The sequence below is a fragment of the Podarcis tiliguerta genome (genome assembly GCF_965153285.1).
Source record: "Podarcis tiliguerta genome assembly, chromosome: 10".
Taxonomy (NCBI): domain Eukaryota; kingdom Metazoa; phylum Chordata; class Lepidosauria; order Squamata; family Lacertidae; genus Podarcis; species Podarcis tiliguerta.
In genome coordinates this window covers 53893804-53947366 of record NC_139543.1, presented here as the reverse complement: position 1 = coordinate 53947366, position 53563 = coordinate 53893804, and the positions used below count along the sequence as shown (strand labels likewise).

At 43.4% G+C, this 53563-nt stretch overlaps 1 long non-coding RNA gene across 1 annotated transcript; it reads left to right on the top strand.

The window, feature by feature from the left end:
- Positions 1 to 27444: 27444 nt before the first annotated feature.
- LOC310658991 lies at positions 27445 to 31629 on the top strand. The gene is made up of 4 exons (XR_014502573.1): positions 27445 to 27597; positions 29084 to 29206; positions 29492 to 29613; positions 31022 to 31629. It is a non-coding gene; the product is annotated as an uncharacterized lncRNA (long non-coding RNA).
- Positions 31630 to 53563: the final 21934 nt, after the last annotated feature.

Below are 53563 nucleotides of genomic sequence, written 5' to 3'. Positions count from 1 at the left end.
AGCTGAAGCTCCAATACTTTGGCCACCTCATGAGAAGAGAAGACTCCCTGGAAAAGACCCTGATGTTAGGAAAGATGGAGGGCACAAGGAGAAGGGGATGACAGAGGACAAGATGGTTTGATAGTGTTCTCGAAGCTACCAGCATGGATTTGACCAAACTGCAGGAGGCAGTGGAAGACAGAAGTGCCTGGCGTGCTCTGGTCCATGGGGTCACGAAGAGTCGGACACGACTAAACAACAACAATGTTTCCTTTCAATGGTGCTTTGTAAGCAGAGGTGACTTGTGCAAGGAGGAGGCACAACCAATTTTGCCATGGGCCTAAGCAACTTCAAGCATCTTGATAGGCCTGATTTGGGCTGCGGAGGACATTAGGATTGCATTTAGCCCCTAGAGCCCTCTGGCCTTATATAGCTTCCTGTTGTCCTAACCCATCACATAAATCAGGACAAAACCTCCTGATGACAGATCCTGTTATCCACGCAAGAGCTATGCTTTCTTTCTAAATGCCTTACATCCAAGAATTCTAACCGCAGAGGGCCTTCTTGGTGGCTGCACCCCTGTTATGAAACACCCTTCCAACAGGGATCCTTTTAGCATCTACTCCTTTAGCAGTAGGTAAACACTCCTGTTCAACCAAGCTTTCTGATTATTCTGTTCTGCATTACTTAGAGGGCATATATTTTAGCGTAGTTTGCTTATGCTGGAACAGCTTTTTCTGTTGCTTTTACTGCTCTTTTTGAGACATTGTTCCTAATCTGGAGATGGTCATTTTTGTTTTTGTTTGAAAATGGTTTTTCTTTGCATGAGGTGCCTTGAATACTACTGTGTATCAGAAAGACAGCACAAACATATTGTCCGGTGGATAGGAAATATTTGTTTTATTTAGCAAAATGTTATACTGCATAATTAAAAAGAATCTGCTCAGTGATTTGCATAAAATTTTTTAGAACTTTCATAAGAATTTACCAATAAAATCAACAGTTCTAAAAACAATGAAATAGAATAAAATTACTGGTCTGGGTATAGGGTTGTCTAACAAAACTTTTTAGCAGGCATCAAACACCATGCAGCTAAGGTGCCTGACTAATGTATTAATATTGCTATGTTTGCAGTGCAGTTGATAAGCGCCAGGGCGATCTCAACTTGGATGCTGCTTCTGCTGCTGAATAGCTCTGACTCAAATCCAGTGTGCACTTTCATACCATTACTGACTTTGACTGTGCTGACAGCGGCAAAATCTTTTGCCAGTGAGCAAACAGGGCTTGTCCACTTGCAGAATTGAGACAGGAAGTAGCAGATGTTTTTCTTCTGAGTAGGATCTGTCAAAAACTGTACAAGATATCTGAATCTGTTTCACTTCTGATTTTTGTAAGCTGCTCTGGAATTTTTTTGAGCTAAAAAGCAAGGTAAAAAAATCTTCCAAATAAAGAAGGGAGCAATCATGACTCCCACCCACCCAGCCCAGTGGGGCTTTATGGAGTACATGGGTGACTTCCACATCTGCAGCTTGGCCAGAGATGGTAGCCAGGGCAGAAGGTGGGTAGGAAGTTTCATTGGGCCCAGTGCCATTATGGAATGGAAGTGAGCTCAGTTTTGGATCCAACCCCTAAAAATCATGTAAATTCACAGCTAAATAACTTGGATGGATTGTTATTTGCATCTTTCATTGGGCTGTACTTACATGCTTTCATTTTTTTAAAAAAAAATCCCATAGAAGGATTGTCTTTAAAATATTCCCATATAGCAACCTTCCCCAACCTGATGCCTGCCAGATGTTGTTGGACTGCATCCCTCATCAGCCCTAGTCACTATGACCCATGGTCAGGGATGATGAAACTTGTAGTCCAAATTGTTGGGAAGGCTGTTAGTGGCAGGTCTTTGGAGCAGGGAAATGCAGCAGGGTTGACATTTTGAAGTAATACACATTTGCATTTAGAGAGCTCTCCCCCCATTATATTTAGAGGGTTGGATGCGGGTGGCACTGTGGGTTAAACCACAGAGCCTAGGACTTGCCAATCAGAAGATCAGCGGTTCGAATCCCCGCGATAGGGTGAGCTCCCGTTGCTCAGTCCCTGCTCCAGCCAACCTAGCAGTTCAAAAGCACGTCAAAGTGCAAGTAGATAAATAGGTACCGCTCCAGTGGGAAGGTAAACGGCGTTTCTGTGCACTGCTTTGGTTCGCCAGAAGCGGCTTAGTCATGCTGGCCACATGACCCAGAAGCTGTATGCCGGCTCCCTCGGCCAATAAAGCGAGATGAGCGCCGTAACCCCAGAGTCGGCCACGACTGAACCTATTGGTCAGGGGTCCCTTTAGCTTTACCTTATGCAATATTAGTCAAGAGTGGACATATTGAAGCTAATGCACATGGCTAACGTAGATCCATTCACTTCGATGGGTCTACCTCTGAGTAGTAGGTAGCTGGATACAAGCCGGAGTCTACAGTTGTCTAACTACACGTCTGTGTCATCCCTACATCTTGTAATACGTCCTGTAAGGTTATACATTTTGTGAAGAATTTTCTTTTCTCTGTCCAGAAACTACTGCTGATTACTTTCACTGACTTCTATTGTGTGTGTGTGTGTGTGAGAGAGAGAGAGAGAGGGGGGGGAGCAGTTTCTCTCTCCACACAGTTCATAAATTTATAAACCCTCTTTCTTGCCCCTCCTTCGTCATCTTTGTTTTGTTTCATTAATCCATTTGTCACACTTAACTGTCATGACTAATAGCCCTTGATAGACCTATCCACCATGACGTTTTCTAATCCTTTTTTGTACTAGTGAAGACAGATGCAATATTTAAGGAGCGGTCACAGCGGATTCTTCACCCTTGCATGAGACCCTCTGCAAAATTTGCATAAGAAGCATATGTGCCAGTACAACGGTTCAGCCACTGGGTTTAACCCGCACCCTTTGCTTCAGTCAGGCACGTGAAGATTTATTCATTTATACTTTCATCCTTCATCTTAGTAAAGAACAAACCCACAAACGTTTTTAAAAGATGCTCTTGGGGATTGTAGATGATGTAATGGAATAGCCAACCAGTGCCCTTCATAGCCAGCTCTTCTTTGGTTAAGAATGAATCACGCTGCCAATTTGTGGAACACATTTTCTAGAGCTCTTGCTGGGAGAAAAAGAAGATATTACCTTTGGATTGAATACTGTAATCATGGACTAAATTTTGAAGTACAAGAACTCATCATTGTAGCCCCTGAAGTCCTTAACCACACCCCCAAGGAAAGTCCAAAAATTCAGGCAGATGTGCTGATCCATTAAAACACACATAAACAGAGTAGCAGTATACAGCATTATACCCAGTTTAATTAGATTCATTGTCTGTACTTTTGTTCATCAAGTATTGGGGAGTAAACTCCATTGAACTCAGTGCTTCTTCTGACTGTACAAGTTTGAGATGTACAACAGGTGGAAGGTTAACAAAAGCCCTTCAGCCTGCTGAATTGCAACCTTTAGTTTTCTGTTAGAAATGCAGATAGGCTTGCAAAAAAACAACTAGTCTTGCAAAAACAACAACAACATTTAAACTGCTAGTTTGAAGTAGGAACACTGAAAGAAAAGGGGAGAAGAATCTAGCCCATGCTTGATTGCTTTTCCTCTCGTTCTCTGACTTTCTTGATGCTGAAAGTGTAAATCTCACCATATCTTCCTCAAGTGCTTGTGTGTTTTTGTGCGTGTTTCCCTCTCTCAAATATGACTTGGCTGGAATGTAGTGTTGTACAAAGGTACAAAAGTTGCTCTGCCACTTTTGCTTCTGGCCCTGTCCCCTACTGGTGCGTGGCCCCTGGAAGGAAAAAATGTGGCCCTCAGGCTGAAATAGTTTCCCCACTCCTAGTGTAGGCAATATTGGCCCAAACACACAAATAGCTTGACCTGGCATAAGGCAGCTTCCTGTGTTCCTTTGCTGCTGCCGTGAGGAAAGCCCAGCTCCTATACTCTCCACATGTGCAGAGTGGCTGTCTACATTTCTGCATTGATAACATATTTCATTTCAGCATTGGACTCTTGTTAGATTGCCATGTTTTGTTTAATCTAGCACAGTTTTTTTTTTTTAAATTTCAGGGTGATGTTTTCACCCGGACCTCCATATTCTCTCATATATATATTCAGAAACTGCTTCTGTTCACATGTGCCACAAGTCTTACATAACCCAGACAGGCGGTGGGAGCAAGCGCGTTGCTGTGACATTTATTACACTGAGCACGAGGCTTCTATTCTGGTCCCCCTCAATACCAGGTGCCACTCTAGGTGGCAGGTGGTAGGTTTTAATCAGCGGCTTTGCATTGCTTCATATGTTAGCCTTGTTATTTTTATCTCTTTTTGGGGTATGTTTTTGCTCTATTCCTTATTTGAGCAGCTTCTAAATTACTTGATAATTAATGCGGCAACTCGTTGCTTCCCCTGAATGCAGAGCCCGAGCCGGTGCAATCCTTTCAGTGACAGCTATTTATACATATATGTGCGGCATGGGCTGTGTTTTCCTCCCCCATCTTTCAAAGCAGGGTACATCTCACTCCACCCCCAGTGTGTGCATCTTGGTTTCCCTAATATGCTTTGTGCAGCTTCCTGCATTGTGTCTGATGAGAAGCTCGACTCTGATCCAGATGGGGGGAGTGTTGCATTGCTCTGCTCTTGCTCCTTTCCCTGCGAAAGCCTTGCCATGCTGCAGCCAGATATCGCAGCCTTAATTACACCTGCTGTGCCTCCCAAATAATGTGAATTCATGTGGGGCGGCAATGTGAAGAGGTGCCTTACTGTGATTGCTAATGACTTCGGCTGCTGGTCAGTTGCATAGCTGCCCTCCTTTCACTTATGAGATTTGCTGCTGCAGCAGTTTAGCTCGCCAGTCTCCCCGGGACTGCAATTTATCCTGATGAGGAGCTTGCCTTTTCTGTATGGAAACAACAGTTAAGGCTCATCTTCACTGAAATCATAAGGGTAGGTCTCTGTATAATCTTATAGACCCTGCAGATTCTTGAAAAGGATTGAAGAGCTCAATGGACTAACTACACAGTAAATATTTTTCAAATAATAATAAAAAGCATTGCCACTGGAGTCAGATGACCATTGTCTTTGCAGTGATTTTCCAGAATGTAAAGGTTGTGCAGAAACAAGCACACAGGCAAGTTCCACACTTGTGACATCAGTCCGGCATTCTGAAATCCAAACTAGTACAGTGTATTATCTGACAAGACCATATGGTGCTGGCCCAAGAGCAATTGGTTTCAGCCAGCATGTCTGTGAATGAGGGCTGATGGGACATGGAGTTCAGCAATATCTTATACCCTGTCTTATTCTGAATCCTTAGTCAATAGAACCCACCACTGTTAGATCCCAAGGCTACATAGAGATGGATGTTGGGAGTTCTTTACATCTTCCATGCAAAGTTCCTGGTTGAGAGCATCCAACTAATGATCCTGAATGACTTCTTCACAATATATCGTTTCTGTAGAACAAAGTGCCTGGGTGTCCAGAGTGAATTAAAGGAAAAATACACATGTTCATTGTGTGTGATTTTAGCAGACTGCATGGTGAAGCAGTTATTGAATAGTTGTGCTGGGGAGGTAAGTCACTTTTCAACGGAATGAAATAAGCAATTCCCAACCCCCCGCTACTAGCTTAATTGCGGAAAGGTAGTCAGAGAATCTGGGCTGCTTGCAGGAGCCTGGAGGGAATGTGAAGAGGAACCACCACAACATTGTCCTAGAAGTGACAAGCAGCAGCAGCAATAACAACTCCAGGGACTCCTGAGATAACTTGAAAATACAAAGTGCACAAGCTTGTGTTTGTAAACCTGTGATTCGTTCCTTCATTAGGAAGCAAGGGTTGTCTGTGGCTCCTTGTCGGGTGTTGGTTTGTCAGCAAAGCTGGCTTTGCTAGTGCATGATTTGATGGGTAAAAAGGAATTTAAAAGAGGTAGACTGGCAAGAAAAGTAAGCACAGCTACAGCATCTGCCATGTCAAACAAAACAGCTATAGCCTTGAGTTGGCCACCATATGCTGGCCCCATTTGCACATCACTTTAGACCATCATTAACTATGGTTTAAAGAGCACATATGCTGATGCATGAGACTCATACTGTGGACACTTGTCCCTTTCCTGTTCCTGCCACACACTGCCAGGAGCTAAGCAATGGTTTGGCTTAGTGCAGGTTAGAGTTCAACTAACATCTTAAGTCAGATTTGCAAGCTACAGTGGTACCTTGGTTCTCGAACTTAATCCATTTGGGAGTCCCGAAACTATGAAAACCAAGGTGTGGCTTCCGATTGGCTGCAGGAACTTCCTGCACTCCAGGGGAATCCGCACTGAACGTTCGGCTTTTGTAAAACTTCCGCAAACCAAAACACTTATTTCTGGGTTTGTGGTGTTCGGGAGCTGATTTGTTTGGCAACTAAGCCGTTCGAGAACCAAGGTACGACTGTACTGCAGAAAGGTAGAATTCACATTTCTCCCTCTGCCCCACCCAGAAGAGCCTGCTGGATGAGGCCAGTGGTCCATCTAGTCCACCATCCTGTTCTCACAGTGGCCAACCAGATGTCAGTAGGAAACCCACAAGCTAGACCCAAGCACAAGAGCACTCCCCACTCCATGGGTTTCAGAGCATAGCCATCATGGCTAGCAGCCATTGAGAACCTTATCCTCCGTGTGCCTCCCGGAAGGCACGGAAAGGAACCTAATATGTATTTCTCATCCCTACATGGTTGGGGCAAGGACAAAGTTTTGCCTTGCTGCAGTGCTTGAAAGAATACAGGGCCTCTTTTTGCATCCTGTCAGCTTATAAAGCCAAAAGGGAGTCCCTGATCAGGTCATTTATCTTTCTTAACTTTTTTTCTAAGCCTTGAAAATTGTCAAATAGGGGAATGTCTCTTTTGATCAGGGTGCACGATACCTTCTTACTGTTAATCATTGCTATCTCCTTCCTCCTCCTGCCAAGCAATTGGTATCCAATGCTACTTTCCCATGCCTGTAATGATTTATTCATGCCATGTTTTAATTTCTCAGCAGAGCCAGGGATATTGATTGCTCAGCATGGCGACAAGGGGGAGGAATCCATATTCATTCTGGGGGGGGGGGTATTTAAAGAATTTGTTGCTGCAAGAAAATAGCTACTTCATGCATTGCTTCAGTGTTTACATCCTTTGAAGTGAATGTCACCATTCTGATAAGTTTCTTTTATTGCTGTTTTTTAATGGCTTTCAGCTGTCCCTTGATAACCCCTCACACTTCTAGGACTTTATGCTGTGCTTACATTGAAAAATAATTCTGATGTCCCAGGTGGATACATTTCTTAGCTGGTCCAGGGCTAGGTACATCTACAATCCATTCTAGATCATATTTTTGATAGCGTGAGGCAGTGTGTAAGGAGCTACTGGCTCTGCAAGCAACCCCACCATGTGGTGGACAGTTGCATTGCAGGTGGCAACTTCTGAATAAAGTACTGTACAGTTATGTCCTGGACAAGAAAGAGTATAAAAGGCTTCCCGTTCCAGCTGAGCTCTGCTTGAGGTCTACCTGAGTTCCAGGAAATTTCCTGAAAGCTTAGTTAATGTTGTTGTTTTCTGGTCCTGATTCGTTCCTCACTCCTGTCTCACAGTTTATGTCAGAGGTCAGCAAACTTTCAGCAGGGAGCCAGTCCACTGTCCTTCAGACCTTGGGGGGGGCAGACTATATATATATTTTTTGGGGGTGATGAACGAATTCCTATGCCCCATAAATAACCCAGAGATGCATTTTAAATAAAAGGACACATTCTACACGCTGATTCCTGGACCGTCTGCAGGCCGGATTTAGAAGGCGATTGGGCCGGATCCGGCCCCCGGGCCTTAGTTTGCCTACCCATGGTTTATATTCTCTCTCTATCTTGTTCTTTGTTCCTGGTTGGACCTACAAGTTTTGGTACCTGTTCCAGCTCAGATCGCTGTTCATGGCTCAGTCCTGACATACAAGATGAACATAGGACAGGGGTCTAGATTCAGGTAGGTATCCGCGTTGGTCTGACACAGTCGAAATAAAAAAATAATATAAAAACATTGTCCAGTAGCACCTTAGAGACCAACAAAGTTTGTTCTGGGTATAAGCTTTCATGTGCACGCACACTTCTTCAGATACACTGAAACAGAAGTCACCAGACCCTTATATATAGTGGGAGGGTGGGGTGGGTTTTTCCTCAGAAGGCTAGTAGGATATGGGTGATTGACTCAATGGGTATGGTAAACCTGTTGACGACTGTTAATAACTGCAATTAGTCCTACAGGAAAAAGCAAGGGATAGTATGCAGATGGCCAAAAATACCTTTAGCATAGGACAGGGGTGACTCACCTGCACCCTGTGGTCAATATCCAGCCCCTTGGAGGTGTTTTGTAGCACATATTTTAAAGTCATTTTAACTGTTCTCATAGGGTCCCCAGTGCAATGATACTTTGATTCCAAAAGGTTTTTGGGTGTCGCTGAATGTGTCTAGGTTTTTTAAAAAACTCTCTCCCTCTCTCTCTCTCTCTCTCTCTCTCTCTATGGAATATAATATGACCACTCGCAGGGAAGCCATGCTGAGATTCTGTAATGCCAAAAAGTTTTTGTACTTAAAAAACCCCACAGTAATAAAAAATACATATTTTACTTGACCATTCCCATGGATACACCTGTCATTGACAAGGTCAGGCAGGAATGTGCTGCCAACAAGCCCACCTCTGTGGACATGCCTATCACCTGCTGTGCAAGGTTCACCTGAAAGAGTTTCAGGAGAATGGTTAGCTTGAAAGGGAGCTGTTAACCCAGAAGAATGGCAGCGGAGACTGAGACTTTCATAGCTAGTTCCTCACTTATCAGGTTTTCTGCTGGGTTATTTTGAGGGACAAAACCAGGGCTTTGCAAGGGGAAAGGCCCACTGCATTATCCCTACAAGTCCCCATCTTCTAGTGCTGCAGCAGAGATGTTTGAAGACTGGTGCTGTTGAAAATGTAGATCAGCCCTGAAGGCTACAGAAGTCATCCAGACGTCCTCTTGTGTTAACCTCCCATTGAATATTCTGTGTTCATATACATACCTTACTGCATATCCTTTAACCAATATGTCTCACTTCATGTCTTCTGTCTTCTGCCTTTCTCGAACACGCTGGCGCTCATCCCAGTTAATTTTTAAAGAGTTGCTCTCAGAATATTGGAGGCAGATGCTGCTCCGAGTCGAGAATGATTTGCTCTTGATTTTAATAAGTTCTTAAGAGCACACCAATTGTCAGATGCCCAGTTTCTGAGCATGTACTTAGCGCTGTGCTTGCCACGAGGTACCTTTCCCACTGGAAACTGCAGCGCTGTGTCAAACTCAATACCGTTTCTCAGCAGAGACAAAGGTAAATGTCAAATTTCACTTGTCGCCATGGTTTGACACCTGCCTCAGTCTCTGCAAGGAATGTGCCAATCATCTTTACCCCTTTCCGGTTTGTTTCATCGGAAGGTGTTAACTCTGGTCAACCATTTGTCTGCGTTCATGAGCTGATTCTGTGAAAGGGGTGTGTGTGTGTTGTGTCAAATGAAGAGGTGACCTCTTCTCTGGCCTTGTTTAGCTAACAGCTAAAGATGTTTTCTTTCAAAGGGTACAGATGACTAGGAGATGCTTGCTCAATAAGCATTGCTGGCTGGTGGCCGATAGATAGTTTTACGTCTTACCTCCTGGGCTGGGGGAAATGTGAAGGAGAGAGAAGTTTTTGCAGCTGACTGAGGGCATCTAAGGGAACACTTTCCTCTGGGGAAAACCTAATGTTCCTCTTAAGATGAGCAGTGCCTACATATTGGCCTGCTTTCCCATTCTCTCTCTCTCCCTCTCTCTCTCTCTCTCTGCATGCGCGCGCACACACACACTCACATGCAAGGAGATGGGGGAGAAATACGGTTTTGTTTGCATTTTAATGGAAAACTACCCAATCCACACTGCTCAAACCAATATGTGAAAGAAACACAGCTATCCTTGCAATTTGTACTCCCCCCATATTTAGTAGTGCAGTTCCACAACCCAAGCAGTGTGTATAAGGATGCATATATTAGGGACATGAGTGCACAAAAATGCATATGTTGATGCAAATGGCAAATATGCTTTGAAACGAGGGGAAACTGCTTGCAGAAATAAGTAACTCAATCAAGCCTGCGTACAACGATGCCTTTTGAAGAAATTCACAGTACAATACTGTACTGATGAACTTCAAACAACAACACCCGAAACCCCTACAACTTTCTGCAGAAGTGTGGAGAAACTGAAACTGACATATTTGTCCTTCCTTAGCGATACAGCTGTGGTTCTCTAGCCTCACAAAGGAAACTGAAGAGAGGCTGTTCCTGAATTTTCCTACTGCTCAGGAAAGTGGGCAGCTCCTAACTAGAGAAAAAGTAGGACACTCACCCTGCCGCTCATTAAAGTGGGAGAGGGAATAAAAGTGAAGAGGATGGTTCTTTGACTGATAGAAAACTGAAATTTCACACACATCTCATAAAACATACCTGGATTACTTATTTATTTATTTAAATAAAGCTTTGAAAGATTGATATTTATATCTCTCTTGCTTAATATGCAAAACCCTTTCACATATAATGTATCCTCATGTCTAAGGTAGAGCAGAGCGGTACCACTGCTCCCACCCCTTGAGGGGTATTTAAGCACTCCCATGTGAGTGGGATCCCTGCATGATCAAGGTGTCATCATATGTATCCTCCAGACTTCCATGGTGAACCTGAAGGTGCCAAGGTGCTGTACCAGTATCAGCAAACAAGGCCCTAAATGGCCTGGGACTGAAGTTCCGCGAAGTGATTGGCCAGTGGGAACCCAAGGGGAGGAGTTAGAGTTGGAGTTGTTGGGAAGTCAGTTGGAAGTTGGAGAAGGAAGAGGGAGGATAAGTCTGTGGGTTGGTCGAGTTTTGATGTGAGAGAGTGAATGTAACTGTTAGGAGGAGGCAGATAGACAGTTGGGATAATCAGAAGTATTAGGAAGGTATAGGCCAGTATAGAAACTAAGGATAAGAAACTGACAAGAAAAATTAGCTGAAACCATAAACTTGTTCATGCTTATAAAATAAACCGATTATTTGTTTTAATATTAACAACTGTCTGGACTCAGTGTGTACCCGAGAGAAACGGGTTGGTGGCAGCGGGGAAGTGATCATAGTGGGATCAATATACAGGGATCAATAGACTGTCTGGGGACCCTGTGTGATCGCCACAAGCACCTTCCCCAATATCAACTATCTCAGGCCTTCCCCAATATCAACTATCTCAGACCAGCAGGGGAGGCTCTGTTGGTGGCACTGTCACTAGGGGTTGCCCAGTTGGCAGAAACCTGTGACGGGGCTTTCTCAGTATTGGTCCCCCATCTGTGAAATGCCCAACCTCCTGAAGTGTCTCAGTCTCCCTCACTATTGTCGTTTAGGGAAAATTTGAAAACATTCCTTTTTACCCAGGCATTTGCTGGTGGAAAGATCTGTCCCCGGTGACCCTGAAATTATTAGTTTTAGGATTGTTTTTAGGATTTTTACTGTTTCTACTGTTTTTTGAAGGTCATTTCTTACTGTTTTTAGAAGTTTGAGTGTAGTGTTGACACCACTGATTTTAGATCTGGAGAAGGAGCGTCTTTATCCAAAAATAAAAACCCTTCACCCTAGGGTGCCAGGTGGAGAACACACTGAATTATTTGAGATCCCTCTGCAAAAATAAGATGAAGAAGCTTTTCGGTTTTACTGTCTCTCTTTCTCTTAGATGAGCAAAAGAAAAAAGACCTGTTAAAACTTTTTCAAACTTTTTGTTTCTAGCATTCAGTTTGAGTTATAGACTTTTTCTACTTTGCTTGCATGCTCACATTGCTCTAAACCGCTCTTAGAGTCACTGTCTGCAGATTTCTTGGGTTTTTTAATGTATGAATTTTTATGGTGTGAACCACTTTGAGTTTATTTTTCAAAGAAAAACAGAATATACCTTTCTAACTATGGCCCCGCTGTTTTCTGAGGTTTGCTTAATGGTAACATGGAAGAGAGCCTTTTGAGTGTCCCAGCTCTGGAACATCATCCCCTCTGAAGTTTGAGTGGTGTTGATGCTGTTGAGCTTTCAGCATCAGCTAAAGACCTGGCTTTTTGCCCAGGTCTTTGCTGGAGTTTAATGTCGGATTAAGTGCTGCCACCTCTCTACTACTGGCATTGTTGTTTTATGTGGGCATATTTATCTTTGAACTTGTAACCCACTCTGAAATTGCTTGCAATAAAAAGCAGAACACTGGCAAGCCTTAGTCAGGCCACACCTGGAATACAGTGTCCAGTTCTGGGTACCACTGTTTAAGAAGGATGTTGACAAGCTGGAACATGTGCCGTGGAGGGCAACCAAGATGATCAATGGCCTGGAAACCAAGCCTTATGAGGGCGTTGGGTATGTTTAGCCTGGAGCAGACCGAGAGGCAGTATGGTAGCCATCTTCAAATATCTTACGGGCTGTCATAAGCAACTTGCTTTCTTCTGCTCCAGAAGGTATTGCAAGGGGTCGAGCCAGATGGTGTAGTGGTTAAGAGCGGTGGACTCATAATCTGGTGAACTGGGTTTGATTCCCCGCTCCTCCACATGCAGCTGCTGGGTGACCTTGGGCTAGTCACACTCCTCTGAAGTCTCTCAGCCCCACTCACCTCACAGAGTGTTTGTTGTGGGGGAGGAAAGGAAAGAAGAATGTTAGCCGCTTTGAGACTCCTTCGGGTTGTGATAAAGCGGGATATCAAATCCAAACTCTTCTTGGAGTTCTGTTATGATTTCCCCCCCTTAATGCTTGTCATGCTATTATAGCTGCTAAGTCAACTTCAAGTTTTGTTGTTAAGATTTAAAACATCTAAACAACTTGGGACTATGAAAGCTAGCTGACCACCTCAGACAAAGCTGATCTTTAAGATCTTCAGAGGAGACCCTTCATGGTTGTTCCATGGCCAGCAAATCTTTACCTAATTGAAAATACAGAAGTAGGACTTCTCAGTGATTTCACCCACCCTCTGGATCTCCCTCCCTTGTGTAGTTGACCTTTAAACACCTATTGCTAATGCAGGACTTTGGTAATACACTGTCCTGAGTGAGGACAAAATTTGGCAACCCCCTCCCCCCAATATTATTTATTTTCACTATTGGTGCAGTTTCCATTTTTATGGATCTTTTCAGCAGGCACCAGTATAAAAATAGGTATTATTATTATTATTATTATTAATTTTCTGCCTGTATTGCTCGACCCCTGTGTGGAAAAACCACCCACACCACCCAAAATTCAGTGCTGGAGAATGTATCTGTTTACCCAAGGTTCTCTGGACTCTGATTCTTAATTTTTCACATGACTCAGTTTTATTTGTGCTGTGCAGATGCATCTTAGTTTTTATGAAGTTTTGTTACATGTAACATTTTTATTATGTGAACCCCTTAGATTTTTATTATACTAAGCAGCATAGTAAATAAATGAAAACCTGGTCAACAAAAGTATGTTCAAGAGCTATCTGCAACTTTCCATTTTCTTTCTAGTTACCTCATTTAGATTAATGCCTAAATTTACCCTAAAAGGTATTTATCAATTTGTGCTATTTTGGAAAGAAAGAAAAATGCAGAGCCAGAATCTCTATTATTTTACATAGACAAATCTCTTTGCAACCACAATTTTGCTCAGCAGTCATTTTTCACTACCTGATAAAGTGTGATTTGTCATTAAATGCTGTAGCAGGCTTCAATAACATGCTTTTGGGTTAGTAAAAAAGAAAAGAAAAGGTGTTTTTATGCAAGATGCTGTAGTTCACAACTGAGCAATATGTAATATTTTTCTTCTAATTATTCCCTTTCTTTGCAAGATGGGTTCACCATGTAATGCTTCTTGCTGAAGCCATCTCATCTGACCTCTGCTGGCAGTTTGAAGTAAACCACGGAATGGCCTTAAAATTATCATTCTGCATAACTGTTACCCATTTGTGTAAATTTGATCTGGAAAAATTAAATGTATTGCAGGGGCAATGTAGCAACATTAATTGGGAACAACCCTCAAATCCAAAGTCTGATCTCTATGGCTTCTCAAACTATAACCTTTCAAAGCCTCCATCCCATATCCCCTTTTTACAAAGGAGGGAAATGTAAGCCTTCCTCCTTCAACAGGCATTTGGCTAGATTTTATTTCTTTGCTGGCATGTGAGTTTGTAAATGAACATAACCTTTCATTGCTTGTATTGTTTTTATTAGCTGATTTAAAACTAACCAACAAACTGGCATTTTCATGTTCATTTTCATTTTAAGACGTCTTGAGCAGTATCAGGGAAAAGGTGGGAACAATGATCCTGTGTGCAAGGGCACTATGCTTTTTTTGTTTTTCTGTTTATGTGCCACCATCATTTTTAGTGGAGTAAATGTACATTGAAAGCATAGTTTCTGCGTTAGGTTTTTCTGTGAGAATATTCAGCTTCTGCTGGATTGGGTCCTGCAGAGCAGCAGTGGGGAACCTCTGGCCTCTGAACCTAATTAGCCCACCTGGTCTTTCATTTTGGCCAAGCCACACCCACCTGCACTGCACCTGATGACATCTTGGAACCCTCCTATTCTCCAACTGACAGATGCCTGCTGCTCCTGCCCCATTCATCACAGCAATCACAACAAAGAAAGCCTTTGCAAGCCCTGACAGCTAATCCTTGGCGCTTCTGTGAACAGCATTAGGCAGTGTTAGGATTGTCCTACTCTCGTGTAGGACCTTGGCAGAGACACATGCCCGACTGGCATGATCTCTCCCTCCTGGTCGATATTTCGGGAGCTTCAAAAGCTTTCTTCTGCCTGAACATCACAGCGGCTGATGCCAACAGACATCAGCACACTCAGGGATCCACAGAGTATTCCAGTTCACGTAACAGACCTCAGCAACTCAGCATTTTGGCTAATCTACGTTTATTTACATATAAAACACTCGGAGCATTATGACTTAGCTCCTTCCTCTTTCTCATCAGACAGCAAACAGAGAGAACAAATGATCCTATTTCACGGAACACAGTAACACAAACATCCTGTCTCTGTCACTTCCCACACTGTGGAATGAAAACATACACTGTCTTGTGATAGACAACATCCTCCCCCGATTCATGCACTGTGTTGCAGTCATCAGTGTAACTGCAACAACCATACAAATGTCATACACACAGTGTACCCCTGTATCACCCGTTCCACCCTTGGAACTACCTGCAACTGGACTGGCCTTGGGCCTTACCATCTTGCACTTCTGACTAATCTTGGCATCATAACCCTTCTGACTACCAGGAAGTCTCACACTTGGCAGTCATCTGATGTTATTGTGGCATTGGGGGAATTAACAGTTGGGTAGCCCAGCCACCTATCACACAACCTGCAGGAAAGGTAAAGATCCATCCCATTGGCCAAATGGGTTCCCCTGCTTGAAAGAATTCCAGGCATGGTCACAATAACTCCAAACATTTAAAGTACTGTGATACCACTTTCAATGGCTTCCACAGAAGAATCCTAGGAACTCTCGTTTGTTAAGGATGCAAAGAGTTATTTGGAGACCCCTGTTCTCCTCACAGGGCTACAATTCCCAGAGTCCACCATGAAGAAGGATTGATTGTTAAGCCTCTCTGTGACAACTGTAAGTGGCATACAAACTGTTGAGACAAATAAATGAAGCTTTTATTTAGATTTAAATGAAACGAGTTGCCATTCAAAAGTAAAAATGAATGTGAGGTCCCTTCTTCTGGCAAAACACCTGATATATTTGAATGCACCACCCATTTTTATGATTATGAAATGAACATTTCATAAATATTAAAATGTTTTAATAGATTTCATGCATTCCTAGGTTTGCCACCAGGTTTCACCTAAACTGAAATGGGAAAGAAACTAAGATAATATGCCTCTTGGAGAATAAGAATTTTTGAAAGGAAGCCAAGAGATTTGATAAGATAAATGAATTGTTTTGGTTGAGGGGAGGCTACTTCTATTTTGTGTGTCATCTACATGATCAGGGATGGGGAACTAGCAGCTCGCCCAATATTGTTGGACTTCCATCCCTGTAAGCTCTGATTTATTGTCTGATGTCAGATCTTACAGGGCAAGGCAGGCCAGGAGTTGCAAAGCCTCGAGGGAGCAACTGCCTCTGACAGAGCATGAAAGCAGACTGGACCTTTTAAGGCCTCAACTGCCCACACATCCTCTCCCAGGTTCTACCCTCTTGTGGAACTATTAGATCTTTAAAGGGCTGACTTCCTGGGATGAAGCCCTACATCTTTCCTACACTCTGTGGCCTCCTGCCCTGCACCATTGAACTGGTGAGATGATGTGGAAAGCCCTAGGTTCTTCAGAGCCAGAGGGAAACTTCTGTGAGGGTTATGATGACTCCTATAGTTTGGTTCTATAGGAGGTTGTCCTGTGGTTTATCTGTCAACTGGCAGGCCCAGGGGTCTCCTGAACAGCAGCAGGCTTAGAGGTCTGAACTTGGTCCGACTCCCTAAGCTGGTGCCTCTTCAGCCTCTGACTCCATGCTGGACTCAAGGGTCACGACATCCAAACAGCTTGGTCAGTCATAGGAGACAGTGTAACTTTTGGAGGGCCACAGGCTTTCCATCCTTGCCCAGAGACTAAGCATGGGTACATTTCAATTTTCCTGCTCGTCAAGTGTGAGCTGTCTGCCAAAAATAGGTTGCTCAGGAGCATAGCCTTGGAGAAAAGGAACTATGCTTTCAGACTTGCCAATAGAAATAAGTGTTAAAATACAGTCTTCTCATTAGAAACCACAATGTGCTACGAAACGAACAAAACTGTGAATTAGATCTTGGTAGATCAGGCGATGTCTTGCCAAATTAATGGCCTAGCTCTTGAGGAAACTGTGCCACAGGCCCTTAAATGAGGATTGCTATTATTATTGCTGTCTTGGTTTCCCAGGTAACTCTTCATAGTCAGTTAATAAGTAGCTGGTGCAAGGTCCATTGCCTGAGTGCAAATCTGAACACTCTTGCTTTCCCCAAAATCTGCTGCTTATATTTATGAGCTTCCACAAGTTGAGTACCAAATTGCTAGGCGGCCATAGTTTCTGGATACTAATCCCTTTATCAGTATTCCTTCTAGGAAAAACATTGACTAATTTGTAAGCACATCTTTTGTCGGTTGGGATACGTTTACAATACTTTCAGCTTACTGGAGAATGTACCTGCTTTTGGGAGGCAGGTATGGAATGAATTTGAGCTACGAGTAGAAATAATATATTGTTTCTCAATGAATGATCGCCGGAAGCTAGACAATGATGTTCAATATCCTTCGCTCTTCCGGAGAGAGAGATGTAGAAGTTCAAAACTATACCTTGAACTCACAGACTCAGCTCATGGTGAGGTGAAATGAGAAATTAGAGTGAATAAATATTTTCCCAAATGCTGTTAACCTGCATAAATAAAGGTTAGATCTCAAGAATCTTTATTTCTTGCTTCTCTCATGATTCTGCAATGAGATAATCAATGCAGTGCCCTCTGCAGGTTGCTGAACTCCAATTCCCATCAGTCCAAGCCAGCATGGCCAATGGATGATTGGCATTGTAGTCCAACGACATCTGGAAGGTACCACAGTAACTACTCCGACACAAAACTTCCTTGCTGAATTTTATATTTCAGAGTGCTTTTCCTTCATGATTTCATGAATTGTGGCTGGAAGGCATACTTTCACAACAGAAGAATGGCCGAACATTTCAGATGAGAGTGGGAAATGCCAAGGCTTTTAAGGAAGAGCTATTTGCATAAAGCCCTTTGGATTTGACAGGTTCTACAATTCCTGTGCAGTATTTTGTATACGGTTTTGATCTTTGATATTTTCAATTGCTAGCTTAGATTTCACACCGTGCATCACAAATGCTCTGTAGCCAAGACATCAATAACACCAGTGCAGGCAAAGCATTTTAAGTGCGAGTCTCTTAATTCCGGTAAAGGTAAAGGACCCCTGACAGTTAAGTCCAGTCATGAACGACTCTGGGGTTGCAGCGCTCATCTCACTTTACTGGCTGAGGGAGCCGACATTTGTCCGCAGACAGTTTTTCCGGGTCATGTGGCCAGCATGACTAAGCCGCTTCTGGTGAAACCAGAGCAGCGCATGGAAATGCCGTTTACTTTCCCACCGGAGTGGTACCTATTTATCTACTTGCACTGGTGTGCTTTCGAACTGCTAGGTTGGCAGGAGCTGGGACAGAGCAACGGGAGCTCACCCTGTCGTGGGGATTCGAACCGCCAACCTTCCGATTGGCAAGCCCAAGAGGCTCAGTACACTTTAAATACTCTCTCCCCCCCCCCATTTAACAGTCATGGCTTCCCCCAAAGAATCTTGGGAACTGTAATTGGTTAAGGGCATTGGAAATTCTAGCTCTCTGAGGGGATCCCCTAACAACCTCCCCCCTCAGCAAATATCTGGGATCAGGCAGAAGGATTTCCAGGTCAATAGTGTTTGTCATAAGCATGGGGATTGTGTGGAAGATCAACTGTGTGTCATCAAGTCAGGAGGTTAAAGAGCTACAAGGACAGTGTACAAGCAAATCAATAGGTTGGTTTATCTCTGGTCCCAATATATAAAAATGGAAATTCCTTCCCCTCATTGTGAAAATTGTCCAAATATCCTACACTCTGCTTCCTGTATCTAGTTTCTAATCCAGGCAGAAGGCCTTCTTGGTAGTGGAGCACCCTCCCTTCAGATGTCAAGGAGATAAAGAACTACATAATTTTTAGAAGACATCTGAAGGCAGCCCTGTATTGGGAAGTTTTTAATGTTTGATGTTTTATTATGTTTTATATATGCTGTAAGCCACCCAGAGTGGTTGGGGAATGCAGTCAGATGGGTGGGGCATTATTATTATTATTATTATTATTATTATTCAACTTTTCTTCTTGCTCCACGATTGCTAACTTTATGCAGGCACCAAGTTTAAATTGCTGCGTTTACCCACTCAGGTGAGGGACTTTGTTGGGAATTCTTAAGTATATATCATCTACCACAGGTATGGGAAACCTTTGGCCTTCCAGATGTTGCTGAGCTAGAACTCCTCTCATCCCTGGCTACTGGCCATGCTTGCTAGGATTGATGGGCGTTGTAGTCCAGCAATATCTGAAGGGCCAAAGACTCCCTGCTCCTCATCTATCAAAACATCCTTATCCGCATATCTGTTGACACATCCAATGAAGCCCACAAGCCAGAATTTGTGGAAGCCATGCTGAGCATTCCTTAGCACAGCTTGTTCTTCTACATTTGATGAATTTAATAATAATAATGTCCACTGATTTAAACATAACTGATGTTAAGCTAAGTGACCCCTACATTCTTGACGCCACACTTCCCTGAATACCCATATAAAGAAATCAGCATCACGTTAAGAGATCAGCATCACATTGGCTACTTTCCAATCCTCCAGCACAGAATCTGGTTTTAGTGACAAGCTGCATCTTTTCTGAGAAGAAGCAATTTCACATATGAGTCGTCTTGGGTGGATGCCATCCAGAGTTGGTGACTTGTTAATTTTTAATTTGTCAATAAACCCTGGGACGTCATCTCTTATCACTTCTACTTGACTCGTTTTGTCAGATTGTTCCTCCTGAGAAGATTGGTTCAGGCAGCGGTATCTGTCTAATGTCTTCTGCAGTGAAGACAGATGCAAAGAATTCATTCAGCCTTCCTGAAACCTTTTAATCCTTTAGAAATCCTTACACTTTTCTGTCCTCTAATTGTCCAAATGTTTCCCTAACTTGTTTCCTTTTACCTAGTTGAAGGTGTGTTGGTTTTGGTCCTTGTGTTTTTGGGAATTCATTTATTAAAAATTATTCCCTGCTTCAATCAATCAATCAATCAATCAATCAATCAATCAGTGGCTTGGATACATTGATTGTAATCATCAGGAGCCATGCATTCCATATTGTGGGCCCAATGCTGGGGTACACCCCCCTGAGATCAGACAGACCTCTCCCCATCCCCTGATTTAAATTGAATTTCCAGCACCTTGTGAAAACATCTTAAATTTCAGCAGTTATTTTAAATATCCCCCCCAATTGAATAGTGGGCTTTAACTGTTTTTTTTTTCTTTTTTTGTATCTTGTTAACCTTATAATATGCTGCTTGAACAATCCATTTATTTAAATAAATAAGATTTTAAAATTTAAGCTTTTAAATCAGTGCAGCTGAAAATGAAATAAAATACATTTGAAACAGAATCCAAACGGAAAGGGAGCAGAATTTGTTTGTTTCAAAAAAGGAGAGATTACATATGAATTACAGTACAGAGAAAGTACAAAAGCAAAATAAAACAAATATTTTATATATTTCACAAAATTTACACACAATTTGATTGTAATAAAACCTCAGTGCTGTTTACAAAATAGCAGCCAACCAATAGAAAATGACAGCAGCAGTGGGAACAGCCACCACTACCCATAAGACAAAACTTGATTTGACAACAGAATGAGTTTAGGGATGGGGCTAGGTGGGCTTCCTTGGCAAGGAAGTTCCACAGTATTGGCACCACCACAGGAAAGGCCCTGCCTCTTGCATTAATACCAAATTCTGTGCCCGATTGCCGGCTTACATTTGTTGAACAGCTGTGTTTAATATATCTTAGTAACTCACCAGGAAGATGGCAAGGAAAGGGAGTGTACACACTAATCATGGAACTGGGAGCCCCGTGGCTGCCATTGATAGACGTAGCTTTACATTCCCCCCTTTTCTTTCCTGTAATCACTTCTACTAATAGTGAACTCAGGTGGTGAGCATTAACTGAGAAACAAGAGGCAGGTTTCCACAAGGAAAGGAGGCCTTCAAGGTTTGCAGTTCACAAAAATCTACCTCCAGACCTAATTGAATAATCAAAAATCAGCACAATGAATACTGAGTATGCTTGTTAGTGTTGGACCATTCACTGTGAGTTGGAAGATAAAAACTGGATGGAGGGCATTGCTGATTGGCTGGTAATCTATTTAGAGGTGAGTAGCCTGTAACATTTTGTTGTAGATCTCCTCCGTGTCCAGTGGCTAAATATTACCCGCAATATTTCATGGTGTACTCGAGAACAAAGTTGAATTACAGTACCATTTGTAGTATTATCATGGTACTTTGAAGTGGACATAAAACTTTTTCATCTGTTTAATTTTTAATCTATGTTTTATAGCAATATTGGAGATACGGGATAAGCTTACAGTTACCCCAGCGATTTCATGTTGACATCATCGGTTTGTAAAGGCAGAAGACAGCTCCACTGACTTATTACAAGGTTATGGGATTTGATGATGTAATGTAAGGCAGATGCTGTGGAAATAGCATATCAAATAAATGATAGCTTACCATGATTTCTTTCTCCCCCCAACTGAAAAATAAATTTTTGAAAGCCTTAAATACTGGGACATTTCAAACAAATGAGTTTGTCTGTGCTCAGATCTGTGGGGTGCAACAGAAAAACAAGGAAACATTAAATGAATAATAATAATAATAATAATAATAATAATAATTTATTATTTATACCCCGCCCATCTGGCTGGGTTTCCCCAGCCACTCTGGGCGGCTTCCAAAAGAATATTAAAATACTGTGATACATCAAACATTAAAAGCTTCCCTAAACAGGGCTGCCTTCAGATGTCTTCTAAAAGTCTGGTAGTTGTTGTTCTCTTTGACATCTGGTGGGAGGGCGTTCCACAGGGAGGGCGCCACTACCGAGAAGGCCCTCTGCCTGGTTCCCTGTAACTTGGCTTCTCGCAGTGAGGGAACCGCCAGAAGGCCCTCGGTGCTGGACCTCAGTGTCCGGGTAGAGCGATGGGGGTGGAGACGCTCCTTCAGGTATACTGGACCGAGGCCGTTTAGGGCTTTAAAGGTCAGCACCAACACTTTGAATTGTGCTCGGAAACGTACTGGGAGCCAATGTAGGTCTTTCAAGACCGGTGTTATATGGTCTCGGCGGCTGCTCCCAGTCACCAGTCTGGCCGCTGCATTCTGGATTAGTTGTAGTTTCCGGGTCACCTTCAAAGGTAGCCCCACGTAGAGCGCATTGCAGTAGTCCAAGCGGGAGATAACCAGAGCATGCACCACTCTGGCAAGGCAGTCCGCGGGCAGATAGGGTCTCAGCCTACGTACCAGATGGAGCTGGTACACAGCTGCCCTGGACACGGATTTAACCTGTGCCTCCATGGACAGCTGTGAGTCCAAAATGACTCCCAGGCTGCGCACCTGGTCCTTCAGGGGCACAGTTACCCCATTCAGGACCAGGGAATCCTCCACACCTGCCCGCCTCCTGTCCCCCAGAAACAGTACTTCTGTCTTGTCAGGATTCAATCTCAATCTGTTTGAATTTCTCTGGAAACAAAACAAAACAAAAAAAAAAAAAGGGGGGGGGAATGCTGAAATTGTCAGCTACAGAAGTAACTTCACAAGCTGTTTTTATGAATTGTCCTACGTTGTCTCCATGCAGAAAAAGAAAAAGAAATCACATTTAAATGTTATTTTGTTGTTATCTAACGTCTAACCAACTCAAGAAAAATTAAAAGAATGGGTATAATTAATGATAAGCTGGAAGGATCTCCAGCTGAATGCAGACTTTTTCATATGGGATGTGTGCTTGAATGCACATTCAAATGTCTATCCACAGTTCTGTTTCAGTGTGCATTCTGCCATGGCCAAAGCTGGAGCAGGGCTTCACAAAGAGGGCAATGTGATTGGTTTGCCTTCCCTGACATCATCATGTAGACAAACCCTCATAGTCACTGTGTAACCCAAATTGGTTGTGATCCCTTTGTGAAAGTGGAAAAAGAAACCTTGTTGAAGTTAACAAAATAGCTACAAACAAGTATCGACTGGGAAACAATGATGACCCAAAGGCAGCGGTGGAGCAAGCCAATTGGGTGCCTGAGGCGGCACGCGTGCCCTGCACCCAGGGGCAGGGCCAGCCGCCCATGGGGCGGGGAGAGCCAGGGCAAGAGTCTCCGCAGGGCCTCTAAGGAGTCTGCTTGGCTCCTCCCACTCAGCCGCCCTACAGCTGATGGGGAGGAGGCGGGTGGACCATTTGGGACAGCACAGAGGCTGTGGGTGCCTAAGCCACTGTGTCACTCCCAGGAGAGACGTGTGGCTTGGGTGCGCTGCAGGCCCCGCGGTGGGTGCCGCCTGGCATTTTGTCACCCGCTCAGTGGTGAGACCCGGGGCAGACCGCCCACACCGCCCCCTTCCTCTGCCCCTGCAAAAGGATAGGAGAAACTGTGCAAAATGGGAGTTTGCAGGACACCATTGGCAATGATATATGGCAGTGAAAGCTGGACCATAAAGAAGGCTGATCGCCGAAGAATTGATGCTTTTGAATTATGGTTCTGGAGGAGACTCTTGAGAGTCCTATGGACTGCAAGAAGATCAAACCTATCCATTCTGAAGGAAATCAGCCCAGAGTGCTCATTGGAAGGACAGATCATGAAGCTGAGGCTCCAATACTTTGGCCACCTCATGAGAAGAGAAGACTCACTGGAAAAGACCCTGATGTTGGGAAAGATTGAGGGCACAAGGAGAAGGGGACGACAGAGGACGAGATGGTTGGACAGTGTTCTTGAAGCTACCAATATGAGTTTGACCAAACTGCAGGAGGCAGTGGAAGACAGGAGTGCCTGGTGTGCTCTGGTCCATGGGGTCACGAAGAATCAGGCACGACTAAACAACAGCAACAATTGGCAATGGGACTTACTTGTGAGAAAGCATTTCAGAAGAATTTTGGCCAAGAAGAAGGGTATTGTTGGATCATATAGTGCTATGCTAAGTGATGTGTGGAGCTCCCATCTCTAACTGCGGGAAAGCCATGCCTCAGCAAAGCTAAAGCAAAACTGCCATCTGCTCCTTCTTATACACAGTCTGCTAAGCATTCCTTTCCAAAAGCAGCCCTGCAGGTGAATTGCTTATTCAGGGGACCATCTACAGCCATCGAGAGACATTAACATCATTTTGTCAAGTCCCAGGCTGGAGTCAGGCATTGCTTTAAGGCAAAAACCTTAGTGATAAGAACCATTCAAAGCAAACCCATTCCCAGTAATCAGACAGCAAACTTGCAAATTTGAAGGCTGGGACCTCACTTAACTTATAATTAGACTGTAAGCCTGTGAAAGGGCCCGTTCTTAATGTTTAATCTAGCAGTTTTCGGTGCTTTATAAATATTATGATGAACTTTTCTAGGAATAAAAATGCATGGGATTGGACTGTAATGGCTGTATAATGTCCAATGCACAGGCAAACAAGTGCAAATTTCTACCCAAACTGTAGCTTCTAAATAATAATATTAATATACCCTGCCCATTTCCTATAAATGTATTCTGGTGTTTTTGTGGTGTTTTTTCACTCTAAATGTAATATAATGTTATAGATAGAGACTAACTTCCTTTGATCAATATTTATTATCTTGTCACTTGCCTTGATATAAAAAAAAATGCAGCTGCTTTGATAAATGGATTTGAAAGGTTATCTGGTTTCACATAAGCTTCTGTAAGTTGCTTCTGTATATTATTCTGCTGTAATGTTATTTTGGAGCTTCTTAAAGCTATGCTTCAGGGAGGCAGGGGGAGAGAATTAGATCCTTTGAGGCAGAAGGGGAAAACGATCGCTGAATCATTATTCACTCTTTCCTCCCCCCTACCCTTGTTTAGAGATGGTGTGCAAGAGTATAATCCCCTAAACAGAGAGAGAGAGAGAGAGAGACTTCTGCACAAAACAGGGTGCTCTACACCAGTGTTCTTCAATCTTGGGTCCTCAGAAATTCTTGGACTACAGCTCCCATCATCCTCAAGGTTGGGGAACTGGTGACCCTCAAGATGTTGGTGGACCACAACGCCCATCGTCCCTGACTACTGGCTGGGGCTGATGGGACAGTTGGAGTCCAATGACTTCTGGAGGGCTACAAAACCCCAATTGCTGATTTCGCAACTGGGGCTATGCTGAATCCTTGAAACTGGTTAGCAACTGCACCCTCAGTGGGTTAAGCTCTTAGCTCATATCTAGATGGATGTCTGTCTGTACATGCAATCTTTGCTACCACTGGACAGCAAGAATGGGGATATGCTTAAGATAGATATGTGTGTGTGGAACCAAGCCTTATGAGGAGTGGTTGAAGGCTGGGTATGTTTATCCTAGAAAACAGGAGACTGAGAGGAGATATGATCTCCATCTTCAAATATCTGATGGGCTGTCACATGGAAGATGCAGCAAGATGGCTTTCTCCTGCTCCAGAGGATAGGACTGGAACCAATGGCTTCAAGTTACAAGAAAGGAGATTCTGACTCAACCTCAGGAAGAACTTTCTGACAGTAAGAGCTGTTCGACAGTGGAACAGTCTCCCTCAGGAGGTTGTGGACTCTCCTTCCTTGGAGGTTTTTAAACAGAGGTTGGATGGTCACCTGTCATGGATGCTTTAATTGAGATTTAGTTGTGTTGCAAGGGGTTGGACTAGATAATCCTCAGGCTCCTTTCCAATTCTGCAATTCTATGAATCAACGGAGGCTGCCTTATACTGAGTCAGTCTCTTTGACCATCTAACTCAGTATTGCCAGGTTTCCTTCTGTGAAATGAATACATTTTTGGTGCCATGAGAGTTTCAAACTCTGCCCCCCCCCCGATGCCAATAGTTTTTTGGGGGGGCCCTGACCTACATGCTTCAGTATCCACCAGTCCCAGTTTCAGGTTTGGGGGGAATTGTGACGTGCCCTCAGGAGGGCTCCTGTTCTGCCTCACCCCCATTCTAAGGCTTGAGAGTGTCAGGAGTGCCTGCAGGAGTCAGGCCCTGTGACTGGTAGGGCTTCGTAGGACTGGGGCTTTCCTAAGTTTGTTCTGAAGAGGCAAGGTGCGGCCACACAGGTGAGGCCGACTGGTAACTCACAGCACCTGGTGGCAAGAGCCAGGAAGGGATATAAGGTCAGCATTTCCCTTTGGCTATTTGCCACAGCAACATGCTTCCTGCCTTGCTGCGTTTGGCTTCTTGACTCCTTGCTTCCTGATCCTCGGACCCTTGGCTTCTTGACTCCTTGCTTCCTGACCCTCGGACCCTTGACTCCCAGCTCTATGACCCTCGGACCCTTCGCTTCTGGACTCCTGGCTTCCTGACTCCCGTTCCTGCTCCCACCTGCCGTCTTGCCCCCAGTGCCGATGTCCTCCGCCAGGACTTTGACCATCCATGACAGAGAGTGAGTGTTGGTGTCCAGAGGCAGCCAACACTTCTTTCCCCTTGCTTGTCCTCTCCTTTTAGGTCTGTCAGTGAGGATGAGGAGGCCTGTGAAGCCCATTTCACATTGCCCAGAGGGAGAGAGAAGGCAGCAGTTGCTGCTCTTTGGACTGGTATTTGAACGAGCGGAGATGGAATGGCAAGTGCTTCCTGTCCACTGATCCTGGATAGGAGAGGACTGCATGTGGAATGGATGGGAGCTGATGGGGAGGAGGTGGAGACACAGCACAGGTACTCAGACCTTTTTGGCACCCAACCTTTACCACTGCTGATTGGGGCAGTTGCTGTTTTTCAGTAGTGGCTTAGCAGGGATCAGTTCTGGCAGACCCTCCTAAGGCACTGGGGCCTTAGGATAAAAAGGAAAGAAGAGCCCAATTGGATCAGGCCAGAGGACCGGAGTACTGTGTCCAGTTCTGGGCACCACAGTTCAAAAAGGACTCTGACAAACTGGAACGTGTCCAGAGGAGGGCAACCAAAATGGTCAAAGGCCTGGAAACGATGCCTTATGAGGAACGGCTAAGGGAGCTGGGCATGTTTAGCCTGGAGAAGAGGAGGTTAAGGGGTGATATGATAGCCATGTTCAAATATATAAAAGGATGTCACATAGAGGAGGGAGAAAGGTTGTTTTCTGCTGCTCCAGAGAAGCGGACACGGAGCAATGGATACAAACTACAAGAAAGAAGATTCCACCTAAACATTAGGAAGAACTTCCTGACAGTAAGAGCTGTTCGGCAGTGGAATTTGCTGCCAAGGAGTGTGGTGGAGTCTCCTTCTTTGGAGGTCTTTAAGCAGAGGCTTGACAACCATATGTCAGGAGTGCTCTGATGGTGTTTCCTGCTTGGCAGGGGGTTGGACTCGATGGCCCTTGTGGTCTCTTCCAACTCTATGATTCTGTGATTCTGTGATTCTGTGACCATCTAGTCCAGTGGCCAACCAGAAGCCCACAAGCAGCACCTGAGTGCAATAGCTCTTACCCCCCTGCAATAGCCTTATTCTCCATGAATTTGTCTGCTCTTTTAAAGCCATCCAAGTTGATGCCCATCTCTTGTCGCCGCTGTCCGACAGTGCCAACTCCTGATGCCAGTCCTGGTATTCATTTCCCATTTTGTCTCAAAGCTCATTTGACTTTCAAATGACTTTCAAGACAAAGATCGAGAGGGCAGCTGAGCATGCGGGAAGAGGATGGCGAGTAACTGTTAGCTCTCCCTTCATTTACAGGTATAATGATATGCTATCTTGCATCTGCAATTAACCTAAGCTTTAAACTCTTATCGGGCAGAGGGGGCAAGAGAGGCTCCTCATCTACGGTGAACTGAGTCTGCCGTGAGCCAGGTAGTTGCTGCAAGGACAACTTTTGGACAGACACAGAAAATGGTAACGTTGCATTTCTAACCATGTCCATTCAAAAGCAGTTTGGTCGTTTTTAGTTGAGACAAAAGACAAGTAAGAGATGACATGATAAAAGCTTGTAAAATTTGCAGGGCATGGAGAAAATGAATAGAAAAGTTTTTTTTTTAAAAAAATTAAATCATTTTTTTAAAAAAATATTTTTATTAAAGATTTATTTACAAAAATATGTGCGTTGTCTCTTTTTTCAAGTTGTGTTTTCTAAAGATCAGTTTCATTTGTTGTGAGTCATTAGTGTTACATACAGTGTTAGGTTAGGAAGAAAATGGGGAAAGAGGGGGAGGAGGCATGGAGAGTGGGGTGGGGTCAGGTGGTTATGCTTCAGTTCTTCTACATAGTGTATGTGTGGGGTTTCATGTCAGTGTCATTTGTGTGGGTCCTCTTACTTTTCGCTTGTTGTATTTCCTTGGTGGTGAGAGAGGTTGCGGGGGTGGCATAGTTTGTGGTTGGTTGTCTTTGGCTGGCTGTAGTGAGATTTGATTTTGTGTGTGAGCGGTGTGTGTGTGTATTTGAATCAGGTTAGCCAGATTGATTTGTATGCTGTCGGTGGATTCTTGTTGTTGTCTTCTTGATAGAAAAGCTTTTCTCCCTCTCATAATAGCTCAGTTGGTTAGAATGCAGCACTTGTAACACCAAGGTTGCAGGTTTGATCCCCTTTTGGGACAGCTGCATATTGATGCATCGCAAAAGGTTGAATAAGATGATCCTCAGGGTTCCTTCAAACACTACAATTCTATGATTCTGTGAGAATTCGGGGACATCCAAGCTGAATGTTGGAAGGTTCCAGACGGATAAAAGAAAGCACTTCTTCACACAATGCTTAGCTAAACTATGGAACTTGCTCCCACAGGAGGCAGTGATGGCCACCAACCAAGATGGTATAAAAGAGGATTAGACAAATTCATGGAGGAGAAGGCTGTCAATAGCTACTAACCACAATGGCTATGTTCTGCCCCTATGGTCTGAGGCAGTGATGCTTCTGAGTACTAGTTACTGGAAAAACAGGAGGAGAGAATGCTATTGTGCTCAGGTCTTGCCTAAGGGTTTGCTAAAGCCATCTGGGTGGACACTGTGAGAAGATGCTGGACTAGATGGGCCATTGGCCTTACCCAGCAGGCTCTCTTTATGTTCTTACATTTTTATGTCCTATTAAATCCAATGGACCTTACTCCAAGGTACATGGGGTTAGGATGGCAGCCCCTAGAATCATATCCATGGAGCATAAAGAGCAACTGGGTGGACATGCTGAGTTTGCAGAGACTTTGAATACGTTCTCCCTTTTTTATTTTAGCTGGACAAATGTTAAACTTTAGCAGCAGCAGCAGCCCTGTAAAAAGGAAAGCTATTGAACAGAGAGAACAGGAAGACGCTGGCTTATCTGAAGCTGGGTATGAAATGTTATTTCAGGGCAGTGCTAGCAAATTCCTATTATATTTCTCCCCCTCCCTGTCAGCTAATCCTTGGAGATAGAATGATGAAGCTGCTGCACTGAAGGGAGACATCTCCAATTAGAGGTGGAAACAAGAAAAGGGCAAAAGGGGAGAAAGGAAAACAGGAAGATTATTTTGGAAGCAAGGTACTGAACCGTAGCTTATTAAATAGACTGTCATTTTTATCTATCCCATTAACACATTCAGCTGGGGATGGATCCGTCGGCCGGAGAGTCTTCTGGATCTCTTTGCCAAAAGGGTTCTGGTGCTTGGTTTTTACTCGCAGCAACTCCTGGTTGCTTCAGATCCTGCAGTTGTGAATTTTGCTTTTTCATGGTAACTCTCTGTCCTCATCTTCAGGGTTCACCCAAACAAAGCCCCATTGGTCTTGAGCACCATGCGGTTATTTGATTTCTTGCTTTGATTCACAGAATTGCAGGATTGGTGGGAGTCTGGTGGGACATTTAGGAGGAAATCCAGAAAATCCCCATCTGATGTGAACTCAACCTTTGCTTGCAGAGCTCCAGCAAAGGTGAAGCCACCAGCTTTCTGGGTAACTGATTTGATGAGTCATGCCTCTTTAGTCTTACTCAGCTTCCCATCCTTTCCTTCCTCTATTAGTGACTATCGTATTTTATCCTTTCAACAGCCCCTTGAGTTAATTTAGGTAAAGATAAAGGATCCAGTTAAAGGCGACTATGGAGTTGCGGTGTTCATCTCGTTTTCAGGCCAAGGAAGCCGGCATTTGTCCACAGACAGCTTTCCGAGTCATGTGACCAGCATGACTAAACCGCTTCTGGTTCAATGGGACACCACGACAGAAACCAGAGCGCACGAAAACACCATTCACCTTCCTGCCACAGTGGTACCTATTTATCTATGTGCACTGGCGTGCTTTCAAACTGCTAGGTTGTCAGGAGCTAGGACAGAGCAATGGGAGCTCACCCTGTTGTGGGAATTCGAACTACCAACCTTCCGACTGGCAAGCCCAAGAGGTCCAGTACACTTAAAATACTCTTACCCCAATTTAACAGTCATGGCTTCCCCCAAAGAATCTTGGGAACTGTAATTGGTTAAGGGCGTTGGAAATTCTAGCTCTCTGAGGGGATCCCCTAACAACCTTGCCCCTCCCCCCTCAGCAGTTGCAAATATCTGGGATCAGGCAGAAGAATTTCCAGGTCAATAGTGTTTGTCATTAGCATGGGGATTGTGTGGAAGATCAACTGTGTGTCAGCAAGTCAGGAGGTTAAAGAGCTACAAAGACGGTGTACAAGCAAATCAATATTGTGGCTTAATCAAGTGGCACTACAGAAGAAGCAGAATAGGTTAAAACTACACAAACATGGCTTAGTTTCCTGTCATTCCAATGAACAGTGTGTGCTTCAATACCCCCCTCCCAAAGTGACAGATGCAGTTTTGAACCCAACCATGCTTACTTTGCAGGAATCTGAAGGGGACAACAGTTTTTACATAATGTAAATCACTACATTTCCACATCAGTTTGATATGTGATATTTTGGGGAAAGCCCTCATAAAATTTTGTCAGCTTCTTAGTGTGCATTTCTCCTGAAATACACATTCTTGCAAGTAAAATTTCCGTAACATAATACATATTTGTATGTTATTTTCATTAATATATACATTCATCCATATAATGCATACATTTCTCCAATACTGTATATGCATTTTTGCCAATTTTGTGGGGTGGGGCGACGACACTGCAAAATTTCCAGAAGTGCAAATTTCAAAGGATAGCTGTGTTTTGGTTTGTGTATTGTTTCAGGAGGTGCAAACTGGCCAGTTTCGCATGAAAAGGCGGACTGAGCCAAATTTTTGTTCCTCTCTGGGAGCAGGCATTGTCATTTCCTGAACTGCCAGCAGTAAACTGTTTACACCTATAGGCCTTCATGAATAATGAACAGTAGTGATTAACATTGCTCTTCTCTATGTTTTGCTCACAGGCTACACTGTTTTCCAGAGCCGTGGCGAATGAGAGTGCGACATGTCATTACAATACATTAACAGGGGTGATGGTTGGCCCCGATTTGCTTTCAACAAAGAGTTGGCCTTTAGTTACTTCCAGCAGGCACTGGCAATTACTGAATTTTTAATACCCAAATTCCCAGATTTCACTTTAAATGCCATTTCAGGCCACGATAGTGCCGAAAATGGATTGCCATGCTGTAAATTCATCGTGAGGAGAAATACTGTAAGAAAACGGGGCATTGTGAATATATATACACACACATCAAAATACAGCGAAAGGTATAACCTGACTTTCAGGCAACTCTTGAAGTTTTTTTTTAATAAAAAAATTGGATTAATTAGCTAACCACTTTAATTACTATTTGCATAGTTTTTGTTTTAACTATTGTACATCAGGCAGATATTTTATGATATGGCAGCAGAGAAATACTTTTATAATTATATCAATAAACAATAGCTTAGAGTAGACCCTAACTCATCTGGAAGTAGCTTTAGTTAGTATTTTCTCTGTTTTTCTCATCCTTGACTTACCTTGTTTGTCTTCCTCCCCTTACTCTTTTCATTAAAATTAGATGTTAAAGCTCTTCCATTGGGTTTTTTTAAATAAATACGTTTTACTAATATATTCAGTATTGTAAAATTTATATTTACGCTATTTCCCCCCTTTTGTATACTTGTGTCAGTGGTGTGCCTTTGTTGTCTTTTCCTTTTAAATGATGTATACCCACTGAATCAAAAATTAAAATTAGTAATTAAATGACTATTTAAAAAAGAGAAAGATTAGACTTGAGAAACACCCACCCACAAATTGTTGGTCACAGGGGGAGCACTTCTGCACTTTATTAACACAAATATTCACATAGCCTTTTAAAAAGAAAAAGGGAGAAGTTGCTCCCGTCTCCTGCATCAGTTGATTGCATCCAACTGAGTCCCTGGAATTGTGGAAGGACTTCCATTCATGCAATGAGATCTCCATTGCAATGCCCCTCCTCTGCAAATCCGCCCTAGAGGGTTGAGGAAGAGAAACCTCAGAGCCATTTTAGTTGCTTGGGCACACAGAGGGAGGGGAGAAGAAAGTCCATTGCATTGAGTAGAGGTCCTTCCATAAGCAGAATGACTTTGTTGGATACAACTCAACTTCATTCCCAGTGCCCTATTTGCATATAAGCTAAACAAGCTATAGCTTAGGGCCCCACTCTCTTGGGGCCCCCCAAAAAAAATTAAAGGAAAAAAAACCTGGATGTACACCTCCAAAATATAAGATAAAGAACAAATAAAATAAAACCTACATACAGCAACAGTGTTTTGTGTTGTGCAGGCTCCTATGATGTAAGCAATGGGCCCCACCTGCTAGCCTGCTCCCTAAAATATCACTGGTATAGGGTGCCTACATTCTGCATGTGCAAATGGCTTTAGATACCTATTAGGTCCATAAATTACCATATAGCATGTATTCAACCCAAAAAACAGTGACAATTTGTTGTTGACAAAGGACAGCTGGACATATAAAGGGCCCCATTACCTTCAGTAGCTTAGGGCCTCATCAAACCTTAATCCGGCCCTGATCATTCCATAAGTGTTGCTTTCCTTTCCTTAACAAGTACCATTCATGCACATCCCCTGTTGCTCCATAATGACAGCACCAACGTCGTCCTCTTTCTATTTTTCAGAAATGTTCTTATTTCATTTCCACAACATAAATATAAACAGCATAATCAATGAAGTGCAGCCTTAGCACATGATGAGAAAATGCCCCATTCCTTAAAAAGAAAGAATTTGTTCAAACTTTTAGTGATCTGAAACTTTTTTTAAAAAAAAGACAATATAAGACAATTTTTGTGTGTGTGTGTGCAGTCTTTTTTGCCTTGTGTCCCCATTTTGTGGACTGTTTAAATAATGCACAAGCATTCTGGGCCAAAAAACAAAACAAAGGTGGCATTCTACTCGCTGCTACCTTTGTTTCTGCCTCCCTTTCTCAAAAGGAATGGAAGACAAAAGCTCTCCTTTGTGTAACATGAACACACAACAGGGGAAGGCTGAACAACAGAGGTTCAGAGAGCCTGCCTGCTTGGTTGTCCCCCAGGAATTGAGCAGATGTGAAGAGCAGGAGCCTTTGCTGCTTGGGGCGATAGATCCACTCTGCCTCTCATGCTGTTCCTCTCAAAATGGGCAAAGAGGTGGCTTTGGAACAGAGCCTGAGATGAAGCAGCAGCAGCCTGCTGCCACGACTCTCAACCTGTTTGAGTGCATCTCTTCACAGATGGGGACACTTGTGCATTTTGTAACGACACCAAGGAGTACCCATCCCCCCAGCCGCTTCCTTTCTGTACAGTGGTACTTCTGGTTATGAACTTAATTCGTTCCAGAGGTCCGTTCTTAACCTTTCTTAACCTGAAGTACCACTTTAGCTAATGGGGTCTCCCACTGCCGCGGCGGCGGTGCGATTTCTGTTCTCATCCTGAGGTAAAGTTCTTAACTCGAGGTACTACTTCCGGGTTAGCGGAGTCTAACCGAGGTACTACTGTACTTGCAAAAATTATATTCCATGCTGGTGCTACACTTTGGAAGTCTCTTTAGAAGACCCTATTCCATGGAGCCCGCTCCTTCAGTGAGGCACCATTTGCACAACAGTTTGTTCCATTTCCCCTACCTTTCTTGTGCTTTATTTGACAGTGGAAGCATGGAAGTGAAAATTCAAATATAATGGGAAAATTAATAGTTTGGGAACCATCGGGAAAACAAGAATGCACTGCTGTGTGAATGCAGCCGGAGTTTACCTGAATCTTCCCAGGAGCAAGAGGACAGCATAGAATTGGAGCAATGGTTTGCAGAGGGGCATAGTTCAGAAGGCAGAAGCTGGGAAATACTGGATGGCGAACAGCTAGCAGAAGAAACAGCTAGCAGAAGAAACTGGAAGAGAGTGAGTTAACAGATTCAGTCTCTGGATAGCATCCACCTCCCTTCCCCAAAGTCACTGAGAACTCAGAAAGTGTCAGAACAGAAAGCACAGAGGCTACAAGCTCAGATTACAAGACGTAGGAGTGACGTAGATTAATAGGGGTGGAAGGGGGTGTCCCTTAATTGGGAGCACCACTATTTCTTGGAGATGTGTTCTTTGTTCTCTCGCTGTGATTATTAAAGATTTCAGTATTTTGGGTTTAAGCCACTAGAAATTATTGCACATCACAATATTGCACATTACACATTACTTTCCTTCTGGCTGTGCAGTGCACATACCATACCTTTAAATCACATTTCAGCACCACCAGCAAAGAATCTTGAGAGCTGTAGTTTGTTAGCGGGTGCTAGACATTGTAGCTCTGAGAGACCTACAGTTCCCACAATTCTTTGACATGGGTGGATGTGCTTTAAATGGTGCGTGCACAGCCTTTGTTTACATGCCCGTAAGAATTATTTTGGTGTTTGATTCTCTCTTATTTAAGTGTTGAGAAATAAAAGCCCAAATCTCCAGGAGGAAGAAGCAAAGTAATTTATTTAAATCACACATTTGTACTTTCCTGTTCAAATGTAGCGTGTTATAGCATAAAATCCTTAGTGCTGTGCTTGAAGGAGTTCTACATTAAGTTTCTGTTGCTTTTGTGTGCGCATGTTGCCGTTTTACAGCTGCACAGAGCACCAGGTGTATTTTCAAAGAAGATTAAGGTACTGCATCGGAATGATTCCATTTCTAATCAGCAAAATCCATTGTAGCTGGGGATTTCAATTTAAATATCATTGTGTTGTTTTAGAGGATGAGGAAAAGACTGGGGGTGAGAAATGAAAAAGAGCAAGAATGCACAGCATCACTAGGAATATAGGTGACTTCTAGATGGCCTGTGTGTTGAGCATTCATCATGCTTTGTTTGCACGGAGATTAGATGACTTTGCATCATAGCAAGTGTTATCTCACACATTTCCCCATCACTTTCCTTATCACAAAAAGTCTGATCCCTTGGAGAGGCAGGCCACTGCAATCGCACAAGCCTAAATATGTGGCATGCAGTTGAGTCCTGCTTGAAAACAGCAGCAGTCTGGAAGCACCTATAATGAGAAGGGTGACGTCTTGGAGAGACAACAACCCACAGCTCATTTCCCGATAAAGGCCTCATCTGTGCTATACATTTGAATCACTATTACACCACTTTAAACAGTCATGGCTTCCCCCAAAGAATCCTGGGAAATGTAGTTTAAGGTGCTAAGAGTTTTTAGGAGAACCCTATCCCCCTCATGGGACATGGGTGGCGCTGTGGTTTAAACCACTGTGCTGCTTGGACCTGACGATCAGAAGGTTGGCGGTTCGAGGCCCCGCAACGGGGTGAGCTCCCATTGCTTGGTCCCTGCTCCTGCCAACCTAGCAGTTTGAAAGCACATCAAAGTGCAAGTAGATAAAGAGGTACCACTCCGGCGGGATGGTAAACGGCATTTCTGTGCGCTGCTCTGGCTTCACTAGAAGCAGCTTAGTCATGATGGCCACATGAATTATAACTCTTTGAGGAGGATAAAAGGTAAAGGGTAAAGGGACCCCTGACAGTTAAGTCCAGTTGCAAACGACTCTGAGGTTGCGGTGCTCAACCTCAGAGTTGTTCACGACTGGACTTAACTGTCAGGGGTCCCTTTACCCTTTACCTTTTATCCCCCTCATAGAGTTACAATTCCTCAATTTCCCTGGGAAGAGGGATTGGTTGTTAAACCACCCTGAATACTAGCTCTGCAAGCAAAATAGGGGTATTTTACTATTGTTTTTTTGTGGGGGAGAATGAACATTTTTAACAGATCCTGAAAACATTAAGACTAGCTGGTTTGAAGCCATTAATTCCATAGTCTGGGTAATCCAAATATGGCTAACACTTCACTGAGTTCAAAGGGACCCAGAATTTTCTTCCATTTCAGCTTTGGGACATTTACTTGCCATATCTGAAGTGCAATATAGTATTTAGATCTGTCCATTTCCATCTCTCCATGTTTCTCATTTTTCTAGCCTTAAGTTCTTTTTTTTTCTTAAGTACTCATGAGAATTTCAGTGTTTTCGTGATAATTTTTTTACAAACCAATTTCCCCAATGTAATAAATTTGTGTATGTTATTTTAACGATACATGCATTTTTATGCACACTTAAGCACTTCTATGCATAAGATTGAAGCCTAAATTTGAGAGTGGTTTTTTTATATATATAATATTTTATTAGGATTTTCACAATGTGATACAAACCAACAAAAAGAAAAAACAAAAAACAATACCAAACAAAAAATACAAAAAATAACAACAATGAAAAACAATTCCATCTTTCAAACAAATCTTGCCTTAGCTTGTTTCTTGGACTTCCCCACACCTCCCTCCTTTGTATTCCAATGCAATTGTTTGTTCAGCAAATCCTTTCCCTCTTTACCTTTATCTTAATTATTATCTTAATATTTTAACTTTACCTTTCCCTCTGTTTAACATTCCATTTTTTCCTAATACATCAAACCTTGTTGCTATAAACCCCTTAGCTTCAATCTAACATCATTCCATCATTCATTAATTTTACATTGTTTCTGTAAATAATCCTAAAATTTCTTCCAGTCTTCTTCCACCAGCTCTTCTCCCTGGTCTCGGATTCTGCCAGTCGTTTCTGCTAATTCCATATAGTCCATCACCTTCATCTGCCATTCTTCCAGAGTGGGTAGTTCTTGTGTCTTCCAATACTTTGCGATGAGTATTCTTGCTGCTGTTGTTGCATACATAAAAAAAGTTCTGTCTTTCTTTAACACCAGTTGGCCAACCATGCCCAGGAGAAAGGCCTCTGGTTTCTTCTGGAAGGTATATTTAAATACCTTTTTCATTTCATTATAGATCATCTCCCAGAAAGCCTTAATCTTTGGGCATGTCCACCAAAGGTGAAAGAATGTACCTTCAGTTTCCTTACATTTCCAACATTTATTTTCGGGCAAATGATAGATTTTTGCTAGCTTGACTGGTGTCATGTACCACCTGTATATAATTTTCATAATATTCTCTCTTAAGGCATTACATGCCGTAAACTTCATACCTGTGGTCCATAACTGTTCCCAGTCAGCCATCATAATGTTATGTCCAACATCTTGTGCCCATTTAACCATAGCAGATTTCACCGTTTCATCTTGAGTATTCCATTTCAACAGCAAGTTATACATTCTTGACAAGTTCTTAACTTTGGGGGATCTAACAATTTGAGAGTGGTTTTAGCTCTCATTCTTGGCAGATGATTTTCCCCAAGCTTCAACGAAACATTACCTGTTGAAATTCTACCTGCGACGCTGCTGACAATAAAACACAAGCTTTTGCCAGGACAGGAATAAAAAGTGGCAAGGCTACTAAAAGGCTTAATAACTCCTCTAGTGCAATAACATGGTCATTGGAGTAAAATTGACAATTGTGTTGAGAGCAGAATGACTGCTGGAGAGCTAAGCAAGCCAAATCACGCATTTGCCGTGACAGAGTGTGCAGAATGAGAAGTAAGTTATGGGATATGATTTTAGAAAATACAGGTAGGGGAAGGTTGGCTGGACAGAGAGTTCTGGCTCTGCTTCTTGGGCCGCATCTGCTGATTTATGGCGTAGATTGAACTGATTTGTCACACAGCAGGTGACTTTCCAATTTGGTATTTGCCCTTTGTGTCACACAGGATGTAATCTCAGTGGGTATAAGATTGTGGTGAAGCAGACACAGATGCGTCTCTCTGCCATGGCCTCCGTGAACTGCAAATGTAAGGATAAGTATTCACTTCATTGTAGGGGCTCGTTGTATGAGATCATTGCCCGTAACTGGGGCACAGGCACAAGGCTGACATCACACTGAAAGCGATCATTACAACACAGGGAGAAAGGGAGTGAAGATGTCCCAGGTATGGTGGGGGGTGGCGGGACCTGCTAGCACAGGGTTGGGGAATAGATCTGGCTGGCAGTCCAGAGCATTACCTCCCCCAACCCTCATCCCCTTCTGAGAGCTACTATTCCCAACAGTTCCCTGAGAAAGAGGGTCTGGTCGTTAAACTACTCTAGGAATATGTGTGTTGGAAGCTGCCCAGATTGGCTGGAGCAACCCAGCCATGGGTGGGGTATAAAGATTGTTACAGTGGTACCTTGGTTTTCAAATGCCTTGGTACCCAAACAACTTGGAACCAAACACTGCAAACCCGGAAGTAAGTGTTCCGGTTTGCGAACTTTTTTCGGAGGCCGAATGTGCTCTGTTTTGAGTGTTGCATTTCCGATTTGAGCTCCACACTTCCATTTTGAGTGTTACGCTGATGACTTGAGTGCCACACTTCTGTTTTGAGTGTTATGCTGAGGTCCGTCTGCTTTTGCTATTTATTTTGCATTTTTGTTTTTGCGGCTTTATTGTTTTGTTTTTGTGACTGTGTGGAACCCAGTTCATCTACAGATTGATTGATTGTGTGACTTCAGTACATTGTTTATTGCTTTCATTTTATGGATCAATGGTCTCGTTAGATAGTAGAATTCATGTTAAATTGCTGTTTCAGGGGTGGTTTTTAAAAGTCTGGAACTGATTAATCCATTTTGCATTACTTTCTATGGGAAAGCACCCCTTGGTTTTGGAACGCTTTGGTTTTGGAACAGACTTCTGGAATGGATTAAGTTTGAGAACCAAGGTACCACTGTATTATTACTACAGTAAAACATCAAACATTTAAAACTTTCCTGTACGGGGCTGCCTTCAGATGTCTTCTAAAAGCCAGATAAGATATTTATTTCCTTGACATCTGCTGGGAGAGCATTTCATAGGGTGAGCACAACTACAACTCCCATTATGCCTGACCATGCTGGCTAGGGCTGATGGTGCAACATTTGGAAGACTGCATGCTCCCCAACCCTGCTTTAAAGAATGGAGACAGTGCCCATGTCGCATGTTGGGAATCAAGTAATAAGAGTTCAAGAGATGTATGTGACATGGGAGCCAATCATGCAGGGCCCCAGGTGCCAGGGCACCCACAAATTTTAAATGAAGTGGCTGCCCCCCCCCGAGTACTATCCTATGATGCATTAACACCCCGTGCTATGTGCAAGTGATGTCAGCATGCTGTGGGCATCCACTGTCACGGGTTCAAGGCAGTGTGCCCTTATGTGCATGTGTGAACTGGTCCTGCATTTCGGATGGCGGACTCCTTCCTATGAAAAGTTCTGATTGCTCAGTTGGACAGTCAATCTTTTTAGATCAGTTCCTTCCCTGACTTCCATAGGCAAAACATGCAAAAACTTGTCCTTCTCAGGAAACTGCTGTTGAGTCTCGATTACCGCACAGCATTCATTAAGCAGTGAAGGACTAATCTTCATTGTATTGCATTGTTATCTCCGTTCTCTGCTGACCAATATTAATTTAGCAGAACAGAAAAACTCCTTATTCACACGATGGCTGAAATATATTAGTTTCTTTATAGGTAAGTGAAGTGGAAATCTGATATGTGGAAATAAGCCTTATTCCATTACCTCCAATATCCCAGGAAAGCGGGGGTCTGTTAAACGGTGCCTTCCTTGAGACTCACATTAGCTAAGTTCATTCAGTACAAAAAGCAAAGTTAAGTCAAATATTTTTGCTATTGGTGTTTTAATCAAGTAAGAGACCTCTTTCCTGGATTCTTAACTGGGGACTTGCATTAAAAAACAATTTTAAAAAATCTGCATTTAAATTGAGATTCGGAAATATACAGCCCAGGAGCTTACAAGTGCTTCTGTTTCTTTTTATCCTCCAGTGTGCCATATAAAAAGAACACGATGCTTCTGCTTAATTCTTAAGTGCCATAAGATGCCATAAGATGCTACTTATAAGGAAGTTAAAACTGGAGATTTTCAAAGGAATCAATATGCCACTTGGGAAATAATTGAGAAACGGAGAAAGGAAATACAGTATACTGGCTTCAGAATAGGACACTTTATGGGTAACTTGGCATTTGCGCAATTGCTCACCCCGCCAGAAGTCTACATATTGCAGGGATGTGAAACCTCAGGTCATAGAGACAAATATGGCCCGCCGGGCCTCTCTGTCTGCACGCCCCCCCCCCCCCGCGGGGGGACAACTCCTATGGTAAATGCACCCCACTGAGAATCCCTTCTATGAGAAAGGAATGAATGAGAAAGGAATGGAAACATTCCCGTTAATTTCTCCCATTAGTTTTATTTTCATTTTTGACTATCTTTTAATTTTGTTCCTCTCATTCATTTCTCGTAGGTGGGATTCCTGTAATGAACAAACAGTGCAGCATTAGTAAACAAATTGGGGTCCCAGGTTCAGTCCCCACTATCTCCAGGTTGAGCTGAGGGAGTCCTCTGCAGCCAATCAGGGTAGGTGATAGTGAGCTAGATGGACCAATGGCCTGGTTTGGTATAAGGTAGCTTCCTGTTGCAATGATGTCTCCATGCCACAGTTGTCAAAGCTCTGCATCCATTTTATGACCATGCCCCCTTCAACACTAGTGCCAAATGGGAATACTTTTTTATTTTGAAAAGGTAGCCTTTTGCAATTGCTTCATGTCATGCTTCTCCTCAGTTCTGTGCCGCTGCAAAGGTTTGTCAGCAGGACACAGTAAATCCCTTCCCATTGACAGGTGTGCCTTGCATGTGACGATGAAAGTCTGAACGTGATAATAGCCGAGATGATGGATGTTTCAAATAACAAGATGATCACACAATAGCCTCAATCCCTGTGCGGAAAGCATAAATTGTGTGAATCCGCCCTTTGTTCCAGAGAGACGTATCTCATTTGAATTGCTGAAAAGACAATTTAAGACAGAAGATTTAAGGTAGTTGTTTGGGGAGGGCGGGGGGAAGATTTCTGAGCAGAGGAGCTGCTCATTATTAGAGCGCATTGCCTAAGGATTAGTAGGAATGTTATCAGTTAGACCAGGCCTGGGAAACCTGCGTCATCCCAGATGTTGTCGGACTTCAACTCCCAGCTGCCCCAGCTGCCATGGCCAAGCAATGTTCGCAAGTCAAGAAAAGCGCCTAGAAAACGTTTATCATTATCTAGATGCCTGTCATGGCTACAACCTAGAAATGTAAGGGACTTGTAGTCGTATAGATGTCTTGGGACTCTAACTCCCATTATGACTAATCACTAGCCTTGCTGGCAATGTTTAAACCCCTACCCCCACCCCACATCTTATGCTCCTCCTGTTTTGATTTTGACTGCTTTGCACCGACTTCTGATGCCTGCCTATGTGTTATGCGCTCCCTTCTGCTACCGCCACAAATGTCTAACATCTACCAGATATGGTGAAAGTACATCTGAAGGTGAACTAACTCAGAAGTGTCAGTCTGTGGTAACCGGTAGCAATTTTCTGAGGCAAAGTCCTTACCTTGCCAAGCCCTGTGCTTTTGTGAAACCATGTACACACCACACATTTAAAGCACATGGCCTGTCCCAAAGAATAATGGGAACTGCTTTTTTAAGGTAAACTTTAGGACAGGTTCTTCTCGGTAGTGGCACTCAAATTGTGGAATGTTCTCCCCTCAGATGTCAAGGAGATGAGTAACTATATAACATTTAGAAGACATCTGAAGGCAGCCCTGTATAGGGAAGCCTTTTAATGTGTAATGTTTTATTATGTTTTTATATATGTTGGAAGCTGCCCAGAGTGGCTGAGGCAACCAGTCAGATGGGTTGTATAATAATAATAATAATAATAATAATAATAATAATAAAATAATAATACCCCTCACCACAATTGAGAGGTAGCTGAGGGGTGCAAGGAAGGCTATGTGTCACACATAGCCTATGTCTCTCAACATCTCACTGCCACCATTTCTGCCTAAGCTTGCCACCTCAATCTGCCTAATGGTAGGGCCAGCCCTGTGTGTGTGTGTGTGTGTGTGTGTGTGTGTTTATTGTGACAGATGCAACCAATAAAGCAGAGCCCAAAGCCACGGGAGGACTTGGCAAGTCTCTATACCTCAAGCTTTTCAGCAAACTTCTAGGATTCCAAGGCAGCTTAAAAGGAACTTTTGAAAGAATGGCTTATCACTGGTCCCTGGACAACTGACATTTGAAAAAGTTGCTTTTGACACTAAGAACATAAAGCTTCTTTCATGGTCAACAGTGCACAGAATTTTGCTAGAATCCTGAGGAGTTTAGGAAAAAAGAGAGAGGAATAATCTGAGATTCCCCATCATTATTTCCCCAAATCATCAGACTGTTACAAATACGTTACAGTTTGTTCATCACCAGCTGAAAACAAAACACGGTGTGTGTTGTCCCTGGAAGGGAGGTATAGATCTCAGTGTGGAGTTTCTCTTACCCCTCCTTTTCCACTCCTAGCTCAGAGGTAGAGTAAAGCCTGATTTTTATTTTATTTTTTGCGATGGGATTATTTTCACTCCTGCCTTCTCAGCTGTTAATTCCACACTGCAGGATCCCTGGTTGAAAGGTGAGCAGCCAGGTGGGAAAGGCTTAAAATCTTTTTTTAATTCATAGGTACTGATATTTTAAAAGAAGCAACAAATCACAACAATAATTTGCTTGAAGATACAAAGCTCTGTTGGGGGGGAATGGGGGGGGGAATCGACGAGGATCAGAGTGAGAAATGCCTCTATTTTCATCTGAGGCATGTTGGAGGGTATGTAAATGTAAATGAAACATTTTCACCTAGAATGTGAGCATATAAAATTTAGCAAGTGGGGAACGATCTTTCGCACCATCCCACCCCGTAAGGGCATTTAATTTATTCTAACCAACAGCATTATGGGATTTTCCATAGTCACAGATGTTCAGAAGTTTTGTTTCCTTGTCATCTCACAAAGACAGCATCCACGCCACCACTGAACTCCACCACACCAGGGTGCAGAATCCAACCCCCAAATGGTGCAGAGTTTTCTGGCACTGACAAAGCCTCCTTGGAGGCTGTCCGTACAAAACCCTCCACCTGCCCAGCTCTGTGAAGAAGCTGAAGTCCTGCTGAAACGACTCATTGGCTATTTATTTCCCTTTCTGGATCGCTTCCAGCAAGATATCTCAAAGCAATTTAACAATATAAACAAGTGCAACCTCCCCCACCTACATAAAACACTTGAAAACAGTTTCACATATAAAAGCAATTAAAAGAAAGTCATATAAAAAAAGGATTAAAAGAACTTCATATATATTTTAAAAAGTCAATTTTCGTATCTAGTGCAGATACAAATACTACAGTAAAAGGGTTTAGGGGCAGGGGAGAGAAAGTACCCAATAAGTGCCCCAAAGGCAACAGAGATGGTGCTTGCCATATTTTGTAATATGGGCAGGGGTGGAGGAAGGGGGTGTGGTGGGTGTGGGTCGCCCCAGGCGTCACCACTGAGGGGGGTGACAAAATGTTGGGCAGCACTCACCATGGGGCCTGCAGCACGCCAGAGCCACATGTCTGTCCTTGCTCACTGCCTCCCCCACAGCTATGGGGTGGCTGAGTGTGAGGAGGCAGGCAGACTCTGGAGGCCCCGCCCATCCCGTGCCTTTGGGTGGCTCGCCCCACCCCTGGGCACGCCGCTCCAAGCGGCTCCCTCCGCAGCTGAATATGGGTGCTTTACAAAGAAATCTGCCACCTGCAGTTCAGTGGTTCAACCACACAGGGCAGGGCACACACCGATCCAGCTGCCCCCGACATTGCCTGACTGGTGGAGCCCATAAATGCCTCTGCACATGTGAAACACCTTCCCCACATTAGCATTGCTTCAAGGAGGGATCCTGTTTTCCCCTCGGAGAATGTTTCCCCCTTTCACTGAATGCTGGGGACAACAGGTGGGGAACTGTCTCAAGTAAACAGGACTACTCTGATCCTGTGATTGCCTTCATACGCATGTATGCATGGCTGAGGTGGGGGCCACATCAGCATGTTTAGGGTATTTATTTAGCATGGGTTCATTTTATTTTATATATTTATCCATCACTTTTCAGATAAACAGGTGCCTTAACCACACACCCTACCCCCACTCCCAAATCCCAAATCCGATCTTTGCATCAGGGCACTCCTAGGAAACTGAGAGCAATGAAAATGCCATGAATAATTAGTGTGTGGTTAATTATTCTTTAATGAGTCTCTGGGTTGTATAAATTATTGAACTACTCACTCAGCTTCGAGACCCATAATTAATAAGTGATTAGGAAAATTCAAAATGTTAGGCTGGGAAAGTGGAGGGAGGGGGCAGAGGGGGGCAAAAATGATATCGCTGATGTTTACATTAAGGAAGCATGACTCCCAAATCATTATAGATGTCTAATTATATTGCAGCCAGATAATTTTCAGTCCATAAAGGCAAGTGATGATCTCGAGCTCTTGGCTTTATTTTATCTCTCTCTCTCTCTCTCTTTCTTCCATCATTTGCATTGCCTTGTTTTGACATCGTGCTTATTCAGATCGTCCTGGGCTGAAGCTACAGAGGCACAGCCAATGAGTTCTCCTAGGGATGCTGAAGTGTGTGCCTGTGGTGGAAGAATGAGGCAGAGCTCAGTCATGGCAAACTCCTGCCATGACCGTAGGAGGCCTATGTAAGGTACAAGTTTGGAGTGGCTTGCTTGGGAAGGAGCTAATGACTGCACTTGCTTCCCAGTAGGTGGATTACTGTTGCTTAGGAGGAGGGAGAGGAATAAAGAAGTCTGGGAAGTCAGCATGGTGCAAACTGGACTGCCACTGCTGGTGCGTTTGCACTGCATCTCTTGGCCTGCTCCCTTGCTCTTCTCCTTAGTTGCAGTAGTGAGTGACCTACGATCCAGGAAGCTACCCTAGCAGCGGTGCCCCACCTGCTTCTAGCGCAAGGCAAATATACGACAAAATGTTGCATTGTGAAGTGTGCTTTGTTAAGGGTTTCAGATTCTCCATTCACCTGGTTTCCACAACCTTAGAAGATTCAAGACTGATGAAGTACTTTTTCACGCGGTGTGTAGTTGTACTATGAAAATCACCCCCACTGAAGGCAGTGATGGCCACTAACTTAGGCAGCTTTGAAAGAGGATCGAGCAAATTTGTTCTTACTGTATGCCAGTTATCAGATAGTGAAAAAGGGGTAAAGGATCCCTGGACAGTTAAGTCCAGTCAAAGGCAACTATGGGGTTGCAGTGCTCATCTCGCTTTCAGGCCACCGACAGCTTTCTGGGTCATGTGGCCAGCATGACTAAACCGCTTCCTGCTCAATGGAACACCGTGATGGAAATCAGAGCTCATGGAAACGCCATTTACCTTCCCACCACAGCGATACCTATTTATCTACTTGCTTTCAAACTGCTAGGTTGGCAGGAGATGGACTAGAGCAACGGGAGCTCACCCCGTCACGGGGTGTGCCACCCACATCCCTTATCAAAATGGCTTCCCATGACATGCCAACTGCCAAATAATGCCAGTTACAAAATATACGCTAATGATATCCCATTTTAGATTTTGTTTTCTGTGTATAATGAAAATGGTATATGAAGTCAGATATCAGATCACTTAATGTAAGAAATACTATTATGTGTCTTCCGTCAAGTGCAACCAAAGAGAGTCTTGCATGCATGGCAGAGTGGGTAGTAATTGCAATCAGGGGTTTTTCATGTGAGAGACCAACCTATAATAGTACCAACTCTCTGTCGGCCGTCTGTTGCTCAATGAGAATGCATTAATGGACTGATTTGAATCAAAAGCATAATGGACTGAGATGTTCCATTGATAATATTTCAATTAATTCTTTCTCTCTTTTCTAATCTCCAAGCGACTTCTGTGGAATGCTCTCCTACAAAAGAAAACACTTCTCCAGAGTTGGGGAAAGCAAAAAAATTCCATTACACAGAGACTGGATGGCCGACTGCATAGTAATGAGTTCTGGAGTTCCATCTTTTGACCCAGCCTGGAGAGAGATTGTGCCCTCCCTATCGAACTGTCTGTACACTCTTAGAGAGAGAGACCGAGCTGACATCTTATGAATCATGGCTGTAGATAGTTCTTTTGTAACTATTTGGAAAGTCTTGAGATTTTTTCCCCAGCCTTAGTTTTTACAGTTCAAACGTATCCAGCATCCTACAGTTTATTATGGTTTGGGCAGGAAATCCATATACGTACAGTGGTACCTCTGGTTGCAAACGGGATCCATTCCGGAGCCCCATTGGCAACCTGAGCAGAATGCAACCCGCGTCTGTGCGTGCACAGGTTGTGATTAGCCGCTTCTGCACATGTGCGTGATGTCATTTTGAGTGTCTGCGCATGTGCGAGCAGCAAAACCCAGAAGTAACCCTTTCTGCTACTTCCGGGTCGCTGCGGGACACAAGCTGAAAAGTTTTAACCCGAAGCATCTTTAACTTGAGGTATGACTGTACAGACATATGTACAAGACTCTCCTTTGATCTTCAGAGATCTGAAGATTCTCCTTTAATATATGCATTATCCTTCGATCTTCAGATTAGGACATCCACATTTTCTCTCTTTCTAATATTTGTATAGGTCTGTTGTCACACTGTAATGACAGTCTGGGTTGCTAGGGGGCAGAAGAGGTACATAGATTGAGCCTAGACTTGGTAGTTGGCCATTGCAGGAGACCACCTCAGAGCCTGAACAGGTTGCTTTGGCATGAGGAGGACAGGAAGTGGAAGCACTGTCACCATCTGCTGGGGGAGGCTTCTCCTTCCCCCTCTTTCTTGCTGGCACAAAGGGAGACTTTTTCTTGCACCCCCAACATGCAGCAGCAGGGGAAACTGCCACACATATCCACACCACCACTTGGCAAGGACGCCAGGAGGGGACTACCAGGTGCCTGGAAAATTACATGTCCCTAGATGTCATTGGTGCTTGGGATGCTGTCATTGCAGAGAAACTTCCATTGAGGCCATGCTGCTACTGTCATCTCAGTTTAGGGGGAAGGAAGAGGGGTTGGCTATGGTAGAGCAAGAGACTCTTAATCTCAGGATCATGGGTTTGAACCCCATGCTGGACAAAAGATTCCTTCATTTCCAGAACAAGCTCAGGACACACCATGCACATGCTTCAGTATGGCTTGGACTTGATGACCAAGGAAATTGACACAGTACAGGGAGGGGGTTGACAAAGTCCCAGTTCATTTGTTTAAAGTAATTAGTTTTTTTTTTTAAAAAAATATTATAATATATAGGTAAACAAGCACAGAACATCAAACTCTACAGTTCTGTGATTCTACGTTCATAATTAGCACAAAGATCTCCAAGGAAAGTGGCAAGAAGAAGAAATAAAGAAGGTGGCATCGCAATTACCGTTGCATTCGGAAATAAATATATTTGCGGAGACATGTAGAAAGTCATACTGTGGTTCGTGTATGTCTGTTTTGTTATTTGCTTGGAGAAAACAAAGCTTATATCCCCGGTAACTAGTTAAATTACATTTGCATTTTCCAAATTTTCAGGGAAGCAGGCAACAAGCTTTGAGCTTTGGCACTGATGACATGCTGTGTTTGATCAGCATAAATGAATGCCATTCACTTTTACAGAAAAAAGCAAAGGGCTGCACTGAGGGATCATGTTATAATGGGGTTTGATGCAACCCCATTGTACCTGGCTGTACAGTGGTACCTTGGTTTACAACCATATTCCGTTCTGTTATGTACTGAAGTTCTCACCCTGGGCCAGCAGGGGGATACTGTAGATAGTTATGCAAATGAAGGATCGAAAGTGACGTTCAGTGATTGGATAGTTTGTATGCAAATGAAGGATCGAAAGTGACGTTCGGTGATTGGATAGTTTTAGAAAGTTGCGACAGTTACCTTGTTCTGGAGCCCTATATAAGCAGGCTGACTGAGCTCCTCAGTTCAGTTCTGTTCCAGCTTACAAATAAAGAGCTGCTGTGTCGTCTGATATGTTCACCCACAACTTAACACGTTCCGGAGGTCCAGTTGTAAACCAAAACAGGTGGTAACCCAAGGGGCGCTTTCGCCAATGGGGCCTCCCAAAAAAATAGGTTGTAATCCAAAAAAAGGGACACACACTTCTGGATTTCACATGGTTGTAATCCAAAACGGTTGCAAACCAAGATACCACTGCTAGGGGTGGGTGTTGCATGTGCCTTCACAAAGCTTCCCGTCTGCTGAGGTCCCCAAAACATACCAACACTGCCTGCCCACCCACAGTAATAATGATAAGCATTTAACTAATTTTACTTATTTGGATTTTCAGTTTAGTGATCTAGACACCAACCTCCGCAAGTCAAATTTACTGCATTACCAAATGTTCTTGCCAGGAGTGCTTGGGAGACAAATGGCTAAACCCAATTGATTTTTGGTAGGCCGGACGAATGAGGATCGACTTGGAAGTATTACTGAGCACCACCAGCACACCGAGGGAAGTGGGTGTGGGAGATATAATTTAAATCCTCCAGAAAATGGCACGAGGGCTTTAAATATGTATAGCAGCCACTGTAAAAGAGAAATGGGAAATAAAAAAGCCCCTTTATTCCCTCCAGAAACAGCTATTTTCTCCATCTGTCAGCAAGAGTAGAATTTACTGTCCTACAAAAAGAGTAACAAAAAAGTTAAATGTTCCCCTGGAATATGGGAGAGCAAACTGAATGCAAATCAAGTCCCTCTCTGAAAGAAACTGTCTCTTCCCATTTGGTAAAATGCAGGTGCTCAGTCTTAATGGCTTTATTCGGCTGCTGCTGGGAGAATCTAGAGTGGATCTATAAGGAAGGGGAAGAAAATGGCATTATTTGCTCTTGCTCTCTTCCTGTCCCATATCTCACTTTGAATAATAGAGCTATTGAAACTTGAGGTGCAAGTAAAATCAATTGCAGCAGAACTTGGCTGTGGAAGTATTTTGTAGCCCTGGTTGAGGCTAAGTCTTCTGGTGTTTAGTAAGGGCAACAGCTGAATAAAAATATGCGAAGAGCAATCATTGCTTAGAACAGGAGTGGCCAACCTTTCGGGGCCAGTGGGCCCATTTAGAATGTTGAGAGGGTGCTGTGGGCACCAGTCACAAAATGGCTGCCATGAGGATGTGGCATAAGCCCAAAATGGCTGCCACATCTAAAAAAGCAGAAAAAGAGACGGTCACAGTTTGAGCAATATATAGGATGGTGTTCATAGAATGAACATTCATACACAGGATGGAAGCAAGTCCCGTTGCACTGAATGAGGTTCATTTCCTGGCGAATGTTTTTCAGACTGCACCCTTAGGCTTGCTTTTTTTCTTTCTGGATTGGACTCCAAGGCAGATGGAATCCAGACAATATATCAGTGTAGGAAATCTGTGTGATTCACTTGGTCTGAAAGTGATGCAGATAGCAGTCCAAAATAAACTAGAGATGGAGAACCTCTGGTCCTCCAGATGTTGTCGAACTACTACTGCTATGAACCCTGACCATTGGTCATGCTGGCCTCCCAACACCTGAAGGAACAGAGTTTCCAGGTCCCCTTCTTTACTTCTCAATAATACTGTACCTGAATATAAGATTGCACAATCATTATTGCAAGTAAACAAGGTGAATTAAGGATTATAAAACAGTTGCACTGAGTTTATTGCTCTGACTAGAAAATTAAACAAAAAGATGCCTTGGTTGTTCTTCTTCTTGGCATCTTAGCAATTCTTGGTTGTCATTTGTTAATTCTATCCACGACCACTAATCTTTTGCAGTACTGAGTTATTTTAATGAGTTTCTCAGTGCTTGTTTCTTACTTTTCCTAATATCTGCACTTAGGTCACCAAATTAGAGGGAAGCATTATAGCGGAAGCGCAAATGAAATGAGGAGGTTCATTAACAGACTTAATGCCGAAGTCACAGCTATTAGAGATGTGAAAATATCTGTAAGTGTCACATGGAGGAGAAGGGGCACGTGTAGATTAAGGGGTTAATTACTTGAACGCATCTTCAGAAGAAACTGAAGTTAACAGTAAAAACTTCTTCTCTAAGGGTCGATTGTGGGGGTGGCAGTGGGGGAAGGAATCACTCTGAGGACAATTGGGACTGGCTGATCTGAATTCAATAAGTCAGTCAAAAATAAGGACAGATGTCAAGCTGTCATCAGGATTCCAGTTCTATGCTGGGCATCCATACAGGTGCTCTTGGTAGAGGCCTCTGGGGAAAGTGGAATAGGAAAGAGGGGCTGCATGTGCTGAACCACAGGGATGATGATTTGTTGTTGTTTAGTCGTTTAGTCATGTCCGACTCTTCGTGACCCCATGGACCAGAGCACGCCAGGCACTCCTGTCTTCCACTGCCTCCCGCAGTTTGGTCAGAAGGGATGATGATAATCTCTCCTAATAGCGGATTTAAGTGGTGAGTGCCAACAGGATTGTTGCGAAAATGCATACCTGGTAAGTGTCCTGGAAAAACCGGGACGTCCCTTTTTTATTGCAAGAGAATGGCAGCCATTTTGGCGGCTGTGATCTTGTGTGATTTTGTGGTGTGATCTGCCCCCAATTTGCAAGGTTGCTACACCTTGTGCCCTCAAACTGAAAACAAGAAAAACTCAGTTCTCTGACCAACACATCATGAACGTATTTACTTTGCTTGTCTCACTGAACGGTTTGATCATATCCACACCACACCTCTTATACCATTTTAACAGACATGGAAAATCCTAGGAATGGCAGTTCGCTAAGGGTTCTTCGAATTGTAAGTATGTGAGGTCAGCACCCTTAGCAAATTACAGTTCCTGTGATTCATTGAGGGAAGCCATGACTGTTAAAGTCATTTAAGTATGCTTTGTATGTATGGTGTGGATGTGGCCAAGAATTCACACTGTGATAACACAGTCCTGTTTGACCTTGCTCTCTCCAGGCTCTGAGATTGCTCTAGGCATTAATCGTCCACAGACTTTCCAAGCAGTCTTAAGGGATAGAAACTTGTGTGTTTATTTTTAACAAAACCTTTTCAGGTTGTTGTAGTTTGCAGTTTGCATCATTGCAAGCACAGAATGATAATTGCTACCCTTGTATCCCATCTTTCATCTCTGATTGTCCACTGCTGGGCTGGCAAATATTTCTCTGCTATCACAGTGCTATGAAAAGTGACCTTGTAGCGGCAACCAGACCCAAACCCACTAAGCTCCTGCTAGGCATTGCTTGCACCACCTAACCTGGCTCTGTAGATCTGGGCTGCCTAATTGCATAAACCAAAATATTATTATGGGCTGAAGATGCTTTGCTGTTCAATATCTGGGTACAGCCTTTGACTCTTTGACGTCCGCCACAGAGGATTCTTTCACCTTTCAGTATGTGATGTTGTGCCACACTATAATAGATGGTTGCAACTACTCTATTAGGAATGAAAGATGCTTGTTTAGAGTTTGTTATAGCTTTGATTCTAGATGGAAAAGTCAGGCATTGATTCAGTTATTTTATGTATGACCAGGCTTGCCGGGAAATAAAATATTTGGCCGGCTCCTTCTTAGAGAACTGGCAGACGTTAATTGAACGGAACTCCGCTGAGGTTAGAGGCCAATATATCATGTTTTTACCTTTTCCTTGAAACCACCCTCAAAGGACACCTTTGTGAAATCCAGACGTATGGCTAAATGAAATACAGGGTGATTAATTCAGCAGCCAGCTAATATTAGGGTTTGGGTGTAGATCTGTGGTTCAAATTGGAACTTTTGAAAAACAGGCAGCTTTGCAAAGGGTCTCATGAGTCAGGGGTAGCTAATGTTGTGCCCCCCAAATTTTGTTGGGTGTCATCTCAGCTTCAGCCAGCATGGCCAATGGACACAAGACCATCTTAGCTCTGAGTTGTGGAATCCCAGTTGCAGGCCTTTTTCCACCTGACCTGGGAGGGCAGGGCCTGACTGACTCCAACTACAAAAGCTGAGGTTGCTAAGCAGACTCTTGGGCTGAACAGTATGGAGAATGGGACATGGTAGGGCATTTGCATTTCAGGCAAAGTTGGGAGATCCTTTGCAGGTAAGACATCAGAGGAATATGGGGGGGGGAGGGAGTCAAAATATACAGTGGTACCTCAGGTTACATACGCTTCAGGTTACATACGTTTCAGGTAACACACTCTGCTAACCCAGAAATAGTGCTTCAGGTTAAGAACAGAAATCGGGCTCCGGCGGTGCAGCAGCAGCAGGAGGCCCCGTTAGCTTAAGTGGTGCTTCAGGTTCAGAACAGTTTCAGGTTAAGAACGGACCTCCGGAACGAATTAAGTACTTAACCTGAGGTATCACTGTAGTTGATAAACAATCCTGTTTTCTTATGGGTTTCCCAAACACACCTAGTTCAGATTTCCAGTGACCTTACCGACTCAGCAGGGTAGGACTTTGGGCTGGTGGTCTACAGCCCTACTCAGAATGGCAGTAGGGCTGGCTTGCCACATTTTGTAATAAGCTGCCATCTAAAGCGCATGGTGAGGTCACAATCCTAAGCATGTCGACTCAGAAGTATGCTCCACTGGCTTCAATCTGTGTCACTCTCAGGTAAATGAGGTTTAGGGCTGCAGTCATAATTACTTTATTGCGACGCATTTTAGCACTTCTCGAAGAGTCTCAAGTGAAACGGGGCAAACGTGCAGGGCCCTGAGCTGCATTTAATTCCTTGCAAATTACATTTCTAGGACTTGGTGCAGAACCTCTGATAATAAACAACTGCATTTCAGATGCACTGTGAAAATATTGGATTAATGGATTACGCACTACAGCGCACCTTAAGCAACTGTATTTTAATGTACCTGCAACAGTTTGCATAAATTCCCTGCTGACGCACCCTCACCCCTATAGGAGAGCACATTTTATAATATACGGAATGAAGATTTTAGAGGCTGGGTAATATAATTCATGATCAGAGTCTCCCCTGCTGAGGACAAAAGCTGTACATTTATTCACATTAAAGCACAGCACACCGAAGTGCGTCTAGTCCAAGTGGATTAAAAATGATGTTTGAAATTCCTGTGCTCCTTGGAACTCCACATTATGGATTTCAGGAGGTTTCTATGCTAACTCAACCTTTTCTTCTTTTGAAAGAGATAAACGGAGTTCCGCACAGTTTGCTTTTCTGCTTTCAAGGAAGGATGTGTATCTACTTACTCTTATTTGTACAAATGAGTAAGCATTTTTCCTTTAAGTCCTTTTGAAATTGTTCTCCTCCTTCCACTCTTGCTAGGGCTCCAGAGACTGACATCAATTTTTAAAATATGCTTTTCTTGCAATTTATTTATTTATTTATTCTGATTAGAAACTCCCGTCTTGTAAATACTTACATAGCAGCTTAAATACAAAATCAAGTATGAATATTCACAGCAGCCCTATTCAATATGCTGTATCTGGTTCCCAGCATTCTGCTGCATATCTCTAATCTCCAATATGTCTGTGATAGGCTGACCATTTCATAAATTGCCCCCAATATTTTTTGTAACATTTTGGGGGGCAGATCTTAGAATCTTGCAGACCTGAGTGATCTATAACCGGCTGCAATAGACATTACCTCAGCTAGATGGATTAATATAGAGAATGCTTTCTTAGTCAAAAAGGCTGAGCTAGATGGCTTGATGATAGTCTTGCTCACACCCAACCATAGTTCAGTGGTAGAACATCTGCTTTGCATGCAGAGGGTGCCAGGTTCAAACTCTGGCATCTCCAGGTAGAGTGTGTCAGTCAGTG